This window comes from Phoenix dactylifera, chromosome 2, assembly GCF_051530095.1.
Source record: "Phoenix dactylifera cultivar Ajwa chromosome 2, Ajwa_hap1_PhDact_Kaust_v1.1, whole genome shotgun sequence".
Classification (NCBI taxonomy): Eukaryota; Viridiplantae; Streptophyta; class Magnoliopsida; order Arecales; family Arecaceae; genus Phoenix; species Phoenix dactylifera.
Genome location: NC_143191.1, coordinates 30,319,497 through 30,381,028, shown reverse-complemented (window position 1 = coordinate 30,381,028; position 61,532 = coordinate 30,319,497). Strand labels below are relative to the sequence as shown.

Here is a 61,532-nt window from a genome sequence, read left to right as displayed (position 1 = left end):
TCATAAAATCCTTTATACTAAAGTGATCTGATCTTTTTGGTATCAGATACTTTGATTCACTGACTTCATTTGCTCTGTCATAATGAAAATCTTTAGCTCTGATACTTCACTGATACTATCTAGATACTCTGCTTGTAATACTTGGATTCATGAGAGTTTCTTCATATAAAATTTCAGATACTTGCTTTGCTCTGATACATTATCGATGCATGAGTATTTTTGCTATGGTACATGAGAGATCATGATGATGCATAAATCTTAATAAATAAGAAATCATGATTGGGACTTAATCATAAGCACTGATACACACTCATGTAATTTTGCTTAAATCTGAAATCTGAAATCCATTTTTACCTCACCCTATGTAGCAGAATTTAATTGATCTATCTTTAATTAGCAACCTTTTTGATGTTGTCAAAAAAGGGGAGAATATTTGTGAGTATATGTTAAATGGAGAATAGGAAGAATAGTATGCTTTTAATTATATATCTATACACAATCCTTTTTATGTTGCATATACTCATAGTTTTGTCATCATCAAAAAGGGGGAGATTGTTGATCCAAGGTTTGATTTTGATGATCACAAAACTATGAATAATATTTACTGATGATTGTGTCTTGGCAAGAAAGATAGAACATGAGTTTTTACAGAGAATGAGAAGCATTCACAGATTAAGGGTCGACCCCTTCAACTAAGAAGTCGACCCCAAGCAGCTAATGTCAAGGAAAGAAGAGCAAAGTTCTGCGGATAAGTCGACCCCAGGATCTCAAGAGTCGACCTCAGCGAAGCAGGAGTCGACCCTTGTGTTTAAAGAGTCGACCCCCGATCTCAATGAGTCGACCCTTGTGTTTCAAGAGTCGACCCTTGATCTCAATGAGTCAACCCTTGTGTTTCAAGAGTCGACCCTAGCTCAGTCTCAGCAATGGACAGAAAGTCAACTTCTGGATTCCTCAATGAGTCAACCCTTATATTTGTTGAGTCGACCCCCGATGCAGATGAATCGACCCTTGGGTTTGAAGAGCCGACTCCAAAGGATCGAGAGATAGAAACACGTTTTTCGGAGGAACAATGGCCGAGTCAACTCCAGAAATCTTCGAACCGACTCACTTAAAGGGAAGAACAAAAAGCAAGCTCAGATGAACAGTTAGCCAAGTCGACTCTAGAAAATCTCGAGCCAACTCCACTAATGAACGGCAGAAGATCAATTTTTCGACAGCACTGATGTCGAGCCGTCTCCAGAATAACTAGAGCTGACTCCAGCTACAGTCGAGCCGACTCACAGAATTGCCGAGACGACTCGAGGACGGACAGAACTCCAACGGCTAGTTTTTTCATATTTCCAACGGCTCTATTTTTGTGTCTAACGGCTAGTTCTCAGCTTCCACGCCACCCAAAGGTATAAAATGAAGATGAGAACAAGGAGAGACTAGAGAGATGATTCAAAATAGATTGGGAAGAGATTTCCAGGAGATTTAGAGAGAAACTTCCCAAGAGCTAAAAAGATCCATTCAAAGAAGAAGAAAGAAGAAGAGAGCATCCGATGGAATCCCAAGCTCTCTCTCCATCTACTTGCTGCATCAGTGATCCTCAGCTTCGTGCAAAATCAGAAGAGGATCAAGTAAAGGAGAAGCTGAGTTTTAATTACCCAATTCACCCCCCCCTTCTCTCTGACTGCATATCTGGGCAACACATGTTTTTACCTTTTCCTTGGTTAATGATCCTTTGTTGTATTTTGCTCAACAAGATTTAAGACTTGATCATGTGTCTCATAAAAATATTTTCAGTCTAAAATAATGCATCCATCACTTTTATAACAGGCTCAAGATAGGTTGCCATCATTGGTACAAGAAGTCTCCAAGATTGGATGTAGAGAGGCACCTAACTTAGAAATGAGGCAGGAATTATCTACTGAAAGTAAAGGTGTGCCCATACTTTCCTTAGGAGCTAGTAATGAAGAGTCAAAGGAAAAGAGGATAGAGGATTATCCAAGACCTCTTGCTGTTGTGGGTGCTAGTGTTTTGTAAGATCCTATCCCAGTATAATCTTTATTCTGCATTTCCTTTAAATATAATTACTTTCTTTTCTTCCTTTATTTCCCTTTCTTTTATGCTAGGCCTAGTTACAGAATAATAAGACAAGAATGCTTGTTACATTTCAAAAGTATGATTCTGTCATTAATGATCAATTGGATCCATCAATATCACCATTAAACACAATTTCTTTTGTCATACTTTCCTAACGAACTTTTAGTCACTACTTCTCCAGATTCTTTTTTTTTATAATAAGAGAAAACTTCAGCTCGGCATAAAAAAGTGGATTATAGTTTATAATAGAATATTCAACCTTTTTGGATGTTTCTTATTGTTATTGATGTTTAATAGGGAGATACACCACCAGACACCTCTGTTACCCTAGAAGAATAGCTTAATGGGGATTGTTCAACTTTTCGAAGCTCGCTTGTGTAAATTGTCAATTTATAGTTGAAATTGAACAAATATAGAGAGTATTAATGACATTACATGTAATAACCCCAAAATATTTTTTTATATAAAAAGGGATAGAATAGTCCTTTAAAATTGATATAAGGGATAAAATTGGAAGGAATCAAAAGTTAATGGCATAACCGTAGATATGTTGAAGTGTTAGGGGCAAAATGGGAATTTAATAATATTAAAAAAAGGGTGAATAGTATCTTGATGTGATTTAATTGGAGGGTTTGAGCTGGCTTTTGGAATGAAACCGAGAGAAAGAGGGAGGGGGGTTCTCAGGCGTGAAACAGAGGAAAGGAAAGGAAGAAAGGAAGAGGAAAGGAAAGGAAGAAAGGAAGAGGAAGGAGATCCCGGTTGCGCTGCCAGCTGAAGGGAAAAGTGTAGATCTCCTTCCCCTCTACACAAGGACCTCGATTTCCAAAAAGAAAAAGATAAATATTCGTCCCTATCTAGTCTTTTGATGACATTAGGCTATACAAAGGGTGGATATAGTCTAGAGGGGTCGGATAAGGGTTGTAGAGGCGGTTAAAAGAGGAAGAATCGGATTTTGACAAATTTTTCCGGCACTACGGAAAAACTGTGTCGAAGTCCCAACTTCGGTGAATTATTTAGGGGGTCAAACGACCTTCGATAGCAATGCATGTTACCTCTTTAGAATTTTCTATGAGTGTAGAATGTTAGGTAAAAATTTCATCAAATTTGGAGTCCTGAAAGTGGATCAAACTCGGGATGAAGTAACCGGCTGTCGGTCCGGGTTACTGTTCATCCGGGTGAAAAATAGGGGATTTCATGCTATAATAGGGTATTAAGCCTAGATCAAGCTAAAAGGGACCTTGTACTCGTGCAAGGGAGTCCCTAATACACATAAATGATGAGTTAATTAATAGAAAAAGAAAAAAAAGAAAAGAAAAGAAAAGATTTAGGGAACGGGGGAGTTGAATTAATTAAAGTCCCCTATATTATAATTGGCACGTAGATTATAGCCCTTGATACAAAACTAAATGTATTGTAAATGCATGTCACAGTTGGGCAAGAAGCTAGGGAACAAGAGGAAGAAGTTCTCCACTGCCTGCTGTAGATTTTTGGAGGCGTATCAGGGCTGTGCCAGATTGACAGGTGAGTGGGAGTCATGTACTTTGCACCATGAGCATCCTTAATTCATTTTCATGAATGTCGCCAGGTGTGAATTGATTCCACCTGAGCCTATTGATTAATTGTTGTTGTATATTCCTCTATATTTTGATTCTCCATGCTTGATTATTCTGTACATGCATTTGAGGAAACATTGAGAGGAATTACGAGGGGTTGATGAGTAATCAAATTGATTCTGAATTGTGAAATGATTTCTTTTGTAAATTGATTTCATTTCCTCTATTTCAAAGATTTGTAGAGCCTTTTTAATGGTATATTGAGTTGTATTGCACTTCCTTGACCCTCACTCCTAACCCTGATGTTAGTTTATGATTGGGTCATGATCAAGTGAGTGGTAGTCTTGATTATACTCATTTTTAGTAGAGTATTGGGAGGGTGCATTATGGCATTTATGCATGGCTTGGCAGTATTTGCAGGACACCTATAGTCGATGGGGGTTGAACATCGGCCTTTGTGCACATAGTAGCCTTCTGGGTGGGCGGAGCCCAGTCCCTTCCTAGGGGGGGACACGGCCCTAGGCGTAGGATCGGCCGGTCCTACGACTTATATTCTGCTTGCCGCCGGGCATAGTAAGACCCCGCGAGGTGCAGTATGGCTTTCCGCGGATGTAGAATTCCCGCGAGGTGCCGTTTAGTATGTAGATGTGAGATGGATTTCTGTTCTGGATACTGGCCAGCATTTACATGATCAGTGTGGTATCTTATCCTGCATATGCATATGACAGTGGGGAGTTGTTGCTGGTTCGCCTGGGGCGTAAAACCCACCTCCCGATAGCTGTCTAGCATTTACATTATCGATATGGTGTCTTATCCTGCATATGCATGTGACAGTGGGGAGTTGTTGCTGGTTCGCCTGGGGCGTAAAACCCACCTCCCGATAGCTGTCTAGCATTTACATTATCGATATGGTGTCTTATCCTGCATATGCATGTGACAGTAGGGAGTTATTGCTGGTTCGCCTGGGGCGTAAAACCCACCTCCCGACAGCTGTCTAGTGATGATTTCAGCATATTGACACCTGATTTGTATGTTCCAGCATTATGATCTGTTGAGTATATTCATGAGTAGCATATATGTTTACTTGATTATTCCATATATGCTTCAGATGAGTTGATATTGATTGTGGTGATATTGATGATTTACTCTATATTCTCTATGTTGAGTTCATGTTCATGTTGTTATTGATCTTGAGATTTCATCTCGAGCCATGATTATATTCTGTCTCATGTGCATAGTACTCTCTACTCCACTCACTGAGTATTTATATACTCACTCCCCAGTTTGATGTTTTTGATTGCAGGAAAGGTATTGTATAGAGAGGAGCAGGATTAGTGGTTGCCTGCTAGCTGTGCCGCTCCATAGTATAGTATAATATAATGTAGATAGAGGTTTATACCTTTTGGTGTATTATAAACCTTCTATTGTATATAGTGCATAGTTACAGTCATAGATCCTGTTGTGGATATGGGTTTGACCATGGCTGGATTAGGAAGCAGGTATATATATATATGTGTGCAGATGAGTTATATGCCTGAGATGATGTATTGATATATATATTGTTCAGGTTCATTATGTGACAGATTATGTGATTGCTGCTCTGACAGGTAGTGTTGTTGTATGTATTGAGATAATCCTGACAGGTCACTATAGAAAAAGTGATCATTTTGTGCATGTATCATGCCAAATTTTTCAAGATTTATTGATGATTGATAGGTTGTAGGGTTCTACGTGGTGGCTGGTGGCCTTATGCCTACCCGCACCCTAGGACCGTCGCGGCGGCCCGCCGGGAACGGGGCGGGGGTCGTGACAAAGCTTGGTATCAGAGCAAAGGTTAAGAAGAGTCCTGTCAGAGTAATAGGATGAGTCAGGATTAAGTATAGGATTATACTATGGAGCATAGGGTTTTTCTGTATGTTATTTTATGAGTTATTTACAACTCAGTAAAATATATCATGACTCAGTGTGTAACGACCATCCTCTCTTTTTGACTTTTTTAGAGAGATATAAAGAATACCTCCAAGGAGAGGACCCGCTCGTCCTGGAAGGAGGATGGAGCCAGATATAGCATTGGATGCGGGTTCTGCACATGTCGAGCCCCAAAGAGAAAAACCTCCTCCTGCTGATAGACGGAGGGTTGATGATCAAGGAGATGTAGGAAGTAGAGATGCATTGATGGAACAGTTACTGGTGGAGAATCAGGCTCTGAGGGAGCAGATTGCTCGGGGGAAATCTCCTGCCCCGTCAGTAGTATCCATCCCACCTCCTGTACCTGTGCCAAGAAGTTTGGCCAGGCGGGCTCTAGATGATGAGGGGATTACTGTACAGGAATTTCTTAGGCTCAGAACCCCGGAGTTTAAGGGGGAAGAAGGTGAAGATCCTCAGAGATTTCTGGAGGAGACTGAAAAGATGATACGGAGACTGCCCTGTTCTGATGCAAGAGCTATAGAACTTGTAGGGCTTACAATGAAGGAAGATGCCTGGGGCTGGTACCAGAGGCACGTGGAGGACAGATTGTATAGTAGGAATCCTCCAACCTGGGAAGAGTTCAGGCAAGCAGTGATGGATGAGTTTTTGTCTCCAGCTGAGAGGAAGAATCGGGCTCTTCAGTTTGAGAGGCTGAAGCAGATGCCCGGAATGAGCGTATCTGAGTACGCTCGTGAGTTCACGAGATTGGGGAAGTATGCTCCTTACATCATCCCCACTGAAGCTGTCAGAATAGAAAGATTCAGGCGGGGTCTGATTTCTCCGCTTTATAATGCAGTACTGGCAGTAGAGGTCCTCACCTTGTCTAGGCTGATTGATAAAGCAAAACAGTGGGAGATCAGAAACAAAGAGGAAAGAGCTGAAAGAGAACAGAAGAAAATGAGTATGGGGAAAGGGCAAAGCAGTAGAAATAGATCTGAGGGAGTAGATCTCTCGGAGGGCCCGACGGAGCAGTCTGTACGCTCAACTCCACCTGCCCCACGTAAGAGGAAATGGAGGGAAAGAGGTCAATCACAAGAAACTTTTCTACCATCAGTACCTCGTCCTCCAGTCACTATAGCCAGAACTGAATCTGGGTTCCAATCATGGCCAGTGTGTGGCATATGTGGGAAGCAGCACCCTGGCAGATGCAGAATGGGCCAGGGAGTGTGCTACAGATGTGGACAGCCGGGTCATTTTGCCAGAGAATGCCTGCAGGGTGCCACCCAGCAGTTTGTGCCTTTGGCATCCTACCCTTCTGTGCAGATGGACAGGCCTAGTAGTATGGGGCCTGTAGGCAGAGGCAGAGGTCAGACACCAGCATCACAGCAGAGTGTTGGACCATCTCAGCCATCAGCTCCAGTAGGTAGAGGGCAAGGAAGGGTGTTCACGGTAAATCCACAAGAGGCACAGGCATTACATGTAGCTGTGACAGGTATGCTCCTCATTGATAAGATTAAAGTTAGAGTATTATTTAATTCTGGAGCTACCCATTCATTTGTGGCCCCTTATTTTGCTAAGAAGTTAGCTAAGGATAAGATATTAATGCATATTCCCTTAGCTATTAGTACATCTGTAGGGGATAGTATAAAAGCGAAGTATGTGTATCCTACCTGTGTGGTAGAGATAGAAGGTAAAACACTTCTAGTTGATTTGATTTCCAATACCACACCGAGCAGAATATGAAAAGCAGATACACTCACCCCTTTGAGTAATCAGGTAATTTATCCTTTTAAATTCGAGGACGAATTTTATATAAGGAGGGGAGGATGTAATAACCCCAAAATATTTTTTTATATAAAAAGGGATAGAATAGTCCTTTAAAATTGATATAAGGGGTAAAATTGGAAGGAATCAAAAGTTAATGGCATAACCGTAGATATGTTGAAGTGTTAGGGGCAAAATGGAAATTTAATAATATTAAAAAAAGGGTGAATAGTATCTTGATGTGATTTAATTGGAGGGTTTGAGCTGGCTTTTGGAATGAAACCGAGAGAAAGAGGGAGGGGGGTTCTCAGGCGTGAAACAGAGGAAAGGAAAGGAAGAAAGGAAGAGGAAAGGAAAGGAAGAAAGGAAGAGGAAGGAGATCCCGGTTGCGCTGCCAGCTGAAGGGAAAAGTGTAGATCTCCTTCCCCTCTACACAAGGACCTCGATTTCCAAAAAGAAAAAGATAAATATTCGTCCCTATCTAGTCTTTTGATGACATTAGGCTATACAAAGGGTGGATATAGTCTAGAGGGGTCGGATAAGGGTTGTAGAGGCGGTTAAAAGAGGAAGAATCGGATTTTGACAAATTTTTCCGGCACTACGGAAAAACTGTGTCGAAGTCCCAACTTCGGTGAATTATTTAGGGGGTCAAACGACCTTCGATAGCAATGCATGTTACCTCTTTAGAATTTCCTATGAGTGTAAAATGTTAGGTAAAAATTTCATCAAATTTGGAGTCCTGAAAGTGGATCAAACTCGGGATGAAGTAACCGGCTGTCGGTCCGGGTTACTGTTCATCCGGGTGAAAAATAGGGGATTTCATGCTATAATAGGGTATTAAGCCTAGATCAAGCTAAAAGGGACCTTGTACTCGTGCAAGGGAGTCCCTAATACACATAAATGATGAGTTAATTAATAGAAAAAGAAAAAAAAAGAAAAGAAAAGAAAAGATTTAGGGAACGGGGGAGTTGAATTAATTAAAGTCCCCTATATTATAATTGGCACGTAGATTATAGCCCTTGATACAAAACTAAATGTATTGTAAATGCATGTCACAGTTGGGCAAGAAGCTAGGGAACAAGAGGAAGAAGTTCTCCACTGCCTGCTGTAGATTTTTGGAGGCGTATCAGGGCTGTGCCAGATTGACAGGTGAGTGGGAGTCATGTACTTTGCACCATGAGCATCCTTAATTCATTTTCATGAATGTCGCCAGGTGTGAATTGATTCCACCTGAGCCTATTGATTAATTGTTGTTGTATATTCCTCTATATTTTGATTCTCCATGCTTGATTATTCTGTACATGCATTTGAGGAAACATTGAGAGGAATTACGAGGGGTTGATGAGTAATCAAATTGATTCTGAATTGTGAAATGATTTCTTTTGTAAATTGATTTCATTTCCTCTATTTCAAAGATTTGTAGAGCCTTTTTAATGGTATATTGAGTTGTATTGCACTTCCTTGACCCTCACTCCTAACCCTGATGTTAGTTTATGATTGGGTCATGATCAAGTGAGTGGTAGTCTTGATTATACTCATTTTTAGTAGAGTATTGGGAGGGTGCATTATGGCATTTATGCATGGCTTGGCAGTATTTGCAGGACACCTATAGTCGATGGGGGTTGAACATCGGCCTTTGTGCACATAGTAGCCTTCTGGGTGGGCGGAGCCCAGTCCCTTCCTAGGGGGGGACACGGCCCTAGGCGTAGGATCGGCCGGTCCTACGACTTATATTCTGCTTGCCGCCGGGCATAGTAAGACCCCGCGAGGTGCAGCCCGCGGATGTAGAATTCCCGCGAGGTGCCGTTTAGTATGTAGATGTGAGATGGATTTCTGTTCTGGATACTGGCCAGCATTTACATGATCAGTGTGGTATCTTATCCTGCATATGCATATGACAGTGGGGAGTTGTTGCTGGTTCGCCTGGGGCGTAAAACCCACCTCCCGATAGCTGTCTAGCATTTACATTATCGATATGGTGTCTTATCCTGCATATGCATGTGACAGTGGGGAGTTGTTGCTGGTTCGCCTGGGGCGTAAAACCCACCTCCCGATAGCTGTCTAGCATTTACATTATCGATATGGTGTCTTATCCTGCATATGCATGTGACAGTAGGGAGTTATTGCTGGTTCGCCTGGGGCGTAAAACCCACCTCCCGACAGCTGTCTAGTGATGATTTCAGCATATTGACACCTGATTTGTATGTTCCAGCATTATGATCTGTTGAGCATATTCATGAGTAGCATATATGTTTACTTGATTATTCCATATATGCTTCAGATGAGTTGATATTGATTGTGGTGATATTGATGATTTACTCTATATTCTCTATGTTGAGTTCATGTTCATGTTGTTATTGATCTTGAGATTTCATCTCGAGCCATGATTATATTCTGTCTCATGTGCATAGTACTCTCTACTCCACTCACTGAGTATTTATATACTCACTCCCCAGTTTGATGTTTTTGATTGCAGGAAAGGTATTGTATAGAGAGGAGCAGGATTAGTGGTTGCCTGCTAGCTGTGCCGCTCCATAGTATAGTATAATATAATGTAGATAGAGGTTTATACCTTTTGGTGTATTATAAACCTTCTATTGTATATAGTGCATAGTTACAGTCATAGATCCTGTTGTGGATATGGGTTTGACCATGGCTGGATTAGGAAGCAGGTATATATATATATGTGTGCAGATGAGTTATATGCCTGAGATGATGTATTGATATATATATTGTTCATGTTCATTATGTGACAGATTATGTGATTGCTGCTCTGACAGGTAGTGTTGTTGTATGTATTGAGATAATCCTGACAGGTCACTATAGAAAAAGTGATCATTTTGTGCATGTATCATGCCAAATTTTTCAAGATTTATTGATGATTGATAGGTTGTAGGGTTCTACGTGGTGGCTGGTGGCCTTATGCCTACCCGCACCCTAGGACCGTCGCGGCGGCCCGCCGGGAACGGGGCGGGGGTCGTGACATTACATCCACGGGAAGATAATCTATCATTATCCCATTGGCTTAATTATCCTATATTTATAGTGCCTTCACATATTGTTTAGATAGAATAGTTGGCTTGCACCAAATCTCAAACCTTCTTGCCAGCAACATATGTATAGTACAATTCCTTGAAGGCAGGCTCCTATAGGCCACAACTTTAAAGACCAAATGAAGAAATCTATATGGACCAGCCAGAGGGATTTATAATCCTAGGCCAAGAAAATAAAGTTTGCAGACTAGTCAGATCTCTCTATGGTCTTAAACAAACACCCAAGCAATGACACTTGAAATTTAATGAAACCATACTGACATTTGGATTTGAATTAATAGTACAGACGAATGTGTATACCATAAGAGAGTTGGAAATATAACTTGTGATCTTGTGCCTCTATGTGGATGATATACTGATCTTTGGGATAGATCTTCAGATAGTTGATGAAGTAAAATAATTCTTAAGTCATAAGTTTGATATAAAAAACTTGGGATAAGCTGACTTAATTTTAAATACCAAAATAATTAGAAGTGCAAATAGTATTAAGTTATCCCAAAGTCATTATGTTGACAAGATTCTCAATAAATTTAATTATACCGATTGTCAGCTTGTCTCTACTCTTTTTGATCCCTCTATATACCTTAAGAAGAACTTAGGAACTCCTGTCCTTGAAGGCCTATATGCTCAAATTATAGGCTCACTAGGATTCCTAGCAAACGACACCAAGCCACACATAGCATATGTTGTGATAGACTTAACTGATATACTGTTAATCCAAATAGAGATCACTGGACAGTATTAGAGAGAATCTTTAGGTATCTTAAGCATACGAAGTCTTGTAGTTCGCACTTTAGTAGGTTTCCTGCTGTTCTAGAAAGCTATAATGATGCCAATTGAATTAGCGATACCTTAGATGTTAAATCAACCACAGGATATGTCTTTCTTCTAGGAGGCGCTGCTGTGTCTTGGAAATCTACCACAGAATATTTCTTTCTTCTAGGAGGTGCTGTTTGTATAACTTTTAATGAGTCCGAGACCCAAGAGGCAGGAGCTTTTTTGCTAGCTTTGAATTGACATTTTAGATCTCAAGTACAAAAATTGATTTGCTGGTACAAAATTAGTAATCAATTATTCTAATAAGATAATAAATTTTATAATTCATTAAATTGATATTTTAGATCTCAATTACAATAATTGATTTGCTACCATAAAATTAGTAATTAATTATTCTAATAAGGTAATAAATCATTCTAATATATAATTCATTGAATTAAAAAATTAGATCTTAATTACAATAATTAATTTGCTAGCACAAATTTAGCAATCAATTATTCTAATAAGGTAATAAATTTTATAATTCATTAAATTGACATTTTAGATCTCAATTACAATAATTGATTTGCTACCACAAAATTAGTAATCAATTATTCTAATAAGGTAATAAATCTTATAATTCATTGAATTGGCGTTTTAGATCTTAATTACAATAATTGATTTGCTGGCACAAAATTAGTAATCAATTATTCTAATAAGATAATAAATTTTTAATTCATTAAATCAACATTTTAGATCTCAATTACAATAATTGATTTGCTACCACAAATTAGTAATTAATTATTTTAATAAGGTAATAAATTATTCTAATATATAATTCATTGAATTAAAAAATTATATCTCAATTACAATAATTAATTTGCTAGCACAAAATTAGTAATCAATTATTCTAATAAGATAATAAATTTTATAATTTATTGAATTGATATTTTAGATCTCAATTATAATAATTAATTTGCTACCACAAAATTAGTAATCAATTATTCTAATATGGTAATAAATCTTATAATTCATTGAATTGACATTTTAGATCTTAATTACAATAATTAATTTTTTGGCACAAAATCAAAAATCAATTATCTAACAAGATAATAAATTTTATAATTTATTAAATTGACATTTTATATCTCAATTACAATAATTGATTTGCTACCACAAAATTAGTAATTAATTATTCTAATAAGGTAATAAATCATTCTAATATATAATTCATTGAATTGAGAAATTAGATCTCAATTACAATAATTGATTTTCTAGCACAAAATTAGTAATCAATTATTCTAATAAGATAATAAATTTTATAATTCATTAAATTGATATTTTAGATCTCAATTAAAATAATTGATTTACTACCACAAAATTAGTAATTAATTATTCTAATAAGGTAATAAATCTTATAATTCATTGAATTGATATTTTAGATCTCAATTACAATAATTGATTTGCTGGCACAAAATTAGTAATCAATTACTCTAATAAGGTAATAAATTTTATAATTTATTAAATTGATATTTTATATCTCAATTACAATAATTGATTTACTACCATAAAATTAGTAATCAATTATTCTAATTAGGTCATACATCTTATAATTCATTGAATTGATATTTTAGATTTCAATTACAATAATTGATTTGCTAGCACAAAATTAACAATCAATTATTCTAATATGGCAATAAATCAATTCTAATATATAATTCATTGAATTGACATATTAGATTTCAATTACAATAATTATCTAGCTAGCACTAAATTAATAATTAATTATTACTAATTCAAAAAATTCAAACAGAAAATTCAGAAATTGATTAATCCATAATAATAAATTTATTGATTGTTCTTTCTTCTGGCTGTAAAACTATAGGGTGCAAATGGATCTTTAAGAAAAAACTTAGGCCTGATGACTCTGTAGATAAATTTAAGGCTAGATTAGTTGCCAAAGATTTTACTTAGAGACCTGGGGTAGATTTTTTTGATGTCTATATACCTGTAGCTAGGATTACGACTATTAGGGTCCTTATAGCATTAGTCTCCATCCGTAGATTAGTAATTCATCATATGGATGTCAAAATAGCTTTTCTAAATGGAGACTTCAATGAAATAATCTATATGGACCAGCCAGAGGGATTTATAATTCCAGGCTAAGAAAATAAAGTTTGCAGACTAGTCAGATCGCTCAATGGTCTTAAACAAGCACCCAAGCAATGGCACTTGAAATTTGATGAAACTATACTAACATTTGGATTTAAAATTAATAGTACAGACGAATGTGTATACCATAAGAGAGTTGGAAATAAACTTGTGATCTTGTGCCTCTATGTAGATGATATACTGATCTTTGGGACAAATCTTCAGATAGTTGATGAAGTAAAGCAATTCTTAAGTCTTAAGTTTAATATGAAAGACTTAGGACAAGCTGACTTGATTTTAAATACCAAAATAATTAGACGTACAAATAGTATTAAGTTATCCCAAAGTCATTATGTTGACAAGATTCTCAATAAATTTAATTATACCGATTGTCAGCATATCTCTACTCCTTTTGATCCCTCTATACATCTTAAGAAAAACTTAGAAACTCTTGTCCTTCAAGGCCTATATGCTCAAATTATAGGCTCACTAGGATTCCTAGTAAACTACACCAGACCAGACATAGCATATGCTGTAAATAGACTTAGCAGATATATTGTTAATCTAAATAGAGATCACTGGACAACATTAGAGAGAATCCTTAGGTATCTTAAGGGTACCAAGTCCTATAGTTTGCACTTTAGTGGGTTTTCTGCTATTCTAGAAGACTATAGTAATGCCAACTGGATCAGCGGTACCTTAGATGTTAAATCCACCATAGGATGTCTTTTTTCTAGAAGGTGCTCCTATGTCTTGGAAATCCACCAAACAAACTTTGATATCTAGGAGTACAATGGAGTTTGAACTGATAGCTTTAGACACCACTAGCACTGAGGCTGAGTGGTTCAGAGATCTACTAATAGACCTTCATGTAGATGAGTCACCTTTACCACCTGTCTCTTTATATAGTGACTATAAATCTGCAATAGATAAGTGCAATTAAGAAAATGCCAATATAAAAATGAACAAACACTTAAAAGTGCGACATAAATCATTAAGATATAAATTAAAAAATAACATTATTACTTTGAATTTTATAAAATCAGAAAATAATTTGGCTGATCAGCTTACAAAAGGTTTGTCTAGAACAGTAGTTCTAGAGTCCTCAAGGGGGATGGGCTTAACCCATAAAGATAGATCACCACGGTGGGAACCCAACCTTAAAAGGTTCAATGAGTAGAACAAACTGGAGTGTGACTAAGAGGAGCACTGTTTCATATTTTTGTCATCCCTATGGCGCTAGTGCTCATAAAAGCAAGCGGTAGGATGAGTTTGTTTATATAACTCTTAATGAGTCTAAGACCCAAGAGGCAAGAGCTTTTTTGCTAGCTTTCTTATTAGGACTCACCCATATGTGCGGTCGTGAGGCTGCGATTATAGAAAATGGGCGATTTCCTAAAAAGCATATGAAAGATACCAACGCATGGCCATATTAGCGCAACCTGCTTGAACCCAAATCAGGCTATATTATGTGTGCTGTTGATTTAATCTGAGCCATAGACCGAGGTTCAAGATTAAGACCACCTTGGCTCTACAGATGTAATCAATTGTCACTAAGTGAAGGTTCAAACCGAAAGGTACCTACACCTATTATATAATATAAGATATCTAGCATTTTGTTTTGATTTTAAAATTATTTAAAAATTAATTTTTATGGAGGATTGTTGGAAAAATTAAATACGCACGCATATTTTTGGGCCGTGTGCGCGTTTGCTGCTGGAAATTACGTGAGCCAGCGCCCGCACTTAATTACCGCAGAGCGTTCGCAGAAAGACCAATAAGCTCCTGTAATCACCCCTATATATACTCCTCAATTTCATCTTATTCGGTACACGAAAAATTAGAGAAAAATATTAAAAAAATTTTGAAGAAAAGTTCTTCCTCTTAGCCACTACTGATTTTTATTTTTGCAATTCTATTTAGTTTATTTTATTCTTTTTATTTCGTTCTTTGCTAGATCTGCAAGTCCGATCGGATTCGATTTGGCTTCTTCCGAGACGTACCGAAGAAAAAGTTTAGGGTCGTCATATCTCTGAGGAGGATTGCCAGAAGATCCATACGTAGGGACAAACACTTCTTTGGGACAGCGTCTACGCGCTTCGACCTGCTTTTATTCAGGCTATTTTCTCTTACTTTTGTTTTAAATTTAATATTAGTAGATCTGTAGGATTTGCAATTTTATGATTTGAATTTATTAAATGAATATATTTATTTTGTGCTAAAATAGATTTTTTTGTAATAAAATAGATTTATTTTGATACCCAATAATATATATATATATATAATAATAATTTTTATTAATTATAATTATTAGATTTATTTGCTTAGTTAGGTAATATATTACTAACAGAAGTATGCATGAGAAACGTAGACGCACTCAAAAAATTTGCATTGTCTAATAATAAAGTAGATTTAAAAAAGAAACTAAACAACAGCAACGAAAAAAAAGTATCCCCCCTCTCTCTCTCTCTCTCTCTCTCTCTCTCTCTATATATATATATATATATATATATATTAATTATTTTGACATCGATTAAAAAATTTTAATATATTATTCTATATCTATAATTTCAGCTGGAAAGTTAGTATTGGGAGACATATAAAGAAAGGTATAAAATAAGTAATGTCCCGTCAAGGAGCCCCGGTGATAGAGGAAATAAATAATAAAAAAAAAAGCTAAAGGTAGAGTTCATTATAAATTGAACTCTATAATCACACGCAACTTGATCACTTTTAGAATCGTAGTCTAAACGTTTTAGAGGGAAACAAGACAAGTCCACTCGCAAAAATTTATTCACACACGCATCCACACATGTATATCTCACTTCAATAAAAAGCTTAATACCTCAATTTATTTTTTATACTTCCAGTTAAAATTTCGGCAATTGAAAATACAAAGAACCTTATAATTTGCGAAGAAACGAAAAAAGAAGGAAACAAAAGAGTCCATAAAAAGTGCTCTCATGATCGAGTGAAATAAGAGATATATTAGACAAGCGGGCCAACAAAAAAAAACAAAGCACTTATCTATCACTTCAATATACTAAAATAATTTTTAATATAATTTTCCTTATCATGATTTCAATTAGAAATGGCTGCAGTGGAAACATACTAGAGAACTTAAAGTTGGTAGAGCCGCATAGAGAAGCCTCGGAGTCCGTGAAGAAACGGACACAAACAAAATGAAGAGTCCTTCATAAAAAACAAAACAAGCGTACCAACAAAGGATTGCTGTCGTTGCATGCATCAACTTCCATAATTCTAGTCAGAATCGTGGGAAATACATAAAGAAGAGCGGAAAATAAATAGAGTCCCATGAAACAGCCTTGAAGTTTATATTAAAAAAATAAAAAAATAATAAAGTAAAAAAAATTCATAACGTATTATTTTAATGCTATTCTGGTATGTTACGGTCCGATACCAACGGGATACTGCAGTGGGACTCAAGCGGCATTGATGTATTTCTAAAATTATAATATAATAGATTTTAGGTAAAAAATAATAAAATATACTAATAAACAATTTAACTTATATAAAATTAAAAAATTAAATGCAATTTCACGGTTTTTGATTTTAATTGGAATATTAATAAAAATAAAAACAAGCAAAGGAGAGGAAAGGCCGGTTGCCATCACACAAGTACAGTATAAATACTCATGATGTATGCCTATGCGCGGTTCTAAAAAAAGGACCCACAAAGCAAAAAACCTAACCTTCGCGAGCTGCCAAATCCATTGTAACTGTTTGGACGTTGCCCAGAGTTGTCTCGTCAAAGAATCGAATCGAAACTCCTTTTCTTTCTGTCGTCTCGTTGCACGCTTTGATTGCCTCGAGTACCTTCAAGCGTCACTCGGAATTCTATTTTCCGCCGGGCCCCGCCAGCCCCTCGATCCTGCCCATCCGAATCCATCTCGCAATCACTCGCAACCGTTGATCTCGTCTTCGATCTAAGTAGGGTCATTTCTTTTTTAGGAAAAAAGCTTGCGTCAATTACACACCGTCGGCAGTCCACTCCCCCGGGCGACCAGCGACCGCCCCACCTATCCCGATCCAACGGCCAAGATCGCTCCACGACCACGGCCATCGCCAGGGGCCGCGCCACCCTTGAGGGTCGGTCGGCGTCGAGCCACCGGGCCCACGTGGCACGATAGCGACACGGTCAAGGGCGCGCCACGTGCTGCCTTGCATCCTCGGGGTCCCCCACTTGTCGGCAAGGACCCCACACCTTTACTTCAGGACGCACACGCAATCCCCGCTGTCCACCCATCGTTCGACAGCCCTGATCTAATCGCCCTCATTCCCACCGCCTTTTTTTTATTGTATATTCCACTAATTTTTAATTTTTAAATCTTGGGAATACTTGAACCCCTTGAGCTTCCCGTTCCTCCTCCGTGCAAAATAGATATCCACGGAGCGGACGATCCAGATCGAAGGGGGTCCACGGGAAGTCCCAGCTCGACGCCTCCGGGCTGGGGAGCAAACGCTCGACGCTGGAAAAATCCGGCTCGATTCCCGTCCTTTCGCCTTTACCGCCTTGCCCCCGCTCCTTTCCCCGCTCTCCACTCCCAAAATATATAAATTTCCGAGCTCGTCCTTCGTGTACTGTTGCTGCGCTCTCCGTCACGTTCGAGATGTCAGGGCGCAGGATGTCGCACCAGCTCAGCAGCGGAATGTTTGTGTCGGGGCCGCCGGAGCAGCCAAGGGAGCGGCAGCCGACAATCGGCTCGCGGGCGGTGCCTTACACCGGCGGTGATGTCAGGAAGTCCGGCGAGCTGGGAAAGATGTTCGACATCCCCGTGGTGATGGAGGGCTCCACCACCACTCCCGCCAGCCGGTCTCGGTCTCACTCCGGCCCCCTCCCCCGCCCGTCCTCAGGCTCCGGGCCGCAGTCGCGGAAGACATCCGGCCCGCTGTTCCAGGTCCCTGTCACCGGGCTCATCACATCCGGCCCGGACCGCCGATCCGGCGGGCAGCAGCAGCAACCAGCGGCGGCGGAGCAGTCGCCGGCGGTGGCCGGGCGGAGGAAGGCGGCGCTGGGAGGATACGGGCCGGCGGTGACGGCGGTGGGCCACAGTGGGAGCTACGCGTCTGGTATCCCGACCGTGTGGTACTGGATCGTCTCGCTGACGTTTGTGGTGGGGCTCGGGGTCGGGGGGTTCCTCTGGGTTGTGGTGGCGAGGCCGGTGCTGCTGATAGTGGTGGCAGCACTGGGGGTTCTACTCGGGCTGCTGGCGTTGTGGAACTGGATCATGAGGAGCCGGGAGGTGGAGAGGTTCTTGACGTGCTACCCTGATACTCCTATCGATCCCAGGAACCTCCCAATTGGAAAGACAGTCAAGATCACCGGGGTAACTTCTTTCTTTCTCTCTAATTTAACGATTACTCGGTTTACTTCTTGTTCATGTTCTGTTTTCTTTATTCGGCTATCGATTCTTTTTTATTAGAAAATATTGATTAGTTTAGTGCTTGATGGTATTAGGTTGCTAGGTAACTTGTTCTTTCACACCTTTTGAAATGTTTATTGGTACGGTTTCAGCCTTCCTTGCAATTAGAAACGACTATTTGTAACAATTATTGGCTGCCACTTCTTGGATAGCTTGTTCTTTTGTGTCATTTGGAACGATTATTAGTGTGATTTCAGTTTTTCTTGTAATAGGAAATGGGTATTGTTTGCGAGTATTTGCTGCAATTGTTTGCTGTTTTTAATGAATTATTTATTCTTTAATATGATCTCTAGGTCATGTGTCCTCTGGAACTCGGGGAATTGTAGATTAGTGGAATCGCGTGCCATGCAGCCACAGATTAAATAAACTGACGGCCAACTTTATTATTGCTTCAATCACATGTTCCTCAAGTCAATGTTATGCCCTCATCTATTTGTTTGAAATGAAATGAAATGTTAAAGTTAAATTGTTAAAAAATTACAGAGTCTCATGTGTGATGTTAAGATATTGGAAAAGAGATGGTTATTTTCCAATCTATCTATATGTTTTTTAATCTATCTATGTTTTTTTTTTTGGTTCTTTACTGTGGATATGTATGTGTGTGTGTGTGTGGATTTTTTTCCTCTAATTTAGATTTTGGATATGTTATTTATCTGGGGAAAAAATGAGACGGTACATTTTAACTTTCTTTCAAATTGAGCTGTATATGTGAAGAAAATTCCTTTCTAACATAATGAAGCTGTGTACTGTAAAGCTTCGTACTGTAAAGCTGCTGTTTTAATGTTCTGATGTGGTATCATTTATGGATTCATTCTTCTAGTCATGAATTGAGTCTCATAAATGCCCATCATCATCTTGTTCTTTTTAAGATTGAATTCAAAATTTGTGTTTAAAAGATAACTAGTGCAAGGATGATACAAAATCAAACTACACTAAAATGGTTGCAGAGCACCAGTATTCCATGGGTAGTTTGTTTATGTACACGGAATGTTTATTGGTAAGGTTTAAACTGATACTGCACTAAGATATGAGTATTATTTTCAACTACTTGCTGCCACTGTTTTATTGTCTTTTGATCATTTATTTATTTTATTATGATTATTTTCATGTCTGTAAATTAACGAACTGTAGAACTAGTGGAATCCAGTGGTCAATGCAACACCCAATTCCAGAAACCGCTGGCCAACTTTATTATCATTTTCATCACACATTCTTTTCAGTCAATATGTTGGCTGCATCTACTTGATTGGCCAGTGGGAAGTTTTTTCTTCTGTCTTTATAGTTGTGTGGATTATCTAAAAGTTAAGTTGTTCAAGATTACAGTCTCATGTGTCATGTTGAAATATTAGATAAGAGATGGATATTTTAATCTAATATTTTTCTTTTTTTTTGCATGGATATCTATTTTGCATTTCTTGTTCAGATCTTGGGCATGTGATTGAGAAAGCCTAATGGATTCTATTCATTCATTTTATCTATTTGGTAAAGAAATTCGATATATTTTAGGATTATTTAGATGGATCGCTAAAATTGACCTTATATTTCTTATAGTTGGAGCCATATCGGAGGGGAATTCCTATGTATGAAACGTATTATTAGAACTGATCAAAACAAATCTTTTGAGGAGGACTTGCCTCCAATTTTCTGAGGATAAGTTATTGTATTATTCTATATTCTATTCAGTCACATTGCAAGTGTTTCTGGGTTTCAAAAGCTCTTACCAGGTACTGGTTTTGGCCTTTGGGGATATTTGCTCAAATTTTGTCATGTTTAAGGTCTGAAATCAGTACTACATATTCCCTGGCTTCTTAATCCTCTGTAAATCCTTTTGGATGTTTCTTCTTTTTATTTGATTTTTCAGATGTTTTTCGCCTTTTTTGTATTTTGAAGGCTATTGATTGCCTTCCTATTCTCATATCCTACTTTGGAGCAGATTGAATTTTTTTCTGAGCCTTGTTGGGTCTGTCATGTATCTTCGCTGATTTAAGTTTTACCTATTTGGAGCTTCTCCTTTATTAACCTATGACATTGCCAATGCTTTCATCTTGGCCTTTAGAGAGGATAGGCCTTGGATCAAAACATGTGGTGTATAGTTAGTTTATAACGTTTACTTCATATGAATGGGATAAATTTATATGTTTATTTTAGCCTTTCTAATTTGTTACATGATGTTAAATGCTTGCATAAATTATCTAGGGTGCAATTTAAAGATCTTTTACTGATTATGCTCAATTTCTCAGTTTCTAGAATTCCAAACTTGCAATAACAATTCAAATATGGAAAATATGCCAATTTTTGTCTTCCTTGGAGTTTAAAAGTATCCTTGCTTGCAGCTTTTATGACAATATCTTTATCTGGTAAAGAAACTGAGTACCAGCATGACAAAACATCGGAGTCTTTTTTTTCTAATTTTATTTTTGGTAAGTAGTTTCTACAAACTATTACATTTTAGAAGATAATGTTTGTTTAAAAAAAAGAATCAATTCATTTAAGTACTAATGTAATGATGAATGACAGGATATTGCATTTTAGGTCCTTCATAAAAATAGTGCAGCTTAGTCACATGTTTTAATTAAAGGTATCATCTCTTTTTGCCAAGTTTGATGCATCACACTTTCATGCAGCATGTCACTTGTGGTAGCATTCCTCTTGAAACATCCTATCAGAATATCTGTAGGTGCATATATGCATCTACTGAACTTTATGAGTATCGAGGATGGAGTGGCTTGGTTAGTCTTAAGCGCTTCACATGGGGATTGAGACATTCAGAGGTTAGTCTTTCAAATTCCACTTATATGGACTAATGCCATTTGACTGATTTTACTTAAACTTTGACTTTTATGTCTAAAGTCTCAATATATGAGCTTTCATAAGTTATTACTTTTGACTGGTTTATCAAGTATGAAATTCTTGATTATGGACCAATTTAAAACTGTTATATTTTAACACTTGCACAAAAATCATTCTATGGAATGTCATCGGTTACTGTTGGAATTTGTTGCCACTAGTTTCCATGTTTTTAATATTTATGTGTGGTGATAGATCCAATAAACCTCACTACCTAAATCATAGCAACACATGCTGATATCTAAATTAATACATATTGTGCCTGGATTGGCTAGGCGATAAAGGACCCCGAGAGATGAGTGAGCTTAAAGAATCATGATCTGTGTTTTGGGTTACTTGTATGACATGCAGTCTGCTTCAGAAAGAGGGCAGATACAGAGAACATTGGAGAAGAATTATCAACTTTGTTATTCTAGTTTTAATTTAGAAAATGGATGATCACCTACGGAGCAGATTCTAATTGCTTTAGTATTAGGAATTCTTTGTTCATGTATAAGATATTGTTATACTGCAATAATTGGATTCTTGCGGAAAATTAACTCTGCACAATAAAAGATAATATGTGCAGAAACTAAATTCAGCCACTAGGTTCAAGTCAGATCGAAAGCAGCCATCAACAATCAAATGTAGTAGAACATATATTATGAGCTGCAAGAACAAAGGGTTAAGAAATGTTTAAAAGTTAAAACAGATGTGAACATTGAGTAGTTCACCAGCCAAAAAAAAATCAAAAAAATCATAGCAAATTTCAACAATAGATTATTCAATGAAAACTGAAGAAGCAAGGAAAAAGAAACAAGAATTTATTAATTGTGAGAGGAAGAAACTATGAGAGTATAAGAGGAAAGGGAAAGGGAATAGGATGGCTGGACTTGGCCTTAAAATCTTTTCTTTTTCTCATAACAAACGAATCCATGGAAGATGCTTTAGCAATATTCATGCCTAAAAGCTCCTTTTACACATTTACTGGCCACTTCTTATTCTTATTTGGAGTCCCAGACTTCTAGGACCTAGGGCTCAATCAAGTCAAATATACTAGCTTGTAAACCAAATTACTTAACCCCCAAGTTGTTGAACCAATCTATCAGTGCTGAAAAAAAAGGAAGGGGATGGGGCAGCATATAAGAGACCACTTTCCATTTGTAAAGGTTTTATTCTGAAATTTGAGCTTATGTGACCAGTAATTTGTAAATGGTTGTGCAATTTTAATCCGTATGGCTAATTCCTTGCTACAATTCAATACACCATTTAAACTGCAATCAACTTAGACCTGTATACCTTTTTGTGCTAGCTTGTCCATGTGTCAATATGATATGCATACCAAGCAAGGCCTCTTGACCTACATGGACATGACACAAGAATATAATTCTTTGGTCTTTTGCTGCGTAGTTCATGATACTTAACCCATCAATAGGGGTTGAGGAAACAATCTTTATCCATGATTCCTCTGAACAAATGATATGTTCTGGTCTAAATGGACCGTTGAATGATTGTGCAATGGCTTTGAATGGTGTAACAACGACCTATATATCATCATTACATCACCAGGCATAATATATTGTAGATATTAATTTTTTTTTCATTGATCATTCTTAAACTCTAATCAATTCATAATAAACTAAATTAGTGCCACCATGAGTTTTGACTTACGAAGTGTGCAAACTTATTTGGATTTTGACCTTTTTATATTTTGTTTAATAAAATGAAAGCAAAATATGTTCTTCCTATTTATGCATTTTAACACAAAATCTCTGTTTCGAGTCCAACCTCCATCCCCACTAAACCCACACACACACACACACAAAGGAAAACTTTTGAAGGTGAATGCACCTTAACCTACTTTGGTCTAAGACACTCTACCATCAACAGGGGTTTAGGAAACAAATCTTCATCCATGATTCCTCTAAAAGAAATGATACGTGTTGGTCTATATGGACTGTCGAGTGTTTGTCAAATGGCTTTGAATGGTATAATGATGACTTGTGTATAATCATTACATCACCAGGCATAATATATTGCAGATAATATTTCATTTTTAATATTATTTGTTAAATTTTAATCAATTCTTTAATAAATTAAATTACTATCATCTTGAGTTTGGACTTATGAAGTGTGTCAACATCTTTGGATTTTGACTTTTTTATTTTTATGTTAAATAAAATGAAAGCAAAATATGTTCATCCTAATCACACATTTTAACACAAAATCTGACTCTGCTGAAGTTAGAAGGTAAATATATCGAAATTCAGAAACTCTATTTATAGGGTTTAAAATCAAGTTTTATAATAAGCAGATGTCTGGTTGTCAGTTTCATGGGAGTTGCTTTTGTGACACCTGAAACTTAATCGAATCGGCAAAGTTTCATCCCCCCCCCCTCTTCCCACCAAACCACCACCAGAAAGTCATAACGAAAAGAGGTTTTGCAGATTAAATTTAAGAAATGTTATTTGATTTCATGGTTTTGGCGATAGGTATCATACCTGCTATTATGTTGAAAAGGATGAAGTGTTTTGTGGTTAAAACAGGAGAGGGTTTTAGGGTGTTAGTTCCTGTATTCTGAAAAAAATCCCAAAAAAGGAGATAATTCAAGGGATGGAAAAAAGGGGAGAGAAGATAATATTTCATGGATACTGTAAATCCATGCTCCACATGGCCTCTTAAACAAGGCCCATCTACCCATGATTGTGTTCTGCCCAACCATCTTGGGGTTATGCTATAGAAGGTCTTTTGCATGTAGTGAAAGCCTAAGATATGAGACATATAAGTGACTGGAACATGGATTGGCTTTGACGAGCTACTAAATAAACGGTGTGCACATTCTTTTGCATCACTTAAAAAGATTAATAGGCATAGCCTTGGGGTGCTGCAATGCTCCAACATACGTGATGGCTGCTGGTTGAAGGGACTAGAATGCTAGAGATGTGAATATAAGGCACTGTAGCACTGTGGTTTATACCTACTTGTCTTCTTGTAAGTTTCTGAACAATAAGAATGAAAATGTATGTATGTCACGATTTGGGTGGCTAACTATGTGTTGACATATGCATGCTGACATGCAGAACTTCCTTTCTTTAATTATGGTATATAGGCTAGATCTAGGTATTGGCTTGTGCATTTCTGACAATATAAGAACTTTATATGAATGGTATATATAGTTAGTCTGTGCTTAATTAGTTTTTGCCTATGCTTATGTTGATCGTTTCTGTGTACTCCATTCATATTTAGTGCGTAGGTAACTGCATTTCTTGATACTGATCAGTCTGCTATCTCTTGTGACAGAGGCATGTTGCAGATTTCTACATATCTGACCCCAATACTGGGACAAGATTTCTTGTAAGAGCAGGAAATGGAGCCAAAGTCACTTCTTTTGTTAAACTTGCAACCGTTTTAAATGTAAACAAGGAAGACAAAGAGCTATCTCCTGACTTCGTAAGCTGGCTGACAGAGCGTAATATTTCCAGTGATGATCACGGGATGCGCCTTGAGGAGGGGTAAGACAATCTATTTACAAAAGACTTATCATGATAGGATTATGAAAACTGTGCTCCCATGAGTATTGTTCTTTAACATTACATGTGTTCATGGTAACTCTTTTCATATCTTGAGTAATGTTGGTGAAACTTTAATTAGAGTATTAAGTACCATGAAAATCCCTTCTTCAAAGCTTGGAATGGGTGACAAATGCTGTTAACATGATGGACATCTTGTCAGCGTCAGGTGGTTAACTGAAACTGTAAGATGTTTACTTATGGGCAGAAGAATTGGAACATTCTGGTTGAAAGAAATTCTGTTTATTCTTGCCTTAATACAGAAACTTGCAACAATATGGTAACAGACTAACAGTTAAGTCAAAATATCTTGTTGATTGTACAATACTATTGCAAATGGTTGCATCTAAAAAATAGTAGATTTGGGTCTTTTTTGGGTTTGAATCTTGATTAATCCATGAACAATAAATCAATATGCAATTTTGACATAACATTAACCAAAGCACAGCTACACCATGATATTTATTTGATCAATTATAGTTTTGCAAATACATACCTCAAATCCTTTGCCTAAAATTCTTTTGCTTATGATGTATATTCTATGTATTGCTATTTATAGTTATAAATAGTATATTTAACTGTACATATGGTGCCATTTGTAGCCTTCTGCTTTTGTTGTTAAGATCCCTTCCTATGACCATCTTGTTGTATCAGTGCCTAATCATAAATTGATGTCCTCTTTTTCAATCTCTCTCTCTCTCTCTCTCTCTCTCTCTCTCTCTCTCTTGACAACCAGCTAAGGCGAAAAATAAAATATATGATGTTTGTTATTAGAGATAGTCTTGTATATGTGCTTCTTGCATCATATGACATGTATGATACTGTGCACAAATTGGCATGCACTAGCACAGAGAAATAGACAAAACTATTGGAAGATGCTTCAGAGGAATGTTAAGATGAGCTGAGAAAACTCCTTTTTGATTCTAGGTCTCTTTTAATTTATTTGTAGTGGCAATAGGTGATCGTGCTTTCAATAGTGAAAAAAAATACTATTAATCTTTTGAAGCAGACTTGCAACTTAATTATTGCATTATAAAATTTCTTTTTTTTTTATTTTATTGGGTTAGTATAAAAAATATTACATAATATGTTATCAATTGCCATCATCTTAATTATCATGATTTATATTTTCCTTGATCTTGGGCATTTCCTTTGATGGCGGCACATTGTAGATCTAGAAATGACATTTTTTGAGCTCGTGAATTAAGGAAATTAAGTTCAAATGATTAAAGCTTTAGCTAATAATGTGATTGATGTTTATTTTTGCCGAACTGCTTGTCGCCTATTTAGAAAGATTGGTCAAATTAGGCCTAGATTTAGAGTTTTAGAAAAATCAATTTTGAATTGTTGAACTGGATGGTTTAAGCAGTCTAATTGGTCAAATCTAGTTTGGAGCTGTTACTCACATTATGTAACAAGAGAGCAAATGGCCCCACCCCCCCTTTGCAGCAAACCTTCACCTATAAAGAGTGCATGCAGCCTTCCTTCTTATGAGAAGGAGAGTTATGCTGAAATGCTGAGACTGTTCATGGCAAAGGGATGAAGCTCTCGACACAAAACAAAGGCCAGGGAACACTCATGTCAGAAAGGATGAAAGCAAAGGCTTATAACTTGAGAGATACGAGATTAAAGCCATGTGAGATTGCTCACATTGAAGTAGAGCATGAAAGAAAAAGCATAGAGAGAGTTTGAGCAATGGGCAAATAGGGAAATCCCTTAATATAAGGTGGTAAACCATCACAGTATCACCCCATTCCTTCTCTCTTCATCCTACTTCACCTCTCTCCACCATAGTCACCTCTTTTCTTTGTTTGTATTCCATATTATCAGAAGCAACTGCCTTCTCTCTCTCTCTCTCTCTCTCTCTCTCTGCGTGTGTGTGTGTGTGTGTGTGTTATGCACTCACTATAATAACAAGCCCATGGGTTTAATGTAAAAAGGGCGTAAAGAGGAAGGAAAATGAGAATGTCATTCTCAGGTCCCAGCCATATCAAAAGAGAAGAAAGGAGGGTGCATGCATGGTTTCTTAGGTCATGTTGATGCCTTCATAAAATTGATGTAGACTCCATTGGACAATGTTGGGTGTCTGCCATTTGTTTCTTGCCCCCACCTCATGTCCCTGGATGTTCATGGTCATTTCACTCACTGACAACCATGATCACGTCGGAACACTACATGTAAAGATATGAACAGGGAATGATCATGCTGAGCTATGAATCAATCCTTCTAAGTTGAGACTAGCTATGTTGAGTTGTGACATTCTAAAAGCCATGACATTAATTGTTGCGATCACTTCTCTCCTTGGTAGTGTTTTGCCATCTTGTGATCTATATCACCGAACTTTTACTAGATTTACTGTATCATCACCAAGCTATGATTCCAGTCTACCATGATGATCACATTGTTGTGGATTTGGAGGAAGAAAATGTTCATGCATATACAATGTTGACCTCCTCATCTTATTAAGTTAGACCAAGTTGAGACCCATCTTCTTGAGCTATGACCCATTTCACTAAATTATATATGTCACTAGTTTGGGTTAAAGTTTATTCATTTAATTATTAATATCATCTTATTGCACTGTATTGTACCAGCGTCTCCTAGTCAAGTTATGATGATGTTTTCGAGTGACCAATATGTCTTGGTCGCATGACTTTTAAAAGTTGTAACTGCTTCCATGTAATATCTTGGTTTGCCTGGATTATGGCTAGTTTGCTATAAAGCTTATTGTATATCATAATACATGTGCGCTCGCTTGGGATTTTATCTCTTTGTGCATGTTCACACTATTACAATAGCCATTTGGTAAGAAAGGGTTAGTGTTCTGACCAATTAATTAGAGGTTAAAGGATGTAATTGATTGTGTTTTATCAATACCATAGGACATAGTTCACCCATATTTCCATATAACTAATTCAATAAAAGGACTTATAATATTAGGATGTCAATCAATTGGGTTGGGCCAAGGCCTAATCTCGATCAAGGTTTAAATCCTTGAGCTCAAATCATGCCCAACCGAAACTCATCTAAAGCTGTCAGGCTTGATCCAACCATGGGGTAGGGTAGGTTGTTCTAAATTTGAGCCCAAGCCAAATTTCACCTGTAAAAGCCATAGCTTGGCTTAGATTTGTTCAAACTTCATAGGAATCAGGCTTATTGGGCTTTAGTGCTTAAATGTTGGGCCTAGGCTGGGTTTTCATGGGTTAGGCCACTCTACCACTCAGTCCAGGTTGACCGATCAATGATCATACGAACCACATTATTAGACAATTTGATTCAAGGTTCAAAACCTAATTTTGGTTTTGACCAAAACTGACCGAAATCAAGTTTTGGTGGTCAGCTTCAGTTTGGTTCTGGTTATAACTGATCTGTTTTAGGTGAAACTTTAATCTTAATTTAATTCACACATATTGGTATAATTACCAACTCCTATAAATTGTTTCTTTTTTTTCCGCATTCTAGGTGCATGTTGGGAAATTACATAATATACTAGTACGTAGTAGGACTGGAATCTTGGACACCCCACACGCCATGGGGTCTTTCTATTAATGGATATACATTAGGCATTTAAGAAACAAAGCTTTGATTTTTTTTTTTTCTCTCCTGACGTGCCACTTCACAAACCAACACAAGAGCATTCATTCGTCACAATTTGTGGTTCCCTCTTCTTCTACTGAAATACAAACTCCCTTGGTGGGTAGTAAGTGAATCCCCTTATGCGGTACTACATGAGATGAATGAAGTTGATGCTTCAGCTTCCATTCTTAATGCATTAGTTCTCTTAGTCCCCTCTTTTCCTAAAAAATGCTAAGCAATAGATAGGCATATAGGAGTCATATTATGAAAAGAAAAAATGTATTTTTGGAATTAACTATCATAAAAATATAAAATAATATGTAAAACCTATCATTACTATTATTGAGGGCTCAACACTTTATAGTTGTTTGACTTGTCATGAATTATTTCCCCCTCTCACCAAATCTATTGGTGCCCACCTATTGACCCGCCGTGAAACTCCTTAAGAAAAATGAAGCTCTCTCCATGAGAGAGACTGCAATATTCTAAAATCCTCTTGCTGTGTGGGTTTTCAGTACCAACTTTCAGCATGATTTCGATTACTATCATATGCAATTGCATGTGCCAAATATTAGTTCTATGTGGTGCCTAATATGAAAGTGTCTCTATGCACTATTTGCTCATTGTCATTGACTAAGTGTTATTTTAAATGGATTTAAGTGCCATTTGCCATAGCATGCATGATATGTACTGTGCCAATGCCTTATTGGCACATGGCGTTGGCAAGATACAGGCTACATGTTAGCTTTTGGTATGCTATTGTGCCTATATATGCCAAGTGTTGGTAGGCCTGATGAGCTGCACTACATACCATGCCATTGCTACATTAGCATGCCATTGGCAAATGATACTTAAATCCTTGGTTCAATATATATTATTTACAATATTTTTTCTTTACTCCAATTTTCCTTTATACAATGTCTCATCAAAGTAATTCATCGTTTATGGTTGACAAATGTGAAAGCTTCTTTGTTTGAGTATTAATAATTGATTCATCTATGTCAAAGAATATATGAGATACATTTAGGGATTCCCATCCTAATTACAATATTTTTCCTTAACTACACCAATTTTCCTTTATACAATGTCTCATCGAAGCAATTCATCATTTATGGTTGACAAATGTGAAAGCCTCTTTATTTGAGTATTAATAATTAATTCATCTATGTCAAGCTATTCTAGAAGACCATAATATATGAGATACATTTAGGGATTCCCATCCTAATGGTACCATACTGTTTTGATGGGAGAATAGTACCAAGATGGCCCACGGGACACCGGTTCGCTCATGAACCGGAATGTCCTGGTACCAGTTAGGACTAGCTAGTTTGTTAGCCGGTTGCCCGATACCAACAGGGACAGCCAAAACGACTCTATTGGCTTTCTTTTGCCTTGTGGGTTTAGTCATTAGAGGTAACTTAGAGAGGAAAAAAGAGAAAATTGAAGAAAATTTAGAGTAAAAATTAAAAAAAGAACCTGCAAGAAGGGGTCTCCTAGTATTGTATCTGTTTAAGAGGCTCAAAAACTTTATTTAAGAGGCTAAAAAAATTAATAAAAAATCATTAGATCTCATAAAAGTCCTGGACAAGAAAAAAAGGGGTTTGCAAGCATCTTGATCTGATGAAGTATTGGGATGCTCATTCATCTTGCTTATCGGGATGGGAGTGTCCTGATATTAAGCCAACTGGGACCAGATTGGGACAGGGGTCTGTAGATCTTATATCCTTGCATGTAGCTATCAGATGTGGCGGTTCTTGCGTTGCTCTTTTGTTACTCTTTTGATTGATGCTCACAACTTGCCAATGCAAGTGACATACGTTATCTAGTATACTGGAATTGACAAAGTTATCAAGTTATGTTTTGGAGCTAAGGACTCACGGCCGTAAGAGTGAATGGTTAGGTACTCAAAATGGATCCTAACTGTAGGAAGCCCAAGTTCTGGAAACTCAGTATTTTGAATAGAGCGAGCTTCCTCCTTTTGACAGTTTTTCATGAATATATAATGCTGCCAATGATACTTTATATTGCGTTTTTGGTAATAACCATCTCAACTCTCTAAATTGTTACTAACTAATTTTCTTGTCAACCAAAATGGATTATATTTTCTTTCCTTGTTCAGTTCTTGGTTTTCGTCCCATTACTTGCCCACAAAACTGCCTTGACCAAGACAAGTGATGAGAGACTACTTACTGGCTTATGATTGCTGCTTATTGCATTACACGGCAGGGTGGCATTTGTACAAGTGAAATGCTTTATCCATAGGAATTGACATTTATATAAACCCAAGAAAATGGAAAAAATTGAGCTTTTGGCCTTACTTGCTTATGGTTTTTTTTAAGTACTGCTATGTGAAGATTCTTCCAGAAAACCATTACATTTCTAAATTCTGGTGACAGTCGTCCCCTAAAACTTGAAACAGCAAGAACATAAATATCAATAAATACACTTAACTAACCTAGCTGAGTCAAATCTGTTTCTCTACATATTGCAATTATCTGCCCTTCTTTTTCTGTTTCTTTCTGGTTATTGATTGATACGTTATATCCCCACATTCTTTCTGATTAGCAATAAACTTTGACTTTTAGTTTTTGTCTTTCTAGGTTTAATGATAATTGCACGAACTTCTCATTTGGTATGACTTGATAACCTTTTGTTGCAAATATCAAACAAAAGTTCTCTTTCCGAAGATAGGATAATATTAATTGCATCTCCAGTATTCTTGGTTGCGTTTGCTGACTCTCAATTTGCAAGCAGTTTTTGCAGTAGAAATGTTGTGTTTTATATGATTATCTTGATCATTTTGTTTATCTTAAATTGATGTGACAGTTTTATCAAAGAGGGGAATACCGCGAGTGTGATAGGCATTCTCAGGAAGCATGAAAATCTGATTATTATTGACCCACCTGCAGATGCTATTTCGACTGGTTGCCAATGGGGAAGATGCTTTGTTCCCGTGTTTGTCGAAGGCCTCATTCTGATTGGAGATGGAGGTCCAGATGAGGTGATCTATCATGTATAGATATTGCTAGGTGAATGCAGTAGTTTCAAATTGCTAGGAGAAAGCAGCTTTGTTTGTTCTGTAAATATGTTGTGTATACGGGGAGTGGGAGGTGGAAAAACACTAGAAAGGGAGTGGATAAGTATCAATGCCCCAGATTCAATTTATTGAGGATCAAATAATGAGTTATATAGTTGCTTTCTGTTTTCTTTTATAAATGCTGCCGTTCGGTCATGATATAACGGGGAATGTAAATGTACATATTTTGTTCATCCTCATTGTATTAGACCAATGTGTTTACGTGGTTATCTTTGCTTTCCTTTCATCATTTTTTTCCCCAGTTGAATGGAGAGAATGGGTAGGACCACCTTATGTCAATATTCTCATTCATACTAAATCTGCCGAAACTGTAACCTGGTGGATGTTTCTCTGTTTGTTGTTGGCGTCTCCAATTTGAGAAATCTAGATTGGCATGCAAACAAAGACAGCATGAAATGAAATGAGAAGATCATTTGCTATTGTTTTTGATGTTCAAGCATGCAAATGCCCGATTCTGTTCATGCTAGAGTGCTTATCCTCATGGAGGACGCAGAACAGAAAGGGCCCCATCTGATGTGAAAGCTGTGTTCTTTTTGCTTCATTCATGCACGTCGGTTCTTGTACACTGCTCATTGCACCACTGAGGACCCATTCCCGTTATTGGTAAACCTTTCCCTTGTGAACATTGGTCTTCTCCTTGGGGGTGTGTGTGATGGTCTTCAGAAGCCATCCGTAGTCAACATAATTTTTGGTTTCTATTAACACGATATGTCTCGACACTAGTTGCAGAAGTGTGGATATTTTTTCAATTTCTGTAATCTTTAATCAGGCCTCTGTTAAACGGTATCTCAACTCTTAATCTCGCACACTCGATCCAACCATATGAACATGTCATCGCTAGTATACCTTACCAATCCGAATCCCTCTCTCTACGTCTTCCAAACACTAATTCTAAATCTTTTCCAGCTTTTTTTATTTGACAGCCTGGGACCATTTGCTTACAATGTCTCATCTATAACAGTCAAAATTTGATTAGAATTGTCCGATATCTAAAATCTTTAGGTTGAGCGTGCATTTGGACATGCATTATATAACCCGGCAGTATGAAGGGTATGATATGCATCCGGTGTCATGGAAACTATGTATTGGAGGATTCGATCTTGTATTCTGTTCGCAAATCTTGCTATTTTCTTACTTGGAGCATCCGTTCTTAGCCACTTTAATGCTGTGATCATTTGCTCCGACAGCTGATGGCCAAGATTAAGCAGACAAAACCTTTGTTACCAACTGCACCCTAGAACTGAAGGCTGTGATCTTTGATTTATTGGTTTGCTACATCTTTCGAACACGATTTCATCAGATATGCTAAACATACTAGAGCTGAGTGTGCTGCATTTTTTTTTTTTTCTGCTGAGAAGGCAAGAGCCTAATCACATTAATAACTCTCTTAAAAAGAACAGAATTTACATCAGTTCATACTCTAATTGATGAGGAAAATTATCAACCCCAAACCTGTAACCATCCATAGAAATCGAAGTCAGAATGAGGCATGGTCGGAGGATGTTTAGGCTTACAGATTATTTTCTTCTTTTTTATTTTCCTGGAGAAGAGACCAATAACTTCCAATGGAACACTGCAAAAGGTTTTAGACGTCTCCACCTACACCTGGCATCAGGCGCAGGACGCAGTGCATGTGATTAAAGAATATTATAAAGATGCTTAACAGGCAACCTGTTACAGGGTACGTTACATGTGGAAGAAGAATTTGATTTTAGTTGGCACCTTTGTCCCAAATTACACTTGTCAAAAAGTATTCATCGAATGGTAATGATTACGGCAGCTTCTTTTTAACATTAACTTTGTGAAAGCTCATGTCTTCCAAATAAAAACCCTTTCAGAACAACCAAAGGGAACAGGAATAGATGAGCTAAGAAAAACGAGCTCCAAGGAGCTAGCGTAGCTGGGTTGAGGATTTAGCTCAGAAAGAGTGGCCTAATAGTTCAGCTCCATGTTTTAAACCAACCAAACACAAAATATTGGCGTGAAAGATAGCTCGAGCCTCACATTCTGCATGAGGATGTGAAACCGTTCAGCATTCACAATATATCTAATTTCTCAAGCTGACTGATATGGGAAAAGAGCTCCGAATATTAGATATAACCCTAATCCAGTTGGGCCAGTCACTTCAGATCCTTTGAATCTAAAAAAAGCATGATAGATGGCAAACAGGAAGGGTTAATAATTTGATGCAATAATTGCACATAATTGTTTTAGATTTTCTGCTGTTTCCCTTAAAAATTGGGACATAAATTCCGTTGTCATGCAATGACACTTCCATCTTAAAGAATTTCAGAAAGGAAAAGGCTATAAATCACTCACTGCTGATCGCCACTCAGTTCACAGGGTATGCGGAAGTCTCCGATTGGCTGAGTGCAGGTGGAGCCCGACTGACACCACTGACCCACCAACCATGTTTAGCCCCAATCCCTCACTACCACATCCCAGGTGAAATGGGCAGTGATCATTAGCCCGTGAGTAGAGGAGCATTCTTTGAGAAACCCAAGGCAACTCAATACTCTATAAAGATGGTATCGCTTGTGTGTAGTAAATTAAAACCCTACAAGGCACAAATGGACGATATTAAAATGATTAAATCGTCCAAAATATGCTAGAAGAGGGCTATGACAGCGACTTACTTAAACCCTGTGAAATGACATTTATTAGCTAGACTTTGGGACATACGGAACGTAGATTTATCTTTTTTTCAGGAAAGAAAAGAAGTCTGAAGAACAGCAAATATAACTGATCACAACAAAGCCGGAGCTTCAGAGGGATTAGAGTCTTGAAGGCGTCCCTCCAGCAACCACGAGGGTTTCCCCAGAGATGTATGATGCATCATCAGATGCTAGAAAGGCAGCAGCTGCAGCCATGTCTTCTGTTGTCCCCAGCCTCTTAAGCAAAGTTTGTTCCTCAAGTGTTTTTCTCTGCAGATATACTTCTCATTTAGCATATGGTAGATCAGCAATAAAAGGAGAAATATTTTTGGGAAACTGACTAATGATTCTACGCAATGAAATTGATGCTAAAACTGGGTTATTTAACATTCATTCTCAGTTGTGCATATACTCTGAAACACATTCAAGAAGAGGTTTGCACTAAATGTGGAGCCACTATTTGCAAGTATGAGACTTTTGCAAAAGATTAGTGCAGACAATGGATCATAATGGTTTCCTAATCCATCATCTAGAAAGCACTAAGGCATTTATCATCTATGTATTTCTTCTTTAAACATCTGTAATATGTGGACAGAAATGACAAACAGTGCAATAACATTAAGACCTAAAAATAGAGAAAAATACATATGCTCAGAATACTTACAATGGTTTCATCTCTTGTGAGGAAATCAGCAAAATGCGTGGGCACAAATCCTGGAGCTACACAGTTAACACGGGTGTCTGGACTCATCTCAGCTGCAAGGGCCTGGAAGTGAACATATAAAAAAATATTAACACATACTGCAGGAGGGTGTATATGAGCTAAACTGTTATATAGTGCTACATCCATCATTTTTGACTAGATTGATAGCAAGTATGAGGGATCAAATGAATTGCAGATTACATGACAGCAGCTACAGGCAAATATGGCTCTACTTATCTACTATAATAGATATAGTTTTCATGAGGGAAAATATGTAATTGTACTCTTCTAACAAACAAATGCATAATTCAAATATGTTTCAGCATATTTATAATGTTAAAACATTTTAATGAAGGAGATGCTTACTATTGCAAGAGAGCCTACCGGTTAATTAATTCTATAACAAATAAGAAACATACAAGACATAAAAATGTTACCTTGCAGTTAGTCAAAACCAATACCAAGCTAGTAATCTACCAAACAGGTGCAAGCTACCGGTGTTTTATATATTTTATATCATGCACATCACTGCTACTAAGACTTCTTACTCTCAAAGGAGGTTAGCTCATTTTCAGTTCTGCTTAGGCATGTACAAGAGAAAAATCTAGCCAAAAACTAAGTAGATCATTTAGGATGAGACTAGGAGAACCCTCTCATGAATAAAAACACCAGTTCAATATAAAGACCCCATCACTCCCAACTGTTGACATCATGCATTGCTTCCACTCCTACATTTAAAGAAAAAAAGAAAGTGTAGGAGTTGGTTTTAGAAGAAAATAGAAGATACATAATACATATGGAGCACTGCATAAAGATCATGCATAAGGAATTAGTATGGAAGATATCAAACATCCCAAAAAAGACAAACAAGGAGAATGCTATCAAATAAACCTCCTGTCTTTGATTTTCATAGGAAAGATCATCTTTATCCCATTCACACACAAGTGCATGAATATCTCCTTGTGGTTCCTTACTTTTTTAATAGACTTTGCAGGCCATAACCTAGGTAGCCATATCGTCTACTTAGATCCTGTAATTGCCTGGTTTGGAAATTTGGTAGCAATAGGTCCAGAATACACCTTAAAAATCGGAAATCTCAAAGACCCACAAGCAAGAAAAAAGAAAATTTAATTAGTTTATTGGTGCGTTCTTCTTACCTGGTAAGAATCATCTCTTAAGATGGGATATTTTCAAGGAAAAGCAGAATGTTATAGGAATATATAAGGGCACAGCAACACCTTATTTTATCTCATTTGATATTTAGAACCTCCAACCACAACTACCAGAAATATAATTAAGAATGCAAAGAACAAGGAACATGACATCCTTATTCTCCATCAATTTATCAAATATATCACATTTTCCCTTCTTCCAACTCTAAAATAACCTCTTGTCTTTATTAAGTTCATCTCCTTGAGATTATTCATTAAGCTCAAAAACATTATGTCAAGAATTTACCTTTATATTCACTTTACTTACCCATGCTAATAGCTAAAATTGTTCAGTTGTTACGGGGAAAAAACCCTTCCATATTCAGTATTAAGAAAAAAAAACATTCATCTAGCAAAGTTTTTAACAGTAAAACACCTGTCCCTCTTGCTTAATCCTGCACATCTTACCTCATCTTTGCAGGTTATAGTAGCATGAAACTTCTATGGTGGCGCAACCACTTTAGAAACTCTCAAGAAACTCACGCCAACACTCACTTCCTAAGTGTTTCTTATTTTAACTCTTTTCAAGAAATCCTCTTCACCACACCTGCGCCTGCAACTGATCTCGCTCGAAAAATCCTCTTTACCACACCTGCGCCTGCAACTGCTCTCACTTCAGGTAACTAGTGCACAGCTCCTCCAGCATGACTCCATTCATATTACCATTGTAGCAGTCTTAGCATAGACTGGCAAATCCATCCACACCAAGTTTACGATTAAAGAGGAAAATTACAGCGAAATCTATACAAATTGAGTGCTAATCTTTCTCTCAATATTTCCATTACCTAGCCACCATTTTAAATCCTCAGTAACCTATTTCAGTTTTCATCTGACAAATCTAATAATACTCTAATATCAACCTCATCAAAAGAATAAAGAATTTTATGTATCAGACAGGTTTACCATGTGGAAAGCCAACATATCTCAAAGCAAGAAAGATAGTACAATTTCTCAGAAAGCCACTTAACTTTGGAATGCAATGCAAGAATTGGAGATAGCAGCTATGGTCTACCAGCTCTTACCCATGACAATCAGATTTACCAATATTTTCTTCTTATACATGTACTAGAACTTCTATAATATGTTTGAAAAAACAAAAAAAGTAAAATATCTCCTTATAATAGACACATTGGATATCAATAGGTACCATTTAGTGAAAAGTGAAATGATATAATCAACCGATATGGTCTGGCTGAATTTGTCTCCTTCATTAGCAAGCATTCTTTAAACGTATGGAATATCTAAATATTGTCTTCTGAATGATAGGTGAACCTCAAACATACCTGCTTTATAGGAAAACAGGAACATTTTTTTTGTGATAACTTAAAAAAACTTAGTACTCACCAATAACACTATTTTCATAGGGTCAGCACTATATGCTTTTGTTTTTATTATGGGAAGTGATCATCAATTGGATAGTAAACTGTAGAATTTATTAAATAATCATTCTAACATGCAGTATAACATTAGCTAGAGGCAACACCCATGTGAGAAGATAAATACCTTAGTCAGTCCCAGAAGAGCTGTCTTTGTAACGCCATACATGGCTAGTGCAGCTTGTGGATGATATCCTGCAATAGATGATATAAGGATGACTGATGATCCCTTACGCAAGTGTGATACAGCATCCTGCAACACAAATCCAGGTAAAAGTTTAAAACAATGACTGCAGAATTAAAAATAAAACATTGTTAGTATGTGACGTACCTGCAACAGAAGGATTGCAGCCTTCACATTTATCTCCCAAAGTTTATCAAGAACTGATTCTTTCGTATCCAATATGCTATCTGCTGTTGGATTAGCAGCAGCATTGGAAACAACTATATCTATATGCCCATATTTCTGCAATGAAAACAATTATAGATTTCATTACCATAACATTTATGAGAAATTTGATCCAGCATTATCAAGCCAGAAATAGACTTGACGAGAGAAGAAAGCCTAATGCCTACTCACCAAAGGCCTGAAGTGCTGGTACATATATCAAATATGCAGCACATATAGATTTCAGGATTTTCTGGAAGTGCAAACTGAAAAGATCTAAGTGTATGCAGATTGCAGAACAAAAAACAGAGGTGAAAAACATGGAAAATATGGAAGGCACGGACCTTTAATCTTTCTCCACATTTTTAGAAGGAGTCGTCCAAGGTGCTCTGTTGTGAAGTGACGAGTTCATTTTTGGTTGGTGTTTGGAAAGATGACTCCTCCTGAACTATTTGTCCATTCGTGAAACTATGCTGATGTCTAAGGTTTCCTAAGCACTTCTTAGGTTTCCTTTTGTTTCTTTTTTTAAGTAGAATATGATGTCTATGCACGAATACATCATTTTGGGGCTTGGGATAGCTCTATTTACAATTTTGAAGCAGAGTTCATCTTGGGGGTAAGGTTTTTGAATCCACAGCTCTCAATCTTCAAAAAACAAGAAAGAGACTAATGAAGTGAAGGGATTGGATTCTGAGGCGTATGATAATTCCAGCATTTTCTAATTACTTGGAACATCAATGAAATCAATTGCAGCCCTTGAATTATGAAAAATATTGGATTTCATCATAAAATAAGTTTATATTTATTTTAAAATTATTATATTATGTTGCATGGCCCTTACTTGGCCACCAGGTTAGTCCTTTTTAATCACTTGTCCATCAAAATAGTTGGCCCACAAATAATTTATGCTCCAAGTTATCTTTTATTTATCTGGTTCCTTAGCATCTGAGTCAAGGTAGGCTGTAAATATTGTGTTATGGGATGGCTAAGGAGGATAGTCTAAAGTATGTATTGTATGAGTTTGTGTTGTTAAGGAAGAAAGTTGTTTCTTTCCTCTTAATCCTCTGTTGTCTTCCTCTCATTCCCTCCTCTCTCGTCTTCTTTCTCTACTATTTTCTACTCTCTTCTTCAATCCGTGAGTTTTCTCATGTGTCAAGTCCATACACGCATAAGCAGGCCATCCCCCTAAGTTATCCTACATCAATTTGGTATCAAAGCAAAAAGATCCTGCATATATTCTTTCTTTTCTTTACATTTTTGTTCTTCCCTGATATTTTTCATCATGTCATCAAATAGTGAACTATGTTTCAAGCTCGAGTTTCTTCATCAAAACATAAGGAAGGACTCTGGGTTTATGTGCAATGATTTGGTATCAATTTACACCAGGTTAGTAACTCTCACAATGTTTTGGTGTTAATGCCTGCCAGGTTGCAAGCGGTGGCAACAACTTTAGATGTTAGACAATGCCTTCAAGCATGGTCATCTTCTCTAGCTTTAAATCATCAATGACCTACAAAGCAAATTCGTGTAGTGCTGTGCAAGTCCAAGTACATGAAGCAACTCCAATAAAAAGTCCTGCAATCGAAAATCCACTGAACAAGGATGTTGTTATTGAAGCTAGGTCTATCAACGATCTTGTAAATGGTGAACCTTCACATCAGAAGCTTGCAATTGAACATACATCATGTCCAAAGAATACGATTCAGAAGCATGCAAACATCGAAGAATCAGTGGCAATTTTCAAATAACAAAGACATGGATGGCAATCTTTCAAGGATTGTGATCATATCACAACATTTTGAAGATCCATTTCATGTTGATTTTATGGATTCATAAAAGCACACCATCAATCAAATGATCAAAAATCTTCATGGTTGAAGATCCAAGAGCACCAAAACAAACCGCTGAAGATACAATCATAAGAAAATTTTATGTTGGCCTCCATTATCAAGTCTTGAAGATTCAAAGGTGGACTAAATGTCAAAGGGACATCAAGATCTCAAGGACGAGATTCACACAGCAGAAGCAAATGATGAAGTCAAGGGCTCGGATCGTGAGGCACAATTTCTCTTATGATCATTTGAGCCCTCATCCAATTGCTTGGAGCACCAATGGATTCATTTGCAGCCCTTAAATTATAAACAGTCCGCATTTCATCATAAAATAAGTTTGTATTTGTTTTAAAATTAGTAGGTTACTTGGCACTTAAGCAACTTAAATATTAAATTACTTGGCCACCAAGTTAGTCTTTTCTTAATCACTTGTTCTTAAAAATACTTGGCCCACAAGTAACTTGGCCTAAAAGTTACCTTTATTTTCTTTGGTCTCTAAGTATCTAAGTCAAGGTAGGCTAAAAATATAGTGTATGGGATAACTAAGGAGGACAACCTTGAATCATGTAATATATTTCTGTTGTCATGAAAGACAGTTGTTTCTTTCCTCTGATCCCTCTCTTGTCTTCCTCTCACTCCCACCTCTCTTTCTCTTTATTATCTTCTTTTCTATACTCTTCTCTACTCTCTCTTCTCTCTATCTAGGATTTTTCCTTGTGCATTAGGCCCATGTACGCATAAGCAGGCTATGTCCCTGAGTTGTCCTGCATTGGAGAGAATCTGGACCAAGCTTAAGTTGTTTGTTCCTGCAACCAAAACCTCCTATACCTCCACAGAAGACTAGAAAGTTTTACTGCAGCATTATGAAATATGGAGGAACCACTTCATACAGTAAGTTAATTTTCCATAAATCTTGTATGATATCTATATCCATATTATTCATACTGGTCTTATTATTTCAGAATGCCATGCTTATGCATGAATAAGATTGCTAAGCTATGCTCAATGCACAAGACCCTCATGAGTTTGAAGTGAGAGGTAGCACTACTTGCAGTCAACAACAATAATAGGTTGACTCATCAAGTTGACCCATTACTCGATCAAGACATTTCGACTCAGCTACCTAGTGGACTGACTCAGTGTGCGAAACAGATCTGGGCATAAATAGCAAGAATTTTGAATGATTCAGTCAAATCTGCCACTTCACAAGTCACTTTCCACTGAACTAGTTTACTTAGCTCTTAATGTCAGTTTTCACAAGTTCAAATAAGCTCCATGACCTGGCAACATCACAATTTGTTCATGGGTCACTCAGTACTAGAACAACGCACTGCATTGTTCTTACAAAATCTTGTGCCTCTCTTTAAAGAAAATTTAGAGAAAGATAGAAACAAGTAGGGTACATTGTCAAAACTAGGGGTGCCATAATTAATGATTTAATGATATGCAAGGCCAGAAAACTGTAGAACCGAAAGCAACATGCTGGAACGAGAAATCCTGACTTTCCCTCTGTATTATTCTTGAATCTCAACTGCACCATCATTTTTAAAACAACTTTTCAAGTAATACAAGAGGAACATTTTACACCATCAACTGATGATTCTATTCCTTCATCAAAACTATTAGGTAATTTAGGCTTGTTTTCCCAGCTTAAGTTTCAAAGTTCCCAATATTTCAATCAATATTTATGTTATCCCCAATTTCTTTAGAGCCAAGTCAGAGTAACAGATCTGTTGCAGATTTGATTGCTATCCAGTCCGGATGCAATTGACTTGTCAAAGATTTACTCCATACATCTTGACTTGCATGCTTTTGTGGCCAAAATATTTTGCACTCATTTCTCTTAGATGTTCCTTACACACACACACACATATATATATATACACACACACACGTACATATACACATATATATATACACACATACATATACACACACATATATATATATACACGTACATATACACATATACATATATATATATATACACGACATAGATATATATTCAAAATTTCAAATAGGATGTGAACAAAATCACGACTTAACCATTTGATTAGGTCGGCCCACATGATTCAAGAAATTTGGACAATCTGAGTTGAGCCGGAGACATGGGTTTTCCAAGACTAATACTTCAAAATCCAATAAAAATCCTTTCCTAATATGCTGAACTCAAATATTCCATCCCAAATCGATATAATCAGCAACTACACTGGATGAGAGTGCAGATCGAACCATGTAAAAAAGCATGACTATTAACAACTCCAAATAGGCAAGAACCAAGCGAAGCATTAACTATGACCAATACCCCAACATAAAAAATTACCCTAATTTGCAATCCAAGAAACATAAACCCTCACAAAACTTCACACCTTTAGATCAATTATACAAAAAGGTCACAACTTTGAGGGGAAAAGATCCATTTTCTTGCGAATTAACCAAAAGCAAAGGATCTGTCACCTGAACGGTCTTGTCGATGAGGTCCTTTCTTTGCCGGGGATTTGAGACATGGCAGACGACCCCGGTCACCTCAATTCCCTTCGACCGGAGTTTCTCGACCGCCTCATCCACGTTCTTCTGCTAGCCCACAACAAGAACCACAGATAGATAAGAAAGATAATTAGCCGAAGATGGAACAAATCGCCACAACTTATACGAAAAAAGAAGAAGAGAGGAGACGAGAGAAGTGACCTGCTTTCGAGAAGAGACGACGACGGAAGCGCCCTCGAGGCCGAAGCGCTCGGCGATGGCGAAGCCGATCCCCTGGGTCGAGGCTGTCACGATCGCCACCTTGCCCTCCAGTCTCCTCGCTTTCACCTCCATCTCTCTCGCGCGCGCGCGGCCGGGAAGGAGAGGGACGAAGGACGATCCGTAGCCCAGGAGTTGTGCTGCTCCGGCCCGACTCCTAACTCCTTAAAAAGTAGATTCTAGCCGTCGGATCTATGCTATGATCCCGCGGTCTGTGCATCGCTTGCTCCGCCCGTTCTTGGATCGTGGCACTTGGGCTTTGCTATTTGGATATTCCCAGCCGAGAGACCGAAGTGGGCCAAATCATCCGGCCCACAACGTTCGGAACTCTTTCCCCGAAAATTAGGTGATTAACATTAAGTTAATTAGTTATAAAATTCTTGTTTAAGAGTGATCTCAGATATTTGTGGATTTCTTGGTGCAGTGAAAAGTTTTGAATGACTTCAGTAGGTTGGTGTAAATCCCAACTTCTGTTCAAACAAAGTCAGATCCAAACCCGAAAACCGCCTAAAATATTAGGGTTAGGATTTGCTAAACTTTGATTCCTTTATAGGGACTAGATATAATGCACACGCCGATTCGCATAGGGCTACCACTAAAGATTTAGAACATATATCGAAGACTTTAACTTGGAATAAATACAAATATATCTTTCTTATAAGATTATTGAAATTTAGTTAGTTTATTATATTTTTAATCTAGATAAGTTTCATTATAGCTATTAATTCATGGTTTTGGACATGGAAATCTTATCATGCATATAGTTCACTAAACCTTTCGATATTGAACTCATCAAAGTCCAACAATGTTGAAAACCTTTTTTTTTTAATAGAGTTTTGGCATGGTTTAAACATCCGAGAGAGACATAACTAACAAGAATCATTAGAAACTGAAAAATTACAAAATTCAGCAACTTTTGTATATTGTGTAAAAATTCAGTAATATGACATAGAGCTTGAAAACGACAAACGGGGAATCTTTCCCACCTGTAAAAATGTTACCGTTAGGAGTCCTCGGCATTTGGCATAAAAGGGGACAATTTCACCAACAAAGAATTGGTGATCTTATTATACTCCAATATAACACCTCTGGAGGGTCACATATTGGCAGATCGATTACAACTCCATACAGGTAACAAAAAAGAAGATCACCAAAATATACCTTACATTCCTCAGCATTTACCACGTATGGAACAAAAAGGATTTTACCCAGAGATTTTTACAAATATTGATCATCCCTAAAAATCATCTTTTGCCGCACGGACCTGTTGTTTTTTTTACCACCAACTTCTGAACAATTCCCTGAAAATTTGAAATTGAAAAGCGAATCAGTTCCAAAAAAATAAATGGCTCATGTAGCCCATGGATTATCATCGTCCATAAAAAATACTTCCATGCCATAAAAAATAATTGGTGTTGCTCTAAGGGCGTTTAAATCAGAAGGTGTCACAAAGGATTGCAAGGGAGTCACAATTGAGGGCTCGTTTGGTTCGTGGAAAGCATTTTTTCTTCTAAAAATATGATTCCTGAAAAGCAGATTTTTAGAAAGAGAATGCCTGGAAAAGTACTTTTGGTATGTTTGGTTGACCATTAGAAAGTGACAGATTTATAGAGTACTTATGTTTGGTTGACCATCAACTTTTCTGAAAAAGTTATGTATAATTCCTATTATACTCTTAATAAAAATTAGGTCTTTAATGCCTCTTTAATGCTGAAGGGCTTTTTAAAAAAAAATAAAAAACTAGATGATTCCCGGCTCATGGAAAAGTAACTTTTCCATGTTGATGAGAAAGACTTTTCCATGAAATGTGGGAATCATATTTCCATGGGAATACAACTTTTCTATCTCTCTCTTTTGAAAACTCCAATCAAACAAGAGGCATATCATTACTTTCCCATTGACCACACTTTCCCTCCTTATATTCTTGCAAACCAAACGAGCCCTGAGAACCATGTGCTCGTCCTTGACCCATTCGGAAAAGTCGGGCCACCTTTAACCCACCCTACAGGTACATCTAAATCTTTCGACCTATCTTATCTTGTGCGATGTAGAGTTAGACTGGATGGGTTGATCCTAGTAAAATTGCAAAAAAATTTCGAGATATATCAAATAAATAGAATAATAAAATATTAAATTTTAGAGTTTAACAAAAATTTTAAGATACAGACCATAGCAAACCAAATATTCAACAATAATACAAACAACAAATAAAGTATTATTATTTATAAAATCAAAAAATACCTTGAACTAAGAAAATCAAATGGCTGTGTCATTAGCCACCTTCGCTCCCAAACCACTGCAGGTTTGGTTTTTTATATGCATCCATGTCTCTCCGGCTCTAAATGGGTCAATAAAATCTGCCTTATTAGAATCATATAGGATCAAGTATCCAACTGGGTAGTATAAATTGCCACCCCTTCATCACTCGCAAGGCCATTTATCCTTGTAGAGAAAGGCATGGAGCTCCACCGAGGGAACACAGAGAGCTATGTTCCAAACAAAAACTCAAGAGCCTTGTTTGAGCTAGTCTCGAAATGCCGCTTACCAAGGCTAGTTCAAATGTTGCTCTACGGCGTCATATGTGCAGTATCTAATTCAAGGACCAAAATGTAGTTCAAACTAGAACTTCTAGCTAATTTTGTTTAAGTTTCATCCCATCTGCTGAGATTAGTTCAAATGTTTCTCTCTTTCAACTGATCGCATCGCTTAATATTAAGAGGAACCAAGCACCCCTTCCTTGTTTTGACTGAACTTGAACACGCTACCATTAGTATTTAATTTTTAGTCCTACACATATTTATATGAGATTTACACATGCCTGCATTTATATTGCACACACAAATAATAACTCTTGTATACAATTATATTGCCCATGCATACAGTTATACTATCCCTGTATACACTTGTACATGCGTGCGCAGAGTTATCTATAACTGTGTATATATTGGGATATAATTATATACAATTGCTAGGGACTTAAAACTAAAGAAAATTTGAAACTTGAGATGGATGTTAAAGTCCCCGACAGCAGGTATTAAAAGTTGCAGTCCGGTCAAAGGTGAGACTCAAAATATAAATTAAGAGGTCTTAAAGTGTAAAGCTAGTAAAGAATAAGAACTTCAAATTGATTTGGCTTAAGTTGCATAAAATTTAGCTCCAGCAATTGAAGACTAGCTCAGAGAGTTGCTTTGGGAAGGATATGTAAGAAAATATAAAATATATAAATTAATTTATCTCATCCTATCAGCTTAAGATTTTGGGACGAGTGGTGATTTCAATACTTTCGGGGGAATCTGCGGGCCTAGCCGCAGAACATGCCAGAAACAAGAGCTTTTTATCAAATATATGTGGTGAGTAATGTTTGAACTGCTCTCGGAACGCCGCATGTTGCCCACGCGAAGGTTACAGTAAAGTTTCATGTCCCGGCCCTTTGTTATTGTAGACTTTTATTACAAAAAAACTTTAATCCTTTATCCCAGTTTCTTCTTACTCAAGTGGATGCTATCCTCTTGTTTGATAATGATTTCAAATCAAAGTATATGCTCACTGTAGCAAACAATCTCTCTCTCTCTCTTTTTTTTTTTTTTGATGTAAATGGTGGCAAAATGCCTTTTGATGTAAAGGGTACAGTCTGAAACTCGGATGAGAAGCTTGTAAGAAAATATTCATCAAACATTCTTGCAGTTGATGATCATTCTGCAGCGGTAGGAAATAAGCAGCAACACATCTGCAGAAGGATGACAGAGATGAGGTGAAGAGTGGTAGAGGAAACCGAACCAAATGGACCACGTCATGTAATTGGAAATTTTAGGTACCATGCTCATTGTAATTTGCTTGTCTTGGTTAATATTCTCCTATATTCTGTATTATAGAATTATTTGGAACTAAATTCAGATACCTTCGATTTTGAGGAAGCGTGACTGGAGTTATGCTGCCTTTCTGGATACGTCATTGTCTTGGCTGGAAGTGTTGGCAAATTAGTTGCAGCTATCTGCTTCTCTTCTTTAACTTTGTTAAATATGACTGTAAAACTCTCAGCTGATTTGGGATCTGTCTCATCCCAAGAACCAAATCTCGGCACCGACGGGGCTCTGCGTTGTGGCTGTGCCAATGGAGTGCAATAAAGTCAGCTAAAAGACTCGAGCAGCATATAAATTGTATGTGTAGTCTGAAACATCATGTTTATCAATTTCAACATTTTATGCTTTTCAGAAATCCATAATGTTCTCCTCCTTTCAAAATATTCACAAGTTGCAGCAACAAAGTCACTAAACATTAGAAATGACACACAGCAAATACTTACAGCTTTGCCCTCTAGAGAGTTTCCTGCTTCTGGTATAGCTTCATGCAGTGGTAATGGTGAAAAGCCATGACTACCTTCAGCTGAGTCCTTATCTGTCCTGCGACGATGTCGAGGTTGCAGAAGTGAGTTATCGGAATTGTTCTTATCACTGCTAGGCACTGAGAGACGGCTCCCACGGTTCCTGCTTCTCTGTGGACCCATATTGACTCTCTGGAAAGTAGATCTATGAGGCAGTGGAGCTTCCATGTATCTCTGAAATTCACCATCTTCCCTGCTGTTATGTTTCCTGTGATGTTGTTTCACCACATGATAACCAGTAGATGTATCATTGTGGTGTTTTTGGCTACGTTTGTGATCTCGAGCAAATGTCCCGGGATGGTAAGCTTGTGAATTTTTTTCAGGATCATTTGGGTTAAGAATCTTTGATCCAGCGCCTTTGTCTCTGCGCACCATCTCAAAATATGTAGTATATGGAATATTTTCGCCATCCCAATTTCCAAACTTTGGTGCATGAGCAAGTTGCTGTAACTTGTGATGCAAACAATATATAAGAATGGCTAGCTAGCCATTTTAAGCTTTGAAAAGTCCTTAGCTTCTTATAAAATAGAAATAAAAAGGTCCTTAGCTACACTAGATCAGGGAAGGGGAGAGGAGGAAAAAATCCTACTGATGCAGAATTATTGGATGAGGACCATCGAATATTTAACAATCATCGGCCACCATGAAAGGAATTTTTATCATGAGACATTTTGTCCTAATTTTGCACGACATAAAATATGCAGTGGTGCAGTAGATGTACTTACAGAAATCTCAATTAACTGACGTTGCAAGGGCAAACTTCAATATTAATAAATGGAACCAAATGTTCGAATCATGTAACTGCTAAACTGTAATTACTTTACTAGAAGTTTCAATGTGGCGCATAATAACCTTTTGAATATTAATAGTACAAAAGGTGAGCAATCAAAATAGAGATCATGTGGACATTAGTAAAACAATGGAACTAACAAACTAAACTTCTCTGGGCACGAATTTCATAAAAAGCTTCTTTGGGCAAGCACTGGCTAACTGAGACAGCTTTGATATTCCTATGGCATATCCTGACCAAGCCCCAATTGATTGTTAATTCCAAAAGGGACTAAATTTTTCACATTTCATTTTTGGTTTCTAGGAATTTTGAAGAATGAAGATGATGAACTGTTTGGACTATCAATTTGGATGGCCACCATTCATTTCACTATTTCAGAGACCTGCAATATGGCTAAAACAAAATACTGGTAAACTTAATAGGAAATACCATTGCTCTCACCTTACAAGAACTGTTAACATCAACATCTGTTTAATAAGCCATTAAATGGTTGCAACAAAAAAGTAGCACTACTGCTTTCCTTTTCCTCCCAGAGATCTCTCTAGATGAGTCAATATCTGCTTCTAAATATCTTCCACAATATAATGCATCTCTTATAAATCTTCGCATCTTTTGTAGCCTTCTTTCTTGACATCCTTTTAAACATACTAATTTACATCGAATGTACATTAAGAAAATGGTAATGTACATGATAACCATGTTCAGGGACTGTACAGATAGCACTCGCTAGGATGCCCTCCAGCTACATCTGATGGGTTAGTTTTCACTTTATTTGTGTGCACTCCTCTCTCCAAAGTACTGGACCCACCATTTGTCTTGTTGGAGGGAGGCTAATATGCAATCCTAATCAGCAATCTAGACAATCAAATCTTGCCATGGCATTCATGTAGTTAGATATCTGAATTTTCAGAAGCTTGCTACTTGAGAATGACTGTTCAGCTTCCACATACATTATTGTCCTAGATAGACAAATATTCCAGCTCAGAAAACTTTATTCGATCCAATGTACTTTCAGTCCACAAAACCCCAGCTGAAATACTCAAAATTTTCAACCTGTAGTCTTCTTCAGATGTGTACTTTTCTTCGCAGTGGATTCAGAACACCTGAACATATCCTACAAATTGTTTATTTACTTTACCGACCTGATACATATGGTCTGAGTAAAAGTCCTTTTGAAGCAGTATGATCTTGAATTTCTATGGACTAATATTCAGGCAATCAGGTTACAGGGTTTCCTGAATGTCACCCAGATAACTTCAGCACATAACTTCGGTGGGTGTTAGCAGGCCAAACTAAATAGCAGATAACTTCAGCAACCGTGCACCAATTTTAAGACATACAGCTAACCTAAATGCACATCACAATGAGTCGCCTAATTGGTAAAGACATCAAAAAATTATCTGAATATTTAAATTAAGGTCCTCTTTCTAATCCTTATTTGTGCAAATATATGTTGAAAATAGCTAGGTTCGTTTTGGAAAGTATCAACTAATATAGAATTCAATCTCTCACTAGGTTTCTTTCCAAAGTTAGCAACAAAATGGCACCATTAAATAAATCTTTGGCTTCTCAACATTTACTTTCTTCAAATGACTGACCGCAAAAATCTCCGTATTGCAAGCAAATAGCCCCGATCTTGTAGCTTTGCCATTCCACCTTAGTATGTTCTTCAAGCAGAACTTATGGAGGTCAGGTTCAAATCTATATAAATCTAATCATAAGCACCACGATCGGCCCGTGATCAGTCCTAATGGATCCGTGCTGTAGTGCTCCCTAGTCCACATAGGTTACGGATCGGATCCGCTCTGATACCATTCGTAACAACCCATTACCTCACTCCAAAAAGGCTAACCGAAAGGTATTATTTGAGTCTTTGATCCTGTATAAGTACCCAAGATCTACCTAGCGAATAAACGATGTGGGACTAAATACACGCTAGCTCGCACGGGTCTTCATAGTAATACCAATTATTTAATTAAACACTTACACTAACTCCTTATTTGCAGTCATTTATAGATAGGTCTCTATCTCCTTTCCCTGACACTCCACCATGATTGGAGCTCCTCTCCTTGCACAACCATGTCTCAAACCTTTGTTGCATGTCTCACTACCATCTACACGTTGGTGGTTCTCCAACAGTTTGCTGTTAAATAATATAACTTGTATGCCTCCTTGGATATACTCCTTCCAGATTTACTCTTCAACGGATTCTTAAATTGCTGGATATATATTTGCTTTAAAATGAAAAAGTACAAAGCGAAAGAGAAAAAACACTTATCGAACACTTAGTTTGGAACCATTTAGCCTCTTTTTTTTTTGCATATGTTCTTCTTCTCTCTTGAAAATGTAATTCATCATTGTTATAAATATGATTAATCTTCAATAAAAGCTGGGTGGCTCCTGTCTGCCTCCCCTTTACATCAAAAAAAAAAAAGGAAAGAGAAAAAACACTAAGTATAAGGAAGGGTTGGTTTTTTGACTTATGATGTCCACCAATACTTCGTAGCATAAACTAACCAGAAACTTGTTGTTCCTTTCTTTCCCATTTTATTTTAAGAGAATGAAAGAAAGCCTTCCATATGCCAAATGTACAAGGGCTTCTCTATTCTCCCTGTTCATTGTTGCGCAAGTGAAACCCCAATAGTCCATTTGCTATTTTGGCTTCTTTGATGCTTCTCCCATTTGATTAATTTCTCAGTTCAGATCCTCACAATGAAAAACAAAACAAACAAAAATGGCTGACAGCTAAAACAGCCTATATTCCTTCTTGAAGCCTCATGAACTTTATGCCTTTTGAGAACTAATATGGTGAGAAACCATGCCACTACAGAAGGAATGGGGGCAAAGGGGGAGTCCTCTACAAAATTTTATCGATTACTTTATAATTTTTTTGTGTTTATTTTCTTTCATAGCTCCCTTTCAGGTGCCTATTATTTATGGATGACTATCTTTGCTTGGATATTATTGATGGGAGGAATTGCTAAAAGGCCGCAACTTTGGCAACCTAGCTTAACCTCTAAATCCATCAACCCTAACCCAACCCAACTAGGTCTCAAGTTGAGATTTTTCTATCCAAATTCAACCCAACCCCATTATAAGCCAAATTCGGGTTGGGTGGATTAGCGGGTCTGGCCAGGTTAGTTGGGTTGTGCCATGTTAATTGGGTTTGGTTGAACTAAGTAGAAGTTTTACCGTACAGAAAAAGTTAGAGACATTTCTTAGGAATTAATATTTATTAAACAGAGATCTCGGTCATTCACAAATTTCAATGACGCACTTATATATTAATTTTAACATGATTAAAGAATGGCACATCTTTCAAAGAATTATGGATGGTACATCTTTTAACTAAGTTGTGTGTATATCAACATATTTGAGAGGGCGAAATCTTTCTGTAGCTTCATTACTAATTCTAGATAAACAGAACACCCTTAGTCTACTCTAGGTATGTACCTAGGACCAGAATATAACCAACAGTTCTATTATTAATATAAACTGAGAAGAAGTGGGAAAGGGAGCAACAATTAGCTTTAGGCCCTTCAGGTTTGACAAGGCACAAGGGACAGAAGGGAGGCTAAAAGCATGGCTCAAAAAAGAACCTTGTCAATTGAGTGTTTATTCTTCTTAGTCTAGCAACTATAATTTGTGTACCCTCTGGTGAATATAATCATCTAGAAGGGGGATTTCTGATAGGGATTGTATCACAGAGTTGCAATATTTGTAGCTGTGCCGGACATTGATATGTAGGTTTTCATTTTTTTTCCAAAACAAATAGTTTGGAAACTTTTCAACTGATTAAGATTTCACCCATAAATTTCTTTTTACCTTATTGTAATTCATGATTTTTTTTCTGAATTTACATGTTAGAGTACAGAAGATTGGATGGCATCCTTTTTTAAATCATACAAGATACACTGTCAAGAAAATTTAAATAAAAAATGCCTCGAAGCTTTGAAAATACAGATAATTAAGTATCATAGTTGTGCTATTGGCTGTAAGCTTCGCTGCTGTCATAAAGCTACATCCTTATCTGGTTAGCAAAAGATCGAGCATAGCAAACTACATTAAAATTATTACTAACCAAGAAGCATCCAACACACCACAGAGCTCGCCTAAAAGTTTTAAAAACATAATGCTAGATTAAGCAGCAAAATATGCAAGCTGAGACTTGCTGTAGTAATGATTTGAATTAATAGGATTATGACTAAGTTCCAGATTGTATGGAAGTGCTGTATGCTAATGATCAATCTGATGCTACGTATTTCCTATGTTTCAAAGGAAGCTCTATCACCCCGAAACACACACAAATAACAGCAGACTTACTTGCCCCAAACCACGACCTCCATGCGTCAATGTCTCAAACAAGAAACACGGTTATCCTTTTTACACATAAATACATCACAAAGCATAATACCACGAAAACCCAATCAAAATTCCATATCAAAATCACTTCGCCAATTCATAAATAAGAAAACACCCAAGATGAGTGAAAACAGCCGAACCTAAAGAGTAAAACTTTCTTCATAAGAATAAAGATGCCATCAAGATTAAACAGATCGATCACACAACAAAGCAAGATAGAAAAAAGAGCAGTGGAGACAGAAGCCAAAGAGAAGTTCTACTCACGGTCATGGTGATCCAAAAGAGCAAGTGCTTCTACAGCGCAAAACCAGAAAGATTGAAGGAGTCAGCAGTAGCTGGTTTTGAGCCTTCTGAACACAGAGTCTCATTAGATAATTTTAATGTTTATTAGAGGAAGGCGTGACGTGGAAGAGCCAACCAACACGGCACCAACCAACACCGTCCCCCACGGCAACGCATATCCTTCTACACGTTCTCCCTCAGTAAGTCAAGTATCCTCTCGTTCTTTCCCTTTGTCTTCTTGTCAGTACCTTGTTATCACTTTCCTCAAAAAAAAAAAAAAAAAAACTTGTTATCATTATCTTGCATTTCATAATGCATGGGACCAGACCGGAATATTCGCTTCCTCTCCCACAGCCATCATCAGGTGATATCTTGGATTTGACTTTAACATGCACACGAGGCTTGGTAATCAATGGTTAGACACTTAATTAGTCGTATTATCTTGTTCCGGGAGACGGGGTTGCTTGGGGTTGAGCATCTCTTGATGAGTGTGCGGATCATTGGTGGAAAGATATCAAGATTTATTGATGTTCTAGGGCTCGTTTGGTTCACGGGAAAAGAAGGGGGGAAAGTATGGTCAACGGGAAAGTAATGAGATACCTCTTGTTTGGTTGGAGTTTTCAAAGGAAAGTTGTATTCCCATGGGAATGTGATTCCCACATTTCATGGGAAAGTCTTTCCCATGAGAAACATGGGAAAGTTACTTTCCCATGAGGCGGGAATCACTCCATTTTTACTTTTTCCCAAAAAGTCCCTTCAGCATTAAAGAAGCATTAAAGAGGCATTAAAAACCTAATTTTTATTAAGGGCATAATAGGAATTATATATAACTTTCCTAAGAAAGTGGATGGCCAACCAAACATAAGCACCTTGGAAATTTGTCACTTTCCCATGGTCAACCAAATATGCCAAAAGTACTTTCCTAGGCATTCTCTTCCTAGGAATTTGTTTCCCAAGAATCATATTCCTAGAAAGGAAAATGTTTCCCGCGAACCAAACGAGCCCCTAGGCTTTAGTTGTCATCGGGACTTGATGTTTTAACTTGGAGATTTTGTTTGCTTGTGGATCTCTGGTCTTCTTTTTTAGTGATCAATTATCTCCAAATTCCAGAAAATGACTCCAATGTCGCTTGCCAAACCTTCCGAAATACTAATTGCTATTGAGAAAGTGATTAAAATTATCTTTTCAAGGTCATGCTCCTTCATAATTTTAGTGAGAAACAAGTTGATGGTGCTTCCCCTCTTGTGCTGATACCGGAGATTTAAGTAGCAATTCTTAAAGTGGCACCTAACTTGCTAGTAAATTCTTCCAGGAAGAGGGCCCGGGCCAGGGCCAGGGCCAAGCAGGAAAAGGCCGAGATTATTTGGGAGGCTTCCTCTATTTATTAAAAGTAAAAAAAAAAAGTGGGAAGCCGAAGAATAAGTAGCAAGTTGTATAGCTCCAATTGTAGATGAAACCAACCTAATTGTCTTTAATGTTAGATGATATAATCTCTAGTATCCAAAGCTACAAGCTTTGAAGGACCTTGCATTACATACTCAAGTGGATGCCAAAATGGTTTGTCCGAGGGAAAATATGGGCGAGTAGAACCTTTATGAGAAAAGTTTATTGCAATTAGGAAAGTCTTACAAGGCTCGGAGTATGCAATCCCTGAAATGAAATATACAAATATTGGATCCCTTTCCTCTATCCCTTTTCTTTTAGGATAGTGTGTTCTAAATTTTCCTAGACTAGATTAATCTTTCTTTTTACACCATTAACTTTCCACTGGAAAGGAATGCTGCATTCTATTGCCACTTAGAACCAGTCCGACCTAGATGTCGAGTTGGTGGTGGTTGTTAGAGTTTCCAACTCGTCTACCATCTAGATTGGAGAGGTCGGATAGAATCTCTAAATACCTCTACGACGATGTCTTGGTGGAGTTGAATGGTGGAAGAACGGTTTTCGACGATGCTGCGACATTGGCTCCGACTTAAAACAACAAAAAATAAGGGATTCTATCCACTAGAATATGTCCAGTGAGGAACTCTCCGATGCCTAAGTCAGACACGACTCTCAAAAAATTGGAGAATGACTAAGAGGAGTGGGGAGACAGTGCAAGAGAGTTAAAAAGAGAACTTATCTGGAGAGCCTCTAAGAACGCAATTTATAGGCGAGGACCGAAACCCATTGCCGAGTAATTTGAGGAAGATATGCTGGTTGATAAGGCACCAAATCATGTATCTCGTCCATAAATCTTTCTCACATTCTCGATAGTAGGATTTGCTCGATACATCGTTTAAGAAACAACTAGCTATACAGTTATGAAGAAAGTTTGAGATCCACGACACTTTCTGCACACCTTTTGGGTGTGACACATGGCAAGCTTGAATAGTGAGTGCACGACTAGGTGCGGAACTTTCATTAGTTAGTTTGCTATAGTCGGATAGGTCGGTTCCGAGATGTATCAAATTTCATTCGTCTATTCCTCGAGGGCCGGTTTGGATGCTTATCTTAAAACAACATAAGGGGAGGAAAAACCATCAATAATTAGTATACCGCATCCTCCCTTCCGGAAATTATGGAAATAAATCATTCCTCCTCGGAGGTGATTTATTTTATTTTATTCACAAAGTTCAGGAGTTAGGTAATGTTTGCCTTTCCAAATTCATTAAACCTCTCCTCTCTTCTCCCGACCTCACACGCCTCCTCAACCTCTCTACCATCTTCCCGCTTTTAGTCGGGCGTCAAGGTATCCGATGACAGTTTCAAATTGGCCCTAAATGATTATAATATACTGAAAAGCATTGCCATACATGAACATCTAGGGCTCGTTTGGTTCGCAGGAAAAAGAGGGGGGAAAGTGTGGTCAACGGAAAAGTAATGAAATGCCTCTTGTTTGGTTGGAGTTTTCAAAGGAGAGAGATGAAAAAGTTGTATTCCCATGCTATAAAATATCAAGCCAGAGCTAGACTTGCTCCCAGCTGATGATATCGATTCTTTTTATTTTGGTAGAAATGTTATGTGGTGTCTTTATGGTAGATCTAGATAAAAGGGGATATTTCGTAACAATTTTTTGAGCAACAACGAATAAAAAGATAATGAGACATAATTAAAAAGTCTCTAGAAAAGAATGTTATATGGTCCATCCTATCTTGCTGGTTGTTGGTGGTTGGTTACTTAGCTCTTTAAAGATCAATTCCCTTAATTTCATAAGGTTCTCCTTTGCTTTTTTTTCTTAAATTGATTCAGAACACTGCTGTGATATTTTTCATTTTTTTATCGCTAATAATATTATTATCATCATCAGATTTTCTTTTTTTTTTTACTAAAACGAATGATTCATACAATAAAATCAAAAAATAATAAATTTCAAAGCTCAACGTCAGTTTTTTTTAATAAGAAATTAAGAACCGGCGGTATATATCATTTTCATTAAAATGGCAACAGTATTCTAGTTGGGAGATGAGCGGCAATAAAATCTACCCCTGCAGTAGTAATGTAATTGGGTTTCGCCCTTCCATCATCAGAAGGCAAAAAAGGTAATAATTCATCTAGCCCAACGGCTCCATCAATTAACCATAACTTAATTCGGCGACCCAACGGTTCCACACGTCAACACCACGGCGGCCAACGCGAGCCTGCAACCTAGCGTCCAAATTTGACGCATGGGCGAATTAAAAGCCGACGCCAACCTCCTTGACCCCAACTCCTATATGTACGGGAGCCCTCCTCCCAAGTCCCATCATCAAGAAGCAGCGGCGGAATAGAGCGAAGGAGAAGAAGCCGATGGCCAGCAGCAGCGCGAGGTGCACCTTATGGGCCGTGGCGGCGGTGCTGGTGGTGTCGACGGCGGCGGCGGCGGCGGCGAAGGTGTCGTGTGGGGACGCAGTGAATGCGCTGATCCCTTGCGGGTCGTACCTGGTTGGTTCGGGCCAGGCGGAACCGAGCCCGAGATGCTGCAAGAGCGCAGGGGAGCTCAGCCGGATGGCGAGCACCGTGGCGGAGCGCCGCGCGCTGTGCCAGTGCTTCAAGCAGACGGGGCCATCCTTCGGGGTGAAGCCCGAGCGAGCGAACCACCTCCTCACGGCCTGCAACCTCAGCCTCACCATCCCCCTCAACCCCAACATGGACTGCAGCCGGTCGGTCATTCCCTTTCCATCTTCCAGTATCCAAATACTACTGTTACCTCCACGCATGGTGCCACGGTCTTCATGCTTTTGGTTACACTATGAGATATATGATGTGTTATTTTTGTTACTCACTTTGGTTTGTTTTCCTCTTTGTGTCTGTGGGCTTGCAGGATTTCATAAATGGTGGAGTATATTAGAGAGCTACGTTCGGAGGAGCATTCCTGGGATATATGCAGGAGAAGTAGGATATATTATTATAGCTACGTTCAGTGGGATGCAGTTGCTATCAGGGTGTTTCTGTTGTTGTGAAGTCCTTTGGACCTCTGGGCTTAATTTGATGTTGAATATAAAGTTAATGTCAAGGGTGTAACAGGTATATGTACGTAGAATAATTAATGGAGTTTGTAGTATAGAGTGCTTAATTAGTAACTACTTTTATTGGATGCCACTTATCTTCTCATGATCTGTATTGAGAGTGAAAATAGTAGAACAAGAAACGTATAAGTTCGCTTGTCTGATTCTCAATTTCATTTTTGCCAAGATCTCTAATTAATTAACAAGACGTTTCATGAGAGTTGGTGAACTTAAATAATTTGATCTATTTTCTCGAGGATTTGATGTAGTACTCAGAGCACACTTTGGATTCATGCAGCCTTCTCAGCCTACTCTTACATCCTCAAAATAAATGTTTCGTGACGTGGATCGATGCTTGATTCCTGGTGTAATAATTTGGCATAATAACATCTTAATTAATTTCTCATTTCCAATACGTTTTCCATTAGTTTCCCAGCATTCAGGTAATTCCTAGTTGTCGCCAAAATTACAGTGTCCACAATTATGCTTATAAATTATTGGAAGCTATTATCGTCATTTTGGGCCAGATCCAGGCCGGGTTGAGTTGAGCCCTCCTACATGATCATGATGCCAACATTGGGGCTAGGCTTCATCTGGCCCATGGAAAAAATATTAACAAATTCATCAGTGGGCTACAGTCTGATAAAAAAAAATCCCTATACTATGGAGCCCATTCTCCACCTTGGGAGTAAGTACATTGTTGTCATTTCTTTATAAGACAAACTAGTTAATAATTGGTTAAGAGAACAAATGAAAGGAGGCTCGCTGTGCTCTAGTTAATTTAGAATCCGTGACAGGCAAAGCTTGCTGTCATTTCTTTAATGGGCTTTGAGACGATCTTGTACTGTCGGAGGCCTTGCCACTTTAGCAGCCATAGCTGCCAAGCGATGTTGCCCTGCCAACTGGGGTTAGAAAGACAAAATTGTATTCCTCCATCCTTTCGAGTGCTCACCAGGTAATCCATATAATGGAATATTTAGATTTGGATGCCATTTATTTTAATCCACTATAATATTATGGAAAACTATCTCATATGTTTTGGCCAAGGAAACAACTGTGGATTTTGATTTCTCACTTCTAGGGCTGAAAATAGATCGGATACGGATCGGATATTGGTACATCCATATTTTTTAACAGATACAGATATGAATATTAAATAGATATCAAAATTGACATTTATATTTGTTATAAACTGATACAGATATGAATCGGTTATTAAGCATATCTATATGTGTTATAAACAGATACGGATATGAATCAGATATTAAACATATCTATATTTTTTTATCCGAATACAAATATAAATTAGATATTTTTATGGATATTAATAAAATTTTTAGCAAAATTTAATTATTAAAACTAGTAATAAAGATATGACATAAAGAAAAGATTCAAGTAAGAAAATATAATTTTAACAAGCATTCGTCAATAATAAAAACTAACAATAATGATATAATCATAAATGATATATTTAATAAAAAAAATATAATTTGCTGTCATCAAAAGCAAGAAGCAAAATTTTAATGAAGGCAAAAATTCAAAAATAAAAACTATAATGATATATTCAGAAGGGATAAATTTGATTTAAAAATTTTAATTTCAGTAAACATTTATTACAAGCAAGAGATATAATCATAATTCAAAGCTCTATTTTAAGTAAGAAATGGAATATAGAATTCAGAAAAAGACACAAGAAAAATCTTATATTGAGTATCCAAATGATCACGAACACTTTCTCTAGTTAACATGAATGTATACTCATCTATACTCATAATAAAAATACCTAAATACAAATATGAGAAAATAAAAAAGTCAATTAAGATGTATGTATAATAATCCTAAATAATAATCATTCAATAAAATAAATATATACTTACTTTCTTACTGAAACTCCTATATTTTGACTTCATTATAACGACACGATTATTATAAGAAGAACCATAATATTATTTCAGATATATGGCATTCAATATTAAAAGAGCTTGGATTTAAATGATAAATGATTCAAATATTTAGCATAATGCTCATAAGATAAATGATATAAGAAAAAGGATTTAAACATATAAATTATATCAAAAACACAATCACCATCCACTATAGTTAATCTCATTCAAAGATAAACTTCAAATACATCGCAACACAAATATCTTTAACAAAGTTTTATAAACTAATAAGTAGAATAGTTCCATTTAATGGAATGACATCATATGGCAATCTTCAATGCTCCAATCACCCTGCAATAAAAATAATGATTTCTCTTCACCATTTCTTAAATATTTTTAATTGCCACATTAATTTTTTTCAATCCATCTCGCACAACTAAATTAATAATATGTGCAGCACATCATATATGAAAAAATTGGCAATTACATACAAGTGTTTCTTGAAGTCTTTCTATAATATATTCATAAGAAACCACACCAAGCAAACTTCTTAGCTTCACAAATGCTTCTACCTTCAGTGCTTTGGTGAGGATATCAGCCACTTGATCTTCTCCCTTGCAATGATGTAGTTCGACCACCTTATCTTTGACAAGCTCCCGAATAAAGTGATATCGAACTCCTATGTGCTTACTTCTACCATGAAAAGCTGGATCCTTGGCAATCAAAATTGCCGACTTATTATCACAATAGATTTTGGTCTGATCACTTTGTGGAAAGCCCAACTCTGTCAACATTCTTCTGAGCCATAACACCTGAGTCATGCATGATGATGCTGCAACATACTTGGCTTTTGCTGTAGAGAGTGCAACTATGTCTTGCTTCTTAGAGGACCAAGTAAAAACACTCTTGCCAAAGAACAATACATTCCCAGATGTACTCTTTCGATCATCAATATCTCTTGCCCAATCACTATCTGTGTATCCAACCAGTTTTGATGTGTAAAGAATACCAAAATCAAGTATACCTTTGATGTTTCTCAGGATTCGCTTTGCAGCTTGCAGATGAAACTGTGTAGGAGACTCTGCATAGCAACTGATGAGCCCAACTCCAAACATAATGTCAGGTCTTGTAGTTGTTCGATACTGAAGGCTTCCAATTATCTGCTTGAAATATGTTGCATCTACCAATCCACCTTCCTTCCTTACTCAACTTTAATCCGGTCTCAACCGAAGTACTAACTGCTTTGGCATTCTCCATCTTGAATCTTAGAAGTACCTCATTCGCATACTTCTTTTGGGAAACAAATATCCCATGTTCATTTTGATGAACTTCATGACCCAAATAATAGGCCAGAAGACCCATGTTGGTCATCTCAAATTCTTGAACCATGCAACTCTTGAATTCTTCAATCATAGTAGAACTATTTCCAGTGAAGATCAAATCATCAACATATAAGGAAACAAGTAATAGATCTCCATACTCACTTTGCTTAATGTGGAAAGAATGTTCATAAGGACACTTACGAAATTCTTGTTCTTGAAAGTACTTGTCAATGGGAGTGTACCATGCTCTGGGGGCTTGCTTCAATCCATAGAGTGCTTTCTTCAACTTATAGACTTGATCTTCATACCCTTTTTTCATATATCCTGGAGGTTGTTCAACATACACCTCTTCCAAGATTTCATTTAGAAAAGTGGACTTTACATTCATCTGATGAATCTTTCACTTGTTTTGAGATGCTAATGTAATCATGAGCCTCACAGACTCCATTCTTACAACTGGGGCGAACACTTCATGATAATCCACTCCGAGCTTTTGCTTGTACCCTTTTGCCACAAGTCTAGCTTTGTGTCGATCCACACTACCATCTGGCTTGTACTTTGTCTTGTACAGCCATTTAACACCAATAGCTTCATGCCCCTTCAGAAGTTTTGTCAACTCCCAAGTATGGTTCTTCTCAATCGCCTTGATCTCTACATCCATGGGTTTTTTCCACTTTAGATGAGTAGCAGCTTCTTCATATTTGATTGGATCACAATCAGCAAACATGATACAGTGAATCAACTCACTATCATCATCCTTCTCGGGGACTATGTAATCAAGTACATAGTCGCTGTATCTAGAGGGCATCGCAGTTAATCTTGGAGGATTTCTTCGAACACTCGGTGCAGATGTGGGTGTAGATTCTAGAGAGAAAGAATTAGAGGAGGGTAATGGAGATGTTGAAGGAGGAGAGTTTAGAGTTTGCTGACCTTGATCTTCTTTTTCTTCTTCAAGATTAATGTGCACGCCATGATTTTCCTTCTCTTCTTTCTTCCACTCTCAAGTTTTTGTCTCATCAAACTGTACATCTCTACTAATGATCACCTTCTCCGTGGCCGGATTGTAAAGCTTGTATGCCTTCATATTTTTAGCATAGCCTATAAAGATGCACTTTACACCCTCATCATCCAACATTCTCCTTGGTTGCTGGGGAATGTGTGCATATGCGATCAAGCCAAATACTCATAGATGACCTACTACTGACGGCTTCCTTTTACTCCAAGCTTCTTCAGATGTCTTTTGTGCTATACTCTTTGATGGGTATCTATTTAGGACATATGTTGCACAAGCAATTGCTTCTACCCAAAAATAACTTGGCATGTCTTTCTCAACCAACATGCTTCTAACCATCTCA

At 37.4% G+C, this 61,532-nt stretch overlaps 4 protein-coding genes across 5 annotated transcripts; 2 read left to right on the top strand and 2 right to left on the bottom strand.

Annotated features, from left to right (window-relative positions):
• Positions 1 to 17,647: 17,647 nt before the first annotated feature.
• LOC103717040 (protein SHOU4-like) lies at positions 17,648 to 32,008 on the top strand. Its single transcript, XM_008805271.6, has 4 exons — positions 17,648 to 18,618; positions 21,339 to 21,485; positions 24,841 to 25,052; positions 31,512 to 32,008. Exons 1-4 carry the CDS (start codon positions 17,902 to 17,904, stop codon positions 31,702 to 31,704), a joined length of 1,269 nt encoding a protein of 422 aa, XP_008803493.2. The 5' UTR covers positions 17,648 to 17,901; the 3' UTR covers positions 31,705 to 32,008.
• A 2,406-nt stretch (positions 32,009 to 34,414) lies between these two features.
• IBR1 (indole-3-butyric acid response 1) lies at positions 34,415 to 42,860 on the bottom strand. Its single transcript, XM_008805272.6, has 6 exons — positions 42,635 to 42,860; positions 42,404 to 42,520; positions 38,058 to 38,192; positions 37,854 to 37,979; positions 35,101 to 35,202; positions 34,415 to 34,706 (listed from the first exon to the last, which is right to left on the bottom strand). Exons 1-6 carry the CDS (start codon positions 42,764 to 42,766, stop codon positions 34,557 to 34,559), a joined length of 762 nt encoding a protein of 253 aa, XP_008803494.1. The 5' UTR covers positions 42,767 to 42,860; the 3' UTR covers positions 34,415 to 34,556.
• Positions 42,861 to 46,101: 3,241 nt separating this feature from the next.
• LOC148714666 (NOI-like protein) lies at positions 46,102 to 52,660 on the bottom strand. 2 transcript variants are annotated; one of them, XM_089928870.1, is made up of 4 exons: positions 52,489 to 52,660; positions 46,995 to 47,522; positions 46,590 to 46,793; positions 46,102 to 46,418 (listed from the first exon to the last, which is right to left on the bottom strand). In XM_089928870.1, the coding sequence occupies exons 1-4, from the start codon at positions 52,492 to 52,494 to the stop codon at positions 46,383 to 46,385; spliced, it is 774 nt and encodes a 257-aa protein (XP_089784996.1). In that variant the 5' UTR covers positions 52,495 to 52,660; the 3' UTR covers positions 46,102 to 46,382. The 2 variants fall into 2 exon arrangements, with proteins under 2 accessions (XP_089784996.1, XP_089784997.1); XM_089928871.1 differs by having other exon boundaries at positions 46,995 to 47,516; positions 52,489 to 52,657.
• A 3,563-nt stretch (positions 52,661 to 56,223) lies between these two features.
• Positions 56,224 to 57,066, top strand: LOC103717043 (non-specific lipid-transfer protein 1-like). Its single transcript, XM_008805273.6, has 2 exons — positions 56,224 to 56,627; positions 56,789 to 57,066. Exons 1-2 carry the CDS (start codon positions 56,275 to 56,277, stop codon positions 56,796 to 56,798), a joined length of 363 nt encoding a protein of 120 aa, XP_008803495.2. The 5' UTR covers positions 56,224 to 56,274; the 3' UTR covers positions 56,799 to 57,066.
• Positions 57,067 to 61,532: the final 4,466 nt, after the last annotated feature.

Excerpts from the sequence above, each read along its gene's own strand:
- LOC103717040 (XM_008805271.6), top strand. The coding sequence starts at position 17,902 with ATGTCAGGGCGCAGGATGTCGCACCAGCTCAGCAGCGGAATGTTTGTG. Across the intron at positions 18,619-21,338 it reads AGACAGTCAAGATCACCGGG|CATGTCACTTGTGGTAGCAT; the intron begins GTAACTTCTTTC and ends ACTTTCATGCAG. Across the intron at positions 21,486-24,840 it reads GGGGATTGAGACATTCAGAG|AGGCATGTTGCAGATTTCTA; the intron begins GTTAGTCTTTCA and ends CTCTTGTGACAG.
- IBR1 (XM_008805272.6), bottom strand. The coding sequence starts at position 42,766 with ATGGAGGTGAAAGCGAGGAGACTGGAGGGCAAGGTGGCGATCGTGACA. Across the intron at positions 38,193-42,403 it reads TCATCGACAAGACCGTTCAG|AAATATGGGCATATAGATAT; the intron begins GTGACAGATCCT and ends TTTTCATTGCAG. Across the intron at positions 37,980-38,057 it reads CTGCAATCCTTCTGTTGCAG|GATGCTGTATCACACTTGCG; the intron begins GTACGTCACATA and ends TTTGTGTTGCAG.
- LOC148714666 (XM_089928870.1), bottom strand. Across the intron at positions 46,794-46,994 it reads ACTCTCTAGAGGGCAAAGCT|CCACAACGCAGAGCCCCGTC; the intron begins GTAAGTATTTGC and ends CCATTGGCACAG. Across the intron at positions 46,419-46,589 it reads ACGCTTCCTCAAAATCGAAG|ATGTGTTGCTGCTTATTTCC; the intron begins GTATCTGAATTT and ends ATCCTTCTGCAG.
- LOC103717043 (XM_008805273.6), top strand. The coding sequence starts at position 56,275 with ATGGCCAGCAGCAGCGCGAGGTGCACCTTATGGGCCGTGGCGGCGGTG.